General features: G+C 40.9%; 1 protein-coding gene across 1 annotated transcript; it reads right to left on the bottom strand.

Moving 5' to 3' along the window:
* Window positions 1-23,421: 23,421 nt before the first annotated feature.
* LOC126282390 (odorant receptor 7a-like) lies at window positions 23,422-59,270 on the bottom strand. Its single transcript, XM_049982047.1, has 4 exons — window positions 58,426-59,270; window positions 53,928-54,027; window positions 30,951-31,106; window positions 23,422-23,448 (listed from the first exon to the last, which is right to left on the bottom strand). The coding sequence occupies exons 1-4, from the start codon at window positions 59,268-59,270 to the stop codon at window positions 23,422-23,424; spliced, it is 1,128 nt and encodes a 375-aa protein (XP_049838004.1).
* Between the last annotated feature and the right edge of the window lie 12,819 nt (window positions 59,271-72,089).

The following is a 72,089-nucleotide window of genomic DNA, read 5'->3' as shown; positions in this document are numbered from 1 at the left end:
AGTGCAGTTATAGCAGTTTGTCTGTAGCAAACAATGAACAGGGAACTTTTGAAACCACAACGGAAGGGAAAAATAATGTAACTACAACTTCTACGCTATGTTGACATGAGAATGACCAGCAAAATGCCACGCGAAAGGACGAACTCTACTCAATACAAGGGCCATTCGATGGTACTTGATATGTGACGTTTGTAACAAGAATTGGTTTCATACAACAGTGAATAAACTACTTGCTCAAGGTTCTGTACCACATTTCTGTAATTTGTACTTACGGAGCTGAAAGCGTTTACAGAATTGCCAGGATTTGTGAAACCTAAAAACAAAAACTAAAGACTGTCGTTGTGAGTCGGGGTGCCTTCTAAGCCAGTCGCCAGTTTTGCTATCTTCGATTCTGGTGCTAAAATTATTTTAATTTTTTGTGCCCAACTGTAACATCATCATCAGCAAATGTTACGTTGTTTCTCTGTAATACACGTATCCAAACAAAACGTTTTATGTTACCTCCAGTTTCAGCCACGGCATTTCTTTCTTTAGCTGTTTCAAAGAATTCCGCGTAGCTGAGAACACAAAATATATTTCTGAACTGTGATACTGCTCCATCTCACCACTAGCACCCTTCCGATACCGTCATTTTCGTCTTTAATGTTATTTAGTATCCTCCCGTTAAACGTAACAACAGTATATTTCTCATGCTTCAGCCAATCAGACACTACACTGTATTAGAGGAATGAAAAATCTGAACTCTCATCTGAATGATAATATACCGCTGTTGAGCAGAGAATTACAATTTTTTTGTCCAGTTAGCTTCCATTACTTCCCCTTGATGTCTCCACCCTTAACGCTCGGAAAAGTGGACATGAAACACAGGCTTTAAAGATATCACAAACTGGATGTCACCTATTTATGGTATATAAATGCGTATTCTGATCTTCACGGTACCTTTACAATCTTAAAGGTCTTTCGGCACCTTACTGTTGTGCACACCATCAGGTTCTGCGGAGGATTCAATTGACCGTTCTTGCAGATCAGATATATCAAAATGGTTCAAATGGTTCTGAGCACTATGAGACTTAACATCTATGGTCATTAGTCCCCTAGAACTTACAACTACTTAAACCTAACTAACCTAGGGACAACACACAACCCCCAGTAATCACGAGGCAGAGAAAATCCCTGACCCCGCCGGGAATCGAACCCGGGAACCCGGTCGCAGGAAGCGAGAATGCTACCGCACGACCACGAGACGCGGGCTCAGACATATCACCAAGGATTTGGTAAATCCTGTTCCCACTGCACTTATCGCCCACTTGTTTCATACATCACCAAGTTTCCGGTTGCAGAACAGCATTAGTGATAATTTTTAGGTCTATAGGAAATGCAGGTTTGTCTAACAGCAACTCTGCACTTCCATAATAGTTACAGAGCCAAACATGCTCACCTTCGTCTGTTTACCTGTCAGCGAACGATGCGCTTGTACCGCTTCTACGATAAAATTCATGGAATGATTTTCGTATTTCACTGCTGGTTGTGTTTTCATGTTTTACAGAAACTACAAGACTTATTTTTGTAGGACAGAGGCCACTTACAGTAGTTACCTGCTCTCTTGATGGTTTTTGCATACTAATGTATATTGTTCTCATTGCCTTGCCCAGAGCTTGTGGAATACTAGCACACTTGTAACTTTGTGATACATTTCATGACCGATAACTTCGTTGTTTGGTCCCCTCCCCCAAATTATCTAACCAACGTATTTCATTTATTAGTACAGGCATATTACGTCTTTCAGTTTACTTTTCCTTTCTACAGATCTTTTTCTCTACATTTTCCTGCGTTGTGTACCCATAGCTGCTTTAGAGACCCTTTCTTACATTTTTTGAAAGCTTTCTGTTCTCAACAATTGTGTTTAAATTGCTTCTACATTTTTTCCACCTTACTTTCCCTGATTTTGAACGTGTTATGTAGCACTTTCTTATGTCTGATAAACTGTTTTAAAGAATTAGTCACTTCTTACATGCAATACAAAATTAACCACATCCCTACCGCAAGTAGAATGTCCGTACCAAACTCCTCGTTTCTTATTGCGAAGCTTCACATCAAGTCAAGAACAAACGTTTATTACGTCCATTGCCACCATAAAATAAAGTCATAAGAAGTCTATCTACACAAACATAGCAATGAACAGTAACTATTCCTAAGGAAACTGATGTTTGAGAAAGCATGGACGTTGTTGTGAACATGTGTCCGATAGCGTATAGTTCTTTATTTTCACTATCCCGTCCCTAGCCCATTGTCATCAAGAATAAGTATTACATCAGTAAAATTACCATAACAATGACCGCTTACCCATAAAAAAAGCTTTACGGCGAAAGGCTTGAACGTTCTTTTATTGTTACACAAAATTGACACCATAGAGTGAATGTTTATTTTTTTTCTTTTTTTTGTGCTGATAGAGGCCTACCAACAGAAACAAAAACAGAAATTCAAACAAAAAAATTATAACGTTAGTAAGCAACATAAACATTATTTGCCACATATTCAGTAGCAGCGATAATTTGTAATTACGTACATTAAACATGCGTGATAATTTAGAAGTTTAATGAGCTGCAGCACGTAAAAGCCAGTACATTACACAGCAAATCAATAAAAAGCAAAGAACACTGAAAAATAAACTTTCAGTTCCAGATAAGTTAGTCGCTTAATATGACAGCACTACCATTATTTCCAGCAAATTCATTTAGTATATAGTACGCCAAAGGTCTGTACATGTCCCGTAGGTGTTCTAATGATTTCTTTCCACAGACAACGTACAACTATCTCTGCTACGTAGGGGAGTATGACAAATTAGACTAAAGATGTACCGGTTTAATGCTATACGTACACATCTCCGAGTGATGAGTTTTCTAAATTACCTTAGCAGCCCAAGTAATAGCGTTAATACAACCCAGAGTTAAAATTGTGACACAGTGTGTTTCTATGCGCTTACCACTCACCCGTACGCTATATTTTCCTCTAGTATTTGGCAGTTTGTTGCTTAGTGTCTAATAATCAGTTTCTGATTTGGTGCTATTTTATACAGAATAGAATGATAACTCGAAATAGGCTGAGAAATACTAGAGACGTTACCATCCGTTTCTTTTCTGCTTTTACATTAGTAGTAAGAACAGTGTCAGAAAATTAAAAACAGGGTGCTCAAATTTACTATTCTCTAGCGTTATTCTTAAGCTCCACAAATTCCATTATGGTCACAAATTCGTGTCCCAGTCATATAGTCTTTTATAGCATTTTGTGAAACATTTCAGACATTTAACGTTTTCTGTGGTGCTTACGAGAACATAAAAGGAGATAACTTCATTTTTGTTAATCACTGGAATCTGTTAAATAAATTGAAACCATACAGAAGACATTTAAAAGTTTTTAAAAAGTGGTCTGTAATCTTTACAGTAAAATGATAACAACTGCTTACTCAAAGATAAATAGAAAATATTAGGTGCAAATCAGTACTTAAATATTTGTAACTTAGGGATAATTATTGAACTAGCAGAAACAACAATTGTAAGTTATTCGGTTTTATTCCACGAAGAGAGTTTAATATATGTTTTGTTTGGCATAAAAACCAAAGCAGTGGTGTATAGTCAATGTGCACTGATTTTTACTGCTGACTTCTGCGCAGATCAGGAGAATTGCAAGTGTCTAAAAATGAATCAACTATATTAGAGTATCCAGAGGTGCACACAGTTACAAACAGAATACTTACATGGCATTCTGGTGAAACTACAATACAATCAGCATTAATGTTAGAAGTGTTGTAAGTGTTAACTATTTTAGCAAACTCTTCACGTACAGAAAATGTGGAACGTTACAAAATGTAGTATAATCTAAGCTGAATATATTGTCAGTTAATGTTGTTTTATACTTTTAAATATTGTCTGGGGTAACTCTGACGCTGTAAAATTGGTAAAACTGCAAATTGACTCCAGATGTGTGTTTCCAGCAGATAGTGCTGCTGCACTTTCTTCTTCACAGACGATGTCGTTGTTGATCAGCGATTTTTCATGTGGCGTAGAACGGTGTAGAAAGAAAACGACGCGTTTATCAACTGTTAACAGAGGAAATAACAACCTGTTTCAATTTATCGTACTGCACACTACGAGTCCTGACAAAAAATAAATCACTTTATTATGTGCTGATAGTGGATCAAATAATAATTGCAAAGAATTGTCACATAAATTAAAGAGGAGATAAAGGCACAACGATATTCTTATTTTTCGCAACATGATTCCTAAAAGCATGTCAAATGTCTTCTTCTGTTTCAGAGGATTACTTTAAACACTCCTTATAAGTGAATTCACCTTTTGGTGAAATTTGAGTCTTGTAAGTATTGATGTGCTCGTAGGCGCAGTTTTACATCTAACGTTCTGTGTGCTGCGGGAGACAGTGTCATATACTATATGACTATAGCAAAACGTTTATCACTTATTTCTTTTAGACATCGTCAGTAATCGATAACATAGTTTGGTACTCCGTGTCCTGTCTTTAAGACACAATTAGTGTCCACGGCTAAAATCCGTAAGACTAGTGAGACAACTTATTCGAACATAGGCAAAAAGGTTGTCATGTGACATTTGATAATTCGGGTGGAAGCTCAGTTTACGAGTAGTCAAAGACTGTGTAACCAGGTTGTTGCTTTGTTGATGAAATCATTCTAGCATTCACTTGTTCAGAGAGAAAATTGTAGAACAGAACTTTGTATATAAAGTCCCTCCCTCCCCCTACCATAAGCTTGCTGAAGATTTGGGAGGGAAGAGTGGGAGGAAAAATTTCTGTTCATCAACGATACACATAGCCATACCATAGAAGTAAGCACAATGGTGGGATATCTTGGAGAGGCCAGAAAAACCTGTGGCTGAAGAGGCGCCGTAGCCTTTCAGAAGTTGAAGGGACTATTCCGCATGATTGACCTGCAAACAACTGACAGCAAAGGAAAAAGTATAGCCGCTATTTTTCCTGGTGGCACAGCCAAATACCGAATGTCTTAAACATGACAACTTCATCTTGGGTAAAATATTCCAGAGATAGAATAGTCCTCAGTTCGGATCTCTGGCTGAGGGCTATTCTGGAGAGTGTTTTCATAGAGAAAAACAGAAGTGGCCTTCTACAAGTATATGTGTCGAATGTTACATCCCTTAATCGGGTTGGTAGGCCAGGGAGTTTTAAAACCCAAATGGATGGGTTGAAGTTAGACTCGTTAGGAATTAGTGAGGTCTGTGTCTGGAAAGACAGGACTTGTTATAAGGAGAGTACAATGTACAGATAACGCAGGATGAATGAAAATAGGAATGCAGGGTGACTTAGGACAAAATATGTGTCCAGCAGTTCCTTGGATTAACTCAAGCAGAGACTAGGACAAACGCTGGATGCTTTTTCAGCACAGCTCACGCAGTTTTATCAGCATTTGCAGAACTCACACAAAGCTTGATCACCTTTCGCAGAACAAACACAACTTCGGCAGCATTCACAGAATCCACACGGCTTTTCCGGCGCGCACTCACAGACAAACTGACAAACACACACGCACACACACACACACACACACACACACACACACACACACACACACACACACATTCACACATTTGCCCTCCCAATCACAGTCCAGTATTTTAGCACGATAAGACGTTAAAACAGCCAACAATAAGAATCCCAAACCTGCCTTAATGTTTTCTGTACCCTCAATTCGCATCAGAGTCCTACATTAGGATATCTTCATTCCAGCCTGGTAGCAGGCTCAATAGACCCACCTATTACATGCTACAATGTTATTACCACGTCTTAATTTTCTGTATTATATATCATATTGGGTAAAAATTTGTTTCATAGCACTACCCAACACAAGTCATATATTTTGTAGTACCACTTAACTTACATGTTGAGGTATACTTGGCGCTACAATGCGCAGTGCCCCCTCAAGTTAAGTGCCAATGTTATTTCCACATCTAAACTGTTCATGTTATTTCTAGAAAACTCCCCTTAGTTTAGCTAAAACCACCAGACCAATTGTCATAGCCCAGTGATGTAAGCAGCACTCGAATCCACACAACATGCACAGCACTCATGTGCTCCCATTACAACTCTTCTATCATCTACAGCATTCAGGAATACCAGTTTAGACTTCTATTTCCCATTTAGAGTTATTGGTAATACAGTCGATATCCTCAAGTGCATATGATGCTAAATCTTCCCCATATTCTAGCGAAATTTGCGTGTAGAACCCTACATTTACCACCTTAGCAACGAATGGTCGTTAAATATAGTTGTACCATCAGTTTTAATGACTGGAAATGACTTTTATGTTAATAGATGAACAGTGTCAGGACAACCACATCTACATAAAATGTAACCAGGCTTCCTTATTAGATCGAAATAGCGATGAGGGTTTACGAACAGATTTTCCTGTATTCTCTACTGCAAAATGGTTCAAAAGGCTCTGAGCACTATGGGCTTAACATCTTTCGTCATCAGTCCCCTAGAACTTACAAATACTTAAACCTAACTAACCTAAGGACATCACACGCATTCATGCCCGAGGCAGGATTCGAACCTGCGACCGTAGCGGTCACGCGGTTCCAGACTGAAGCGCCTAGAACCGCACGGCCACGGCCACACCGGCCGGCTCTCTACTGCAGTAAACGATCTTGAAGTCATCATTTTGTGTGACTACTCCAACGCATTTCACTTGCCAATAATATTTACAGCAAATGCTTAGTTACTGAATTCAAGTTTTTGCTTTTAAAGTAATTTCTAAGTCTTGTTTGTACATCTGCAAAGTATTGTTCTTTTTCCAATAGCGGTTATAGTCTTATTTTGTGGCAGCTGTTGTCACCAAATACTCCTGTTTATCCAGAATAAATTTTCACTCTCCAGTAGACTGTACGCTGATGTGAAATTTCCTACCAGATTAAAACTGTATGCTGTACCGGGACGCGAATGTGAAATTTTTACCTTTTTCATGCACGAGTTCTGCTGACTGTGCCACCCAAGCGTGACTTATGACCCATCCTCACAGCTTTATTTCCGGTAGTACCTCCTCTCCCACCTTCCACACTTCACGGAAGATCTCCTGCATCACTAGGAAGACTAGCACTCCCGGGAAGAAGGGAATGGCACACATCGCTTAGCTATAGCCTGTGGCATATTACCAGAATGAATTCTGGATAGCTAGTATTGTAATTTTCGCAGGAGAGCTTCTGTGAAGTTTGAAAGGTAAGAGATGAAGTACTGGCGGAAGTCCTGCTCTGAGGATAAGTTGGGTAGCTCAGTCGGTAGAGCACGCCGTTGCAGAAGGCAAAGTTCCACATTTTAATTCTGGTCCATTACACTGTTTTAATCTGCTAGGAAATTTCACCATTATTTTTTGTTTCTTTTTTTTTTCATTTCGCTCTATTCTATTTCCATTCTTCTTTTGCACACTCGCATTACATAAACTGCACTTAAAAGAAAAATTTCGGTAACTTGAAATGGTTTATGTCATTTCAATACATTGCTTCGTTTATTAAGACCTGTAGAGTAATATTACTTGTGGGAGATGATTCTAATTTGGCAGTAAATATTTTTCACAGTATTGTTGCGAACAATGACCTTGATCGCGAAAACCGTGTCTCTCTGGCTTTAATTTAACAGTTTTATGGTCCTTGTTGGTGTCTAAATTAAGAACTTACACATAACTTGCAGGTAATCAATTAAAGCTCCAGGCATTCATAATATAGTTAATGATATTTTCTCCGTCTTGATTGTCTACAAAGTTTACTTGTACACCAGTTAACTTTCGCGTTTTGTTATGGCCCCCAATAGACAAATTACAGAACTCTGTTACACACAATACAGAAACTTTTCTATAAGCTGAGGGTTTACACCACATAGAAGAGTATGAGAAAGTGTACATACTGCTTGAAAGTGGTTAAGTGCAGTATAACCGAAAATTCCGTTAACATTGGAAAAGTCAATACTTCACCTAATAATGTATGTAAAGAGACAAAAAAGTGACGCACAAATTTTAAATGAAATGGAGATTCTTTGGAGCAAAAAAGTATGCAAAACGACCAACAGACAGGGTTCATATGATGAAAAAAGCAATAATTAGCATAATAATTGATGATTATGGAAAAGGGTGTTCCTTATAACAAATGTTCAAAACGTCTCCTATCATTCATCAACAACACCCGTAGTCGAGAGACAACTTATATATAACACTTACTATGTGAAAAATTGCCCCCAGATGTCGTCTTTTAACGTCCTTAATGTCGTCGGACGATGGCGGTAGACTTCCAGCTTCAGGAAGCCACACAGTCAATAACAGTACGGATTGAGATCTGGGGCACTGGGAGGCCAAGCAAGGCGGACGTGGCGGCTCATCAGGCGGTCCTCACAAAACGATGTGCTCAAGTTGTGGATGTTGACTAACCTTCGGAGTCCACAATTCATCAGACAGCCAATATTCATTTTACCCCATTTTTTGAAGTGCCCCCTCCACAAATGCTCTCCATGTCACAAAATCGGTGGCCAACATTTCATGCTGATTCTTGATTTTGTCCAGATAGCACTGACCGGTACATCATAGTGCTCTCTTAAACCGTAGCGTGTGGAACGCCAATGCAGTGTGCGACTTCATGAGCTCTGACTTCACAATGCGAAGATGAACTCACTAAAGTCTCCATTTCCTCTTGGACTGTCCGAGCAGCACTAACAATTACACTACGTGATCAAAAGTATGCGAACACCAAAATGACTTACAAGTTCGTGGCGGCCTCCATCGCCAATGTTGGAATTCAGTATGATGTTGGCCCACCCTTAGCCTTAATGACAGCTTTCATTCTCGCAAGCATGCGTTCAATCATGCGCTGGAAGGTTTATAGGGAAATGGCAGCCCACTCTTCACGGAGTGCTGCACTGAGGAGAGGTATTGACGTTGGTCGGTGAGGCCTGGCACGAAATCGGTGTTCCAAAATATTCCAAAGGTGTTCTGTAGGATTCAGATCAGGACTCTGTGCAGTCCAGTCCATTACTTCGATATTATTGTCTTGTAACCATTCCGCCACGGGCCGTGCATTATGAACAGGTGCTCGATCGTGTTGAAGGATGCAGCCGCCATCCCCGAATTGCTCTTCAACAGTGGGAAGCAGAAAGGTGCTTAAAACATCAATGTAGGTCTGTGCTGTGATAGTGCAACGCAAAACAACAAGTGGTGCCACCCTCTCCATGTAAAACGCGACCACACCATAACACCAACGCTTCCGAATTTTACTGTTGGCACTACACACGCTCCCAGATGACGTTCACTGGGCATTCGCCATAGCCACACCCTGCCATCGGATCGCCACTTTGTGTACTGTGATTCGCCACTCCACACAACGTTTTTCCAGTGTTCAGTCGTCCAATGTTTACGCTCCTTACACCAAGAAACGTGTCGTTTTGCATTTGCCGGCGTGATGTGTGGCGTATGAGCAGCCGCTTGACCATAAACTCCAAGTTTTCTCACCTCCCGCGTAACTGTCATAGTACTTGCAGTGGATCCTGATGCAGTTTGGAATTCTTGTGTGATGGTTTGGATAGATATCTGGCTATTACACACTTCGACCATCTTCAACTCTGTACTCCGTCAATCCTATGTGGTAAGGATCCCACATCACGCAACAGTATTCTAAAACAGGACGGAAAAGCGTTGTACGCAGCCTCTTCAGATCTGTTAAACTTTCAAAGTGTCCTACAAGTGAATCGGAGAATTCGGTTAGCCTTCCCCATAATATTTTCTGCGTGTTCCAATTTAAGATGTTCGTAATCGTAACTCCTAGGAATTTAGTTGAATTTACGACCTTTATATTTGACTGATATATCGTGAAACCGAAGTTTAACGAGAGCCTGTAACACTACCTTGGGGAGTGCCACAAACCACTTCTGTCTTACTCGAAGACCTTATCCCAATTACTACGAACCGTCACCTCTCTGAAAGGAAATCACGAATTAGGTCACATAACTGAGGCGATATTCCATAAGCACGCAATTTCACTACAAGCCATTTGTGTGGTACAATGTCAAAAGCCTTCCGGAAATCCAGAAATACGGAATCGATTTGAAATCCCTGATAAATAGCACTCAACACTTCATGCGAGTAAAGAGCTAGTTGTGTTTCATAAGCACGATATTTTCTAAGTCTGTATTGACTGTGTGTCAATAGACCGATTTATTCGAGGTAATTCATAATGTTAGAACACAATATATGTTCCAAAATCCTGCTGCACATCGACGTTAATGATACGTTCCTGTAATTTAGTGGATTACTCCTACTACCTTTCTTGAATATTCACGTGACCTGTGCAGCTTTCTAGTATTTGGGAACGGATCTTTCGGAGAGCGAACGGTTGTATATGATTGCATCAGCATTCTCTGAAACGAACCTAATTGGTATTCAGTCTGGACCAAAAGACTTGCTTTTATTAAGTGTCTGAAGTTGCTTCACTACTCCGAGGATATCTACTTCTACGTTAGTCATGTTGGCAGCTATTCTTGATTCGATTGCTGGTATATTAACTTCGTCTTCTTTTGTGAAAGCATTTTGGAAGGCTGTGTTTGGTAAACCTCCTTTGGCAGCACTGTCTTCGACAGTATCTCCACTTCTATCGCGGAGAGATGGCACTGATTGTGTCTTGCCGCCAGCATACTTCACATACGACTAGAATATCTATGGATTTTCTGCCAGGTTTCGAGACAAAATTTCGTTGTGGAAACTGTTATGAGCATCCCGAATTGAAGTCCGCGCTAAACTCGAGCTTCTGTAAAAGATTACCAACCTTGGAGACCTTGCGTCTGCTTAAATTTGGCATGTTTTATTCGTTATTTCTACAACAGCTTTCTGATCCGTTTTGTGTACCAAGGAGGATCATCTCCGTCGTTTGTTAATTTATTTGGTAAAAGCTCTCAACTGCTTTCAGTACTGAAACTTTCTCTGGCAGATTAAAACTGTGTGACGGTCCGAGAATCGAACTCGGGGCCTTTGCCTCTCGCGGGCAAGTGCTCTACCATCTGAGCTACCGCAGCACGACTCACGGCCCGTCCTCACGGTTTTACTTCTGCCAGTACCCCGTCTCCTACCTTCCAAACTTTACAGAAGCTCACCTGCGAACGTTGCAGAACTAGCACTCGCGAAATAAAGGATATTGCGGAGACATGGCTTAGCCACAGCCTGGGGGATGTTTCCAGAATGACATTTTAATCTGCCGGGAAGTTTCATATCAGCGCACACTCCGCTGCAGCGTGAAAATGTCATTCTGCTGTCGATACTATATCTTTGAATTCATGCCACATCTGGTCTATCCTTATATTAATTTGGAAGGAGTGGACATTGTCCCTCAGGAAGGCGTCAAGTGAATTTTTACCTGCTTTTTTGAATACGTATATTTTCCGTTTATTTTTGGAGCATTTTGGTGTCACAACAGTCAGTCTCACTGCGAAAACTCTGTGTTCACTAATCCCTGTATCCGGTTCGATGCTCATTAACTCAGAATTATTTGTCGCTAAGAGATCAAGTGTGATTTCACAACCGTTTACAATTTGCGTGGGCTCATGAACTAACTGCTCGAAATAATTTTCAGATAATGCGTTTAGCGCAATTTCGGAAGGTGTTTTTGCATACTCCCGAAATTAAATATGTATTTTCGCGAATTGGATACGTGTTTCAAATCAAACTCAAGTTTTCTTTGAACCTTTCAGCGATTGTATCAGCTGAATTGGAGAGGTCGCCAAAAGGATCCAATTATTATTTTGTTCCGTTTGCCAACAATGACCTCTGCCCACACTAACTTACAGGAAGTATCTTCTTAAATTTACAACTGTTATACTATGGTTCCTGTATCTATGTTCTTCCTGTATTCAGCTTGCACCCTTTGTGACTGAAGCCCTTCTTGTGTTTCCCAAGACCCTCTAACCCAATAAACCGTCTAGTCCACCAGTCCACACCCCACAACCCCTGCTACCCGTGTAGCCGTCTCGTGCGTTTAGTGGACACCTGTTCTATGCAGCAGAATCCGAAACACAAACAACCTCTGGCGCAAGTCGAGGTATCTGCAGCCTACACTGTCGCAGAATCGTTTGAGCCTCTGATTAAGACCCTCCGCTCGGCTCTGTACCAGAGGTCTGCAATCGGTCCTGTGAACTATACTGCAAATGGTCAGCTCTGCTTTCAACTCGCAAGCAAGACTGGCAATCCTTAGCACTTCTGTTAGCTGCTCGAAAACAGATAGAATCTCTTCTGATCGAAAGTGACAACCATCTTGGTACCAAAGTGAGCCACCACCTGCAGTTGGCTGCACCCTGTGCTCTTCATGGCATCTGGGAGGACCCATTCCACATCTGGTATGATTCCACCCAGTATGCACATGGAGTGCACATTGGCTTTGTTACTCTTCTTGGCAGCCTTTTACTTAATGGGACCTATAACCCACCTAACATTGGAGCTCCCAACTATCAAAATCCCACTCTATATGATTGCCCAGATATTGCAGGCTGAGAGGTTTCCTCTGAAACAGGACAGGAAGCGGCATCTGTCTGAGCGACAGTTCCAGCCACAGACAGCACCCAGAACCTGTTTGTCAGGCTAACTGGAGAGCCCTTATGTGCGGTCCCCCTGGGAAGTCTTTCACCTCCTGCTACGCCCCAGGGTGACTGCCCACTCGACCACAGGTCAGGGGTCAGCCTTGGTGCGAGAAATAACTAGGCTGGCCACTGGTGAGGACCAATCGGAGGACTCACATGTGCTGGACGTCTGTTGGATCCCCACGACTGGCCCATAACAGTGGTACCAATCTACTGCAGCCTCAAGCTGAGTAACCGAAGCCATCATATCCTGGAGCTGAGAGCGAAGTGTCACCAACCCTGCTCAGATCCGCACACGACTATCACAGTCACTATCCATACTAAAGACCATGGAAAACTTAACTACCCAGATAACAGGACTATTGGCATGTGTTGCGGAACTATACTGCGGGAAATGGTCAGGAACTGTGTGTAACGAATTAGTGTGATATGCAGAGATTCAAAAACCTATCTACCAAAGTTCAAGTGAAAGCATATAATTCGCCTGTAATTAAGAAACTTTTAATATGTCACAAAATCGGTTTGCTTTCCGACGCAATGAGAACTCGAGATCTGTGGCTGTTAGATATTAAATTAACATGCAGAAACTCAAGAAACTAAACCATTAAAGCACACAGACGATACTATAAATTTTGCTCCCGGTTAGCAAGTCGTAAAAGTCACAAAATAGATTTACTTCCCTGTTGCTGCATCTTTCTCGGCCGGCTGTTGCTGTCTGCAGTCCTGCAGGATTCATGGTGTCAGTTCCCTCCAGCACTATTATGACATTAGTCAAGTCCATGACACGTCAAGTTGCAATCTTTCTGCAAGCTCACAGGAGCCATACACGATATTATGCAGGTGTATATTTAGGCAGTAACCCCGGTGTCATTTGCGTGTGTCAAAGAGGGAGAAGGAGGAGGTGCAAAAGGAGCAACTACAGTTCTGGAGACACTACAGAAATTTTAAGATATGTTATATATTGATAAGACACAGGTTATGAAACCAGATTGTAGTTGCAGGTGAGGAAGCTGACTCTGATCTTAATTAATTACTACGAAATACACATTAAAACTCAAGAATTTTCAGAGCATTAGGGAAGTAAGGAGATAGGACCTGGATAACTGAAAGAACCAAAAATTGTAGATATTTTCAAAACATGTGGCAATGCTTGACTGAAAGAGAAAAACGAATACAATAGTAGTCATATGATTAAGTTGAGAGATGAAATACTGAATGCAACAAGAAGATCAAATAGCCAAAACACAAGGTCCAGCAGAGTTCTATAGCAAAAAAGGAACTTAATTTAAATCGTGATAGGAGAGAACTCTGCGGCAATTGAAGCAGGCAAAAAGGTATAAGGATGGCTAATAAATATTATAACACAGTGTTTAAGATGGCTAGAGGACAAATGCAAGGTTCTAGGAGAATAATGTAAGATTAAGGAAAAAGATAGATCACCTGTAGGGAAAAAATAAGAAACTTTTGGAGAAAAGGGAGGCAGCTATATAAATATCAACAGATGAGATTGCAACCCAGCACTAAACAAAGAAAAGAAAGTTCGAAAGAATACATGGAGTGGGTACATACGGAGAACGCATTCCAAGATAATATGGACAAAGTGAAGAAAGAGTAAATGAAAAAGGGTAGTGATGAGGTGTATGGTAATGCGAGATGAATCTGTCAGCACTCAAAACCGTAAATCGAAACACGGCTATTGTATCTGGTGTGCAAGATATATAAGACAGGCTAAATACAGTCGGACTTCAAAAAGAACGTAGTAGTTCCAAATAAAAAAAAAAAAGATGCTGGCAGGTCTGTATGTTACCGAACTATCTTTTTGCTACGTCATAGCTGCAAAAAATTGACGTTAATTATTTGCAGAAGAATGCAAATACTAGTAGACTAGTAGACTAGTTATAGCTGCAAAAAATTCATGTTAATCATTTGCTGAAGAATGGAAATACCAGTAGACGTCGAACTCGGGGATCATCATCTTGCGTTCTGGTAAAATGTAGGAACACACGAGGCTGCATTGACGTTTGAAGTATCTTAAAAGATATGTTTTCAAAATTCCGACATACATTTATAGTATTCGCAGATTTAGAGAAATTTTTTGACAAATTGAACTGAATTTCCGAAGGTAGCAGGGATGACTTTCAGAGGACGAAAGATTATTCATAACTTTTACAAAAACCAGACTGCAATTATGAGTGTCGTAGAACATTAAACGGAAGTAGCAGTCAAGAAGGGAGGGATCAGGTTAGTGGGCTATCCCCGATGTTATTCAAACTTTTCATTGAGAAAGCTGAGAAGAAGACTTAGGAGAAATTAGAAGAGAGAATTAAAGATCAGGGAGAATAAACAAGAATATTAATTAAAGTCACAGTAGTTTTGTCACAGGCAGCAAAGGACTTGGAAAAGAATTTGAACAAAATGGATAACGTCTTGAAAATAAAAGCTGAACATCAACAAAAGTACTGCTATTTGGAAAGCAAAATAACTGATAAAGGACAAAGTACAGAGGGTTAAATGCAGACTGGAAATAGCGAAAAGACATATCTAGAAAAAAGAAATTAATTAACATCGAATTTAAATTTAAATGTTAGAAAGACTTCTGGAGCTACTTGTCTGGGACATTTTCTTGTACAGAAGCAAAACGTGGGTAAAAGGTAGTTAAGAGAAGAGGGGCGTAGAAGCTTTTGAAATGTGGAGCTACAGGAGAACGTTGAAAATTAGATGGAAAGGTCGAATAACTGGTAAAGGAGTTACTGAATGTAGGTTTGAATAAAGGAAATATATGGCGCGACTTGGTTAGAAGAAGGGGTGGTTGGTATGAGCCAGTAAGGAATGGTCAGTTAGAGTAAACAGGTTCACATGGATGGTTGCCCTAATTATGCAGAGTTGGAAAGGCATGAAGAAGATAGGCTGTCGTGGAGAGTTGCATCAATCCATTCTGCAGAGTGAAGGTCACAACAGCAGCAAGAATGGCGATTCGATATTAGGCCTTAGATTATCGGCGGGGTAGTAAACTGCCAATTACACCGTTCGGGAACGCTTCACGGATAGGACCAAAACTTTCAATTCGGCAGAATGTTATATAACTTCACGGTAGCATTACTGATGCTCTGGGTTTAACCCAACTTCACTCTTTCTGTATTTCCATTTTTACGTAAACAATTCTTGTTAGTATTTTGCAGCCCTGACATATTAAGGAGACAGTTCTTGAAAAGGAACTAAAAAATGTTGTACCTTAATCTCAAAGATACAAGAAGAAAATTTGTTCGACTGTCATACCAGAGGAATACTCTAAAAAATTTTTTTATCATTGAGAGACACAGGACTAATTTCGAGATTCTTTTATTACTTCTAGTATTAACTACCCTTTTGTTCTGATGTGCTGGCGTAAAGACGTACTGTATAGTTTCATGTCTATGTGTGTGTTAAATGAAGGTATTAAATGATGAAAAATATGTTTTATAATTTCTGTCAAGATCAACCCTAAATCCCATACCAATGGAATACAATTTATTCCGTTAAATCGAGAAGGCGAATTTTAGATGGAGGTGATGATCTTTACGACGGCGCTGCTCAACAATAGAGGTACTTCATTGTGCTCACTACTTTCCTTTGGTGGCCGCTAAGATTAATTTCTATGTATTTTTGCCGAGACATTCATAACCTGCAATCTTCCTTTTCGTATAAAAATAGGAGTCCGATTGAAAAAGAAATATTCTTAAATTTAAATAATTGCAATTCTTTTACCCAGGCCACCGGGAAGGAAAGAAAGTACGTGCCTCTACCCAGATTGTACGTTCGCAATCTCCGAGGGTGTTACGACGTAATTATTTTACACCAAAAAATTTAAGATAGATCTTTCTCATCAGATAGCAACCAGTCGTACGCGAATGTACATACCCTCCGAATGTGTCTAGTCTGTCATGCGCATTGCTCTAAAGCTTTTCTGTTAATATTCTGTGGATTGCATCTCCGCAATTAATTTTTGTTTATGCCGCAAATCGCACTTCACGCGAAGTATTTATTACGCAAGTTTCAGGCTCCATTTAATGTCAAAAAATTCCAAAGTACGGCCGACTAAGCAATCCGCTACAATAATTTCATATCTCTACAACTACAATAACAAAAAGCAATAACAATAACAAAAATCAAAAACAATAACAGAGAGGGTACGTTACAGTTCTGTAACATGCAAACCTCTCAGGGCCTTCTTTTTTATTTTAGGACATTCACCATTCTTCTTTAAGTCTGATAGTATTTAGTGTGTACACCACATGGATCAGTTTCGTCGTGGATGGCTCTTCAAAGGATCTCAGTAGTTTTGAGAAAAAGGCTTCTTCTCCAAGGGCCATGTTTTGATTTAATGGTTTTAGTGCTTAACCAAATTCGTCTCACATTATCATATGCCCCATCACAACTTATCGGCATTTACTTCCTCTTTCCATTCTACGTACTGTCTTGGAATGCGTTCACCTCATGTAGCCCCTATGTGTATTCTTCCGAAATTCCAGATTTCCCTTCCCTTATTAACTCTGGTTTGGAATCTCAGCTGTTGATATTCATACACCTGCTTCTCTTTTTTGCAGAGGTCACTTCAATTTTTCTGTAAGTGGCCCTCAATCTTCTTTCCTAATCATGCATTCTCCTACACCCTTGCATTTGTCCTTGGCCATTTTTCATTGTCCGCCAGTCTGATTCCTTAATCATCCGTATGGCTTTTTGCCTGCTTCATTCGGTGCATGTTTTTCTTCATTTGCGAATTGAATTAAATTTCTTGTCATATGTCTCTCAGAGGCCATTGGCAAGTTGCTGTTATGAGTGGTTACGTGATGCGTGTTCGGACTGTGTTGTCGACGTGAGTATGACTACGGGACTGTTATGTCACCGCTTGCACCACGTGCACTTAGACACTCTGATAATGACCTTTGGCTGGTTGAATCCTATAAATGATTTCGTGATTCTTGTCGAAAGACAAAGAAAGACGATAATAATAACTTTGCAATAGAGCAGTTTTGATGACCAAAATAATTAGTTTGGCAGTCCTCCCTAAAATAATTCAGTTGTCACATATTATTAAAATTTTGGTACTTCTAAATAAAGATAAATGGAGTTACCAGCTGTAATTGATTATTTTCGATGTCTACAGATATCTTTGTGTTACATCACGTCTACATAGTCCTGTCGTGATTATTCATTTGTTCTGACTGTACTATGCTACAAAATGGAACTTAAATAAAAGATTTAATATGTGTGGTAGGTGAATCTCGAAAGTACACATAAGAGGAAATTAACTAAACGATTCAGTATGGATAATGAATTTTTTATCTTTCTCTCTTTATTTTTTGCTTTTATATTTAGAAATTTCATCATCAGATTTAGGTTTCCAGTGATTTCCTTAAATTCCTTCAAGTACATGTCAGATTGATTCCTTTCTAAGAAACAAACCACATATCTTCATTCGTTCCCGTTTGATGTTGTGTTTTGTTTAAAGGAACGCGTTTCCTTTTGGATGTTAAATCCTAATTTTTTTCATTTATTTTGATTCATACCTACAAAATGTCGAGTGAATGATTAAGCAATCAGTAGGACTTAGTGGAGGTTTGTTAATTACGCGGGTTCGAGCTTTAATAGTGGAAACTAATTATTTACAGCTCGTACAAAATAATACGTATTTCAAAGTTTTACTGACCTTCAAAGTAGCCACCAGAATTGTTTATAACCCGTTGCCAGCGATGTGAATGTCGTAATATACTCTTATCAGCGCCAGTTGTGTTGACAGTTCGAGCGGCGCGATCTATTGCCAGACGAATTTGTAGCAGTTCTGTAGCGAATGCTGTGAAGTGTTTCCTGCAGTTTAGAAATCGAGTTGAACTCACGAGAGCTTAAGTCAGGGGAGCGTAATACGTGGTATAACACATAGCAGCCCCACCAGTCAAACAAATCAGTAACACCTTGCACTGTACGTGCTTGAGCACTGTCCTGCAAAATAATGGTCAGGTCCTGCAGAAAGTGTCATCACATTCGTCTCTAAGCTGGTCGTAGGTTGTGTTCCAAAAATGAACAGCATAGAAATGGAAGTGGTGACACTTTCTACGGGACCTGACCATCGTTTTGCAGGACAGTGCTCAAGCACGTACAGTACTAGCTGTTACTGATATGTTTGGTCTTCCGGGGTGTCCGAGCGCTTCTAGGCGCTACATTATGGAACCGGGCGACAACTACGGTTGCAGGTTCAAATCCTGCCTTGGGCATGGATGTGTGTGATGTCCTTAGGTTACTTAGGTTTAATTAGTTCTAAGTTCTAGGGGACTGATGAGCTCAGAAGTACCATAGTGCTCAGAGCCATCTAAACCATTTGATTTGTTTGACTGATGGAGCTGCTAAGTGCTGTACCACCTACTGAACTCCCTGACTTAAGTTCTCGTGAGTTCAACTTTATTTCTAAACTGAAGGAAACATTTCACGGCATTCGCTTCAGAACAACTACAAATTCGTCGGGCAATAGACCACGCCACTCGAACTGTCAACACAACTGGCACTCATTAGAGTCTCCTACGACTTCCACATGGCTAGCAAAGGGTTATACACAATGCTGGAGACTACTTTGAAATACGTATCTACGGTATTTTGTACGAGCTGTAAATAAATAGATGTTGTTGTTGTGGTCTTCAGTCCTAAAACTTTTTTGATGCAGCTCTCGATGCTACCCTATCATGTGCAAGTTTCTTCATCTCCCAGTACCTACAGCACCCTACATCCTTCTGAATCTGCTTAGTGTATTCATCTCTTGGTCTCTCTCTACGATTTCTAACTTCCACGCTGCCCTCCAATACTAAATTTGTGATCCCTTGATGCCTCAGAACATCTCCTACCAACCAGTTCCTTCTTCTCGTCAAATTCTGCCACAAACTCCTCTTCTCCCCAATTCTATTCAATACCTCCTAATTAGTTATGTGATCTACCCATATAATCGTCAGTATTCTTCTGTAGCACCACATTTCGAAAGCTTCTATTCTCTTCCTGTCCAAACTATTTATCGTCCATTTTTCACTTCCATACATGGCTACACTCCATACGAACACTTTCAGAAACGACTTCCTGACACTTAAATCTATACTCGATGTTAACAAATTTCACTTCTTCAGAAACGCTTTCCTTGCCATTGCCAGTCTACATCTTATATCTTCTCTACTTCGACCATCATCAGTTATTTTGCTCCCCAAATAGCAAAACTCCTTTACTACTGTCAGTGTCTCATTTCCTAATCTAATTCCCTCAACATCACCAGACTTAATTCGACAACATTGCATTATCCTCGTTTTGCTTTTGTTGATGTTCATCTTATATCCTCCTTTCAAGACACTGTCCATTCCGTTCAACTGCTCTTCCAAGTCCTTTGCTGTCACTGACAGAATTACAATGTCATCGGCGAACCTCAAAGTTTTTATTTCTTCTCCATGGTTTTTAATATGTACTCCGAACTTTTCTTTTGTTTCCTTTACTGCTTGCTCAATATACAGATTGAATAACATTGGGGAGAGGCAACAAACCTGTCTCACTCCCCTCCCAACCACTGCTTCCCTTTCATGCCCCTCGACTCTTTTAACTGCCATCTGGTTTCTGTACAAATTGTAAACAGTCTTTCGCTCCCTGTATTTTACCCCTGCCACCTTTAGAATTTGATAGAGAGTATTCCAGTCAACATTGTCAAAAGCTTTCTCTAAGTCTACAAATGCTAGAAGCGTAGGTTTGCCTTTGCTTAATCTTTCTTCTAAGATAAGTCGTAAGATCAGTATTGCCTCACGTGTTCCAATATTTCTACGGAATCCAAACTGATCTTCCCCGAGGTCGGCTTCTACCAGTTTTTCCATTCGTCTGTAAAGAATTCGTGTTAGTATTTTGCACCTGTAACTTTTTAAACTTATAGTTCGGTAATTTTCACATCTGTCAACACTTGCTTTCTTCGGGTTTGGGATTATTATATTCTTCTTGAAGTCTGAGAATATTTCGCCTGTCTCATACATCTTGCTCACCAGATGGTAGAGTTTTGTCAGGATTGGCTCTCCCAAGGCTGTCAGTAATTCTAATGGAATGTTGTCAACTCCCGGGGCCTTGTTTCGACTCAGGTCTTTCAGTGCTCTGTCAAACTCGTCACGCAGTATTGTATCTCCCATTTCATCTTCATCTACAGTGTCTTCCATTTCCATAATATTGTCCTCAACTACATCGCCCTTGTATAGACCCTCTATATACTCCTTCCACATTTCTGCTTTCCCTTCTTTGCTTAGAATTGTTTTTCCATCTGAGCTCTTGATATTCATACAAGTGGTTCTCTTTCCTCCAAAGCTCTCTTTAATTTTCCTGTAGCCAGTATCTATCTTACCCCTAGTGAGATAAACTTCTACATCCTTACATTTGTCCTCTAGCCATCCCTGCTTAGCCATTTTGCACTTCCTGTCGATCTCATTTTTGAGACGTTTGTATTCCTTTTTGCCTGCTTCATTTACTCACTTTTATATTTTCTCCTTTCATCAATTAAATTCAATATTTCTTCTGTTACCCAAGGAGTTCTACGACCCCTCGTCTTTTTAGCCATTTGATCCTCTGCTGCCTTCACTACTGCATCACTCAGAGTTACCCATTCTTCTTCTACTGTACTTCTTCCCCCATTGCTGTCAATTGTTTCCTTTTGCTCTCCCTGAAACGATGTACAACCTCTGGTTTAGTCAGTATATCCAGGTCCCATCTCCTTAAATTGCCACCTTCTTGCAGTTTCTTCAGTTTTAATCTACAGTTCATAACCAACAGATTGTGGCCAGAGTCCACATCTGCCCCTGGAAATGTCTTACAATTTAAAACCTGGTTCCTAAATCTCTGCCTTACCATTATATAATCTATCTGATACCTTTTAGTATCTCCAGGATTCTTCCATGTACACAACCATCTTTTATGATTCTTGAACCAAGTGTTAGATATGATTAAGTTATGCTCTGTGCAAAATTCTACCAGACGGATTCCTCTTTCGTTTCTTTCCCCCTATCAATATTCACCTTCTATGGTTCCTTCTCTCCCTTTTCCTACTCTCGAATTCCAGTCACCCATGAATATTAAATTTTCGTCCCCCTTCACTACCTGAATAATTTAGTTTATCTTATCAAAACATTTCATCAATTTCTTCGTAATCTGCAGAGCTAGTTGGCATATAAACTTGTACTACTGTAGTAGGCGTGGGCATTGTGTCTATCTTGGCCACAATAATGCGTTCACTATGCTGTTTGTAGTAGCTTACCCGCACTCCTATTTGTTTATTCATTATTAAACCTACTCCTGCATTACCCCTATTTGATTTTATATTTATAATCCTATATTCACCTGACCAAAAGTCTTGTCCCTCCTGCCACCGAACTTCACTAATTCCCACTATATCTAACTTTAACCTAACCATTTCCCTTTTAAATTTTCTAACCTACCTGCTCGATTTAGGGATCTGACATTCCACACTCCGATCTGTAGAACGCCAGTTTTCTTTCTCCTGATAACGATGTCCTTTTGCGTAATCCCCTCCCGGAGATCCGAATGAGGGACTATTTTACCTCTGGAATATTTTACCCCAGAGAACGCCATCATCAGTTAATCATGCAGTAAAGCTGCTTGCCCTTGGGAAAAATTACGGCTGTAGTTTCCCCTTGCTTTCAGCCGTTCGCAGTACCAGTACAACAAGGCCGTTTTGGTTATTGTTACAGGGCCAGATCAGTCAATCATCCAGACTGCTGCCCCTGAAACTACTGAAAAGGCTGCTGTTCCTCTTCAGGAACCACACGTTTGTCTGGCCTTTCAACAGATACCCATCCGTTGTTGTTGCACCTATGGTACGGCCATATGTATCGCTGAGGCACGCAAGCTGCCCCACCAACAGCAAGGTCCATGGTTCATAGGGGGGGGGGGGGGGGAAATAAATAGATGCCACTACTAAAGTTCCAACCCTCGGACAATATTAAGTTTGTGTTATCATGAGTGAGTAAGGAACTTTATTTGTAGCTCAACAAGATCTTTACTCTTTTTTTTTCGTACAATTGGTGCAAAAACATTAAATTAGAAGTTCGTAGTAGTGCTAATATGGTTCTATCTGTAGGTTATTGGAAATGCAAGTCCTGAATTCCTATAATGAAGAACGTATTGTGCCTTCATAAGCTTGGAGATTCGGGGATAAGGATTCAATTTTCGCCATCAGTTGTTACTTTAACCACCTCTCCCTTTTATTTCTGAAAGTGATAAATCGCAAGTTTCGCGAAAGTACGTATTTCACTTTAATTGGTGAGTTCTAAGGTAAGTGACTGGTTCAGTCAGTTCACATGTCAGTGAAGTGCATAACGTATCCAGTAAGAACATGTGCATGACTTTGGTGCTGAAACCAACTTTCTAGTTGAAGACATCAGCTCTTTGCATGCAGTTGCATTATAAAAAAACTGGGGTTAACACTAGCAATTGTACAACATGATTGTATGCCTGATTAACTTCCTCATAGCTGAGAAGTCTGGCTGACTTGACTGCTCATGATTTATAGCTATTAGATCCTGTAATGCATACGTGTAACAGTGGTCTAAGTGGTTTAAGTTTTCTTATGGGTTGTTATGGGCTATTATTTACAATGGGTTACAATCAAGATCACCGTTTGGTGACAGATATTCGGTTTCTGAGGAGAAAGAGATGACTATCACAACTGACATACTCTTGAAATACTGATGCCTCACTAATTCATACTTCGGTGTCACACTTTTTTAATTAATTCTTCATACGCTGTTGTTCAGCCTGAAATGAAACAATTCTATTGTAGTTAACACTAGAATAGTATGGGTGCACAATTCCGACTGAACAACAATATTTGGAGAATTACTTTAAAAATAGGTGATACTCAGGTAGAAAGGAGATAGGCATCAGTATTTCAAGACCTATTTATTTGTGTCTTGAATAAGTCATTTCTGGTAGTCAGGTATCTCTTTTCAGAAGTAAGAACTGTCACCAACTGGTGATCTTCATACATAGAATATAATGTTTCTTAATATTTACTGTATGTCTTAAGTAACTTATAGCTTTTACAACTTCAAATGAAAATAATTATTTGATATATTTAGAAAATATAGTATGAAGGTAACAGTTTAATACTTATCTTCAATTGATTAGCAGTGTAGTGGAGAAAGTATTGAAACCTTTAATATGGAAATGTCAAAGTAATTATGGAAGATCCTTATTAAGAGCTGTTTTCTGGTCGAGTCAAGCTTAATCAGAACTTTAAACAAATAACTGGACATTTCAGGAAATATATCATACACATTTGAGACAAAAAAGATAAATGATATTTAGACAAATAAAATATAACAATTACTCTGAGAGGAGATTGTGGAAAAAGAGTAATAGGATATTTTTGTAACAAATGCGAAAATTTTAAAAAATAGTTCAATCACACAGATTAAAGCTATAGATAAGTGTCACTTATAAAGTCTTACAACACTTGTCTAAGTATTTGACTTTATATTAAAATACGATTTAAATATTTAATGCAGAACTTTACATCACATTTGAATGTAATACTTTTTTTTAAATGCTTGTGTTAACACAGGTGATCTGATCAGTGGTTATACAGTAGTTTCATAAAATATACTACTTGAGAATTAATTAAAGGTACTAGACGAAACCTAAAGAAACAGATTGCTAACGCAAATGAATTGTTGTGAAATTAGTGATAATGTAAAACATTTTGGCCTTTGTTTGATAAAACACTGTTAGATAATTAATGAAAGAAGATGAGCGTATTTGTTCGCTTCGAAAAGAAAGGAATCCAGTTTTCCAAATTTCGGGTAAGCTGAAAAGAAACCAGAAATATGAATTATATGAAAATTTTCGTTATTGTGGTATTCCATAATGGTTCTTAAATATTAAACATGTATTTTTAATCTGAAAGACTGTCTTCTTGACGTCTTAGAAAAATTCTTTCTTGTTATGAAACAAAAGTCTTTCCTGCTTTTAGGGGATAGACTTCATTAAAAAATTCAGTGTACACGATAATATTTTATTCAGTGTAATCTTCGTTGGAATGTCACATTTTCAGCCGTTATAATCCGAATTTCATTTTTCAATCTACACATTCTGCCTCAGTACCGGTAACGTCTGGCTCATCCGGTGCACTGTTTGCGTGTATGAGATGTGGCTATAAATGAAAGGACTGATACTATCACAGAGTAGGTACACATGCTCCAAAGATGAACGACTGACAGCTGTAAAGCGTGAAGCCTTATCAGTGTAATTCGGCACCACTGTTGTCTGTAGACAAATCAGAGCGCCTGTAGCCTTAGTTTCGGTAAGAGCTGCTTTTTGTTTCGCCATAAAAAATATAAGTGTAATAACAGATCAAAGAATTGCGTGAAGTTTCGCATAAAACTTGGAAAACCTGCTGCTGAATCTACTTTTCAGTAAAATAAGTGTGTGGCGAAAACTAATTATCAAGTAAACGAGTTTTTGAGTGGTTTAGGCGTTTTCAAAATGGACAAGATTACGTTGAAGATGACTCACGCCTGGGACGCTCTTCAACATCAAAACCGAATGTAAATATTGAAAAAGTAGGTAATCTGATTTGATCTGACAGTCGGTTGAGTATTCAACAGATTAATGAAACTGTAGGAACAGACGACGAGTGCTTAAGGCAAATTTTACGTGACCAGTTTAACATAAGAAAAGAGGGTGAAAATTATCGTGGAAATTTCTCACGGTCGAGCAATAAGGAGCACATGAAAATATTTGCACTGACATTTTGAATACCAGTGAAATTGATCCTAATTTCTTGGAAAGAGTGTAACATGTGACGGATCTTAGTTTTACACTTACGTTCCAGGAAGTAAGCGCCAACCCATGCTCTGGAAAAATACATCACCGAGAGCGACTAAAACTTGAATGAGTGAAACCAGATTCAAAGTGATGATTGATGTTCTTCCGATATTCATGGAATTGTGACTCTTCACCTGAAAGTCACACTGTTAATAGATGTTACTACCTCGAAGTTCTTGCTCAAGTTCGTGGGAGAATAAGGACAAAACGTCACGAATTGTGGAAGAACATGTCTTGGGTTCTGCTTCAAGGCAAAGCACCGGCTCATACCGGATTGTCTGTTTAGAGATTTTTATCTAATTACAACTTCCCGCCTGGCCTCGACCCCTGCAACTTTTATCTATTCCCCCAAGGTCAGATCTGTAGTAAAAGGAACAAAATTTCAGTTCATTGAAGTAGTGAAAGAAAAGGTGGAATGCGCCATCAAGGTGCTCACAGATCACTGTTTCCATCAATCGAAAATTCACATGGAGCATTATAGGGATGAAGGAGGGGATTCTATTGGGGATGACAATAACTAAGTAGGCATGTTCCTGAAATAAAACGTTTTACACCAGTAGTCCCATTATTTTACAGCCACACCTCGTTTACTACTCTAACAACAGTTCAGATCATTTGACAGGGCTACATCTACACATTTTGACATCTTATTTGGTATGGAGTAAGGGGATGCTGGCTGAAGATCATTTAATGGTAAGTGCAAAGATTTCATTGAGGAAGACATGGTAGTTACAGTGGGTAAACCGGGTAGTAGTACTGACAGACATTCTCCATACAATAGAGTATGATCTGGTACAGAGAAGTGTCAAATTTTTGTAAAATCTGTATTTCTTGTGAGTCACCATGCTTGGTGTCGTCTGAACTCTTCTATCAGAAGATTTAATTTGTAGTTCTAGCATCAGCTTGCGCCACGTGTAATGTTACACATTGGTATGTGTCCTGTTGAGTCAACAGTAAATGGAATTATACAAAACATCTTCTTCCTTTCCCAGAGGAAAAGGTGGGTCAACTGGAGAAATAGCAGAAATCTTTAGGTGCAAGGCTCTGTTGTGAGTGGTAAAATACCTGCTGTGCTAGAGAAGCACCTTTTTGGGATGTGAGGGCAGAAGGAAACATATTGTACTTTTGCTCCATCTTCATTAAAAGTGATTTGTTCCCTATCTGTAGATTACCATTAATCACCAGATCTATCGCAAAAAATGTTTTCCTCTTCCTTATCACTTATTATTCTTTCGACGTTGTACACTATTATGTATATTTGAATTTAAAAAAAAAATACTACACTGTTGATATCACTGTTGAGTAATGTTCCTCTAAACAAGCCATACCATTCCTTTCATGTAACAGAGATTTGTCTTCTCGGGCTACCTCTGCCCTGCAGCACGCTAACCACGACAGGCAACTCTATGTCTTGAGTAACGAAAGATTTAAGGATAGAGCAAGACATCAATTTTATCACAAGATAGCACCACATGTAACTTATAACTCTCCACAGTTGGAGCTATCTCCCTTTTTGCAGCAAACCTTCATTTCAGAAATGTACTTCAGTTAAAGAAAAAGTTGAATGGAGTACAATTATAACATTTTTACTAATGAATTCACCTAAACAGATACTCACACTAAACTAAAAGTCAACTGAGTTATGAAATATGAAAAAAAGTTTAATTATGTACAAAGAGTGATAGAGTACAGGCTTAACATTATTAATTTAGAATTAAGGATTATGGATATTGGAAAAGACTTCAGTGTCTTTGGTTTACTTGTATATGTTTTTAATATAGTAACATCATCTTTAGTAAGTCAGATCAAAACATTCTTAATCATATTAACATACGTGTACCGAAAAGAAACTACGAAGATGAATGAAAAATATCCATTCATACAATTAAAGGGTATGAAAAACCCCAAACTTCTTACATTTTATCAAGTGAGGCAAATTTTTTATGGTGTTTTTAAAATGTGATATTGTTGAGATTCAGCTCTGAATAACTTATTTTTAATTGAAAGATTGTTTTCCAACTCCAGCCTTCAAGGTCCACATATATCTTGGCCCCGAAAGTTTATAATGTGAATTTGAAAAGACTTTGAACACTTTGAATATGTATTTTGCAGAATTCTACGCGGTCACAACAATCACATAATGAGTTACAAGCTAGGGTCTGCTGTAAAAGGAACCTGTAGGATTCCTTGTTTTGCTGTCTGAATGATATCCTTATACATCACTGTCCTGTGATAAATTCAGTTACATGGGACGTCAGTGTGATATGCCCATTCATTATGGTCTGGCATTGATATTTCTTAGCAGCAAGAACCCCACCAATGTTCTTGAAGCTGTCTGCCATATCTATGTGGTGCAGAATATTTCAGGCGTAGTCAGATCTCGATGCTTCACCTTCGAGAGCAAGGAGAATTCATGGTATCGTGCTGGTTCTCATGACATGTAGCGCTTAAAGCAGATAATTCTAGCCTACATGACTACTGTTTAAGTATTATTTTCGGTTTTAAGAGGTTGACAGAGCATGTAAAAAATTATTAATTTCACATACAAGGGTACTTAGAGGACGTCTGAATTCTATAATCAAAAGTGAAACTTTTTTGTCGAAAATTTGCTTCACTTTAAGAATAATGTCTATTGAGACCTACACCTCGTTTTGTCAAGAATAAGATTTGTCTCACCCCCTTTTGTTTCCTGCAACTATTCATTTACGTCACATGTTGGTACTTGTATCTTACTTGTTTAGTATTTTTCTCTTCTTTTCCTTACATTCTGTTGTCTGAATAATCTGAAACTTTATATGCAATTCTTAAATTAATTGTAGCTCAGTATTACACTCCGCAATCATCGATGAACTCTAATATTGTCTCCAAGTTAAGATAATTGAGTACTAAGAGGTATGTTCCATGAATTTCTGTCGCTGGCAATATGAAATTTTATTTTTTATTAAAAACAAAAGTATCTGTCTAAAATCTATGCCTTAATTTTTCATTATTCGTTTGAACTGAAATCATGTATTTGGTTGTTGAATAAGTTCGTAGCGTTTTTTCGTAAGTTAATAAACGCAATAGATGCACATGACAAAGACTTTAATCATCAATAATATATTCTCCTTCGCTATTTACAACAGTTTGCTAACTCGGAGTTAACTTTTCGATTTCGTGACAGCAGAAATCACGTGGATTTCGTCTAGCAAAGTTCGCAGCTCTTTTTCGCCCGGAAACACAGTTCGTTGAAGGCTGTTTCACAAAGAGCGGGAAAAGTGAAAATCCGAGGGCGCAAGTTGAGATGAGTAAGTTTGGCGCACAATGTCTTACCGACCCAACTCCTGTACTGTGTTTTCGTCAGTCTAGCAGAATGTCGGAGGGCGTTATCGTGGAGTAGCATCACTTATCGCAGTATTCCTGGTCGTTATTCTTGGACTGCGTCTGCAAGACATCTCAGTCGTCAACAATAAATGTCAACAGTGATGGTCACACCTCGGGGAAGCGATTTATAGTACACGACACCATCGCTGTTCCGCCAGATGCACAACATTATTTTTGTGGTTGCACGCAGGTCGTTTCACGGAGAGTTGTAGTTTCCTTTGGGCTCAACCATGCCTTTCTTTCCTTACGTTAACATAAAGACACCATTTCTCGTCACCAGTAACAATACAGTATAGGAATGGTCGGTGTTGTTCGCGGGATAACCGATTACGAATAAGCAGAGACGCACGAATGACCACCGGCTCATTTTTGTGATCTTGTCTAAGACATTTGTATAGGGATATCGTACAATAGCGGAATGATCATGTTCATCACATCTGTGAGTTCTCGAGTTCACTGACGTGTGTCATTGGGGATTAATGCGTTCGAGCGATCTTCATCAAATCTCAAAAGTATTCCTGAATGTGAATAGTCACTAGGGTCAAAACAATCCACCTTAAAACGGAAAACCTCTTCCTTCCCGTGCCCTATCGAATGGTAGTATCCTCATACACGCCGAAAATGTTTGAGGTTACCTCTACTACTGTCATCCCTCTACTGAACTCAAACGGAAGAATGTCAGCAATGATCCGATTTCTTCACTTGACATTCCATTTTCTAGCATCCACAGATATACTAACTATCTACAAATGACGACATGATAGTATGTAAACTCGAATGGCCGCAGTGACCTACAAATAAAAAATAACAACCGATAAATAAACAAATTTGAACCGCAATACCAAATTACAAGACAAAAATGCGCCAATCTAATATATGCAATTTGGCTATTCAGAGAACACAGAAAATGTGATTATATATGTTATATATAACTAGAATATACAGTAAGAATGCAAATTTTTATGTTTGACCAAATGTATGAATCTCTTTAACAGAATAAAGGTTACAAATTTTCGTGTGATACCTGAAAGTGGATGTTGTTAGTTTCGAGTACTATACTCTTCTAACGCACAAACTTCTAATAAATAGTCCATATATCACACGTGTGGCAGGTTGAAATTCGCTATAAACGTTTCATAACAAAAATAATGAATGGCGAGTTGGTGATATAAATACTACAATATTTTTCTCTATGACGGTACCTGAACGTCTTAAAGCGGACTTTGTGGATCTCAAATTCTTATTAAAGAGGGTGTTTCCTAACGAATCATTTCATTTCGGAGAACTACATATTTTACATGACTCGAGGTAAGGACTTAGAGTAAAATTTAATTCACGATTCGACCGCAAATGGTCGGTTCGTGTGGTTGCTGGTACAGTTCCTCCTTGTGCAGCCACTTCCCTCGGTTACAGGTGTCACGAACCAAGTTTTGTTGGAGACCTGGCTTTTTTCTAAACTGCGAAATCGTGCCGGAAATTATTTCATTTTTCAGCAGGACTCTGCACCAACGCACTGGCACTAGCTCGGGCGGAAGGAGCATAACGCGCGACGCCGCGTAGCTACAGAAGTAATTGCTTTAACTACAGAAATTCTCCCAAATGTGTGGTACGCGAAAGTATCCTCCATGCAGAATAAAGGTAACAAATTTTCGTGCTATACCTGAAGGTGGGTGGTGTTAGTTTCGACTACTATTCTCTTGTATCGCACCAACTTTGAAGAAATATTCCATCTATCACAACTTTGGCAGGGTCACATGGAACATTTGTGAAACGTAAACGAAATTTTTGAACCTAAACGTAATTGTAAAGAATTCCCTAAGGTTGCACGTGAGTGCATGTAAGCAATATGCCCTTCTAAAATTGGCTGATGTTTTTAGAAATTGGAACAGTTTCGTGTACAGGCAGTTGGGGTGCCTGGAGTGGTTCATCACCTACTCATCTCTCCTCCCAATCGTGGCGTACAAATAATATTTTTCAGACGACACTAAGGAATCGCCTCGTCAAAAGTTCATGATTGCATGTATTGGATAAACTGGTGCCAGTGTTGGTTAGGCAGTACGGAAACTCACGGAGACGAAGGTATCCCTGTTGACAGGGTAGAGCTTCCCGGCATGCAGCCGCAGCGGCCGCTGCGCCTGGCACATGAGCGTGCGCAGCGCGCTGGTCACGCGTCTGCCGGCTCCCATCCACTGGCTGCTGTACGCCGACAGCGACACCGAGAGCCCCTGCAACACCGCCGGACAGGTACACAACTTCACATCCGTGAGCCTCGTTCACATGTTCATGTGACCACTGCTAACTTACAGTATCAATACTGTAATAAGTAAATTTACGGTGGGGGTTTCTCTGCCAGTTTCAGAGGGAAAAAATGTGAAATTTGTTGTGGAACATCGTGGAGTATTCCCGCTTCGGCCTTTGCAGTTTGGTGATGTTCCGATAGGTAGTTACGCTAAATGTAAGTTTCAGAATGGTGTCTGTAAAGGAGGCGTGTTCCAAGCAGAGAGCTATCTTTGAGCTTCTTTTGGCGGAAAACGAGAGCTTGGCACATATTCATAGGCCCTTGCTGAATGGTTCAAATGGCTCTGAGCACTATGGGACTTAACTTCTGAGGTCATCAGTCCCCTAGAACTACATAAACCTAACTAACCTAAGGACATCACAAACATCCATGCCCAAGGCAGGATTCGAACCTGTGACAGTAGAGGTCGCGCTGTTCCAGACTTTAGTGCGTAGAACCGCTCGGCCACTCCGGCCCTCCCTGCTGAAGGACTATGGCGATTTGTCAGTGAACTAAGGCCCGGTGAGTCGTCGGGCGAGCCGCCTGTCATCATCGCAACAAGCTCGCGCAAAGCTGTTTGATCTCCCTTGTGCCGGCTGGCCGCACACAGCTGTGACTCTTGCAGAGTTGGAATGTGCGTAATATTCCATTAGAGGTGATAGACGGACCACAATGAAACACCTCGCTGCAAAACTGGACGTCTCTGTTGGTAGTGCTGACAGACTCGTCCATCTGTTGGTGTACTCAAAGGTGTGCGCCCGCTGGGTTACTTGCCACCTAGCAGAAGACCATAAAGAGCAACGAAGGATCATCTGTGCGGAATTACTTGTGCATTACGATACTGTTCGTGTCAGTTTTTTTAGAAGTTCGTACGGGCGATGAAACATGGGTTCATCACTTAGAACCGGCAATCCGTGTAGTGGCGCCACCCGACCTCTTCTCCGAAGAATAAGTTCATAGGCGCACCCTCAGTCGGTAAAGACCTGGCGACGGTCTTCTGGGATCCTAAAGAGGCTACTCTGTTTGATGTCCTCCCTCGTGTTGAAACGATCATCTCTGCAATGCAATGTGCTACCCTCAGGCCGGCCTGAGTGACCGAGCGGTTCTAGGCGCTCCAGTCAGGAACCGTGCCACCAATACGGTCGCAGGTTCGAATCCTGCCTCGGGCATGGATGTGTGTGATGTCCTTAGGTTAGTTAGCTTTAAGTGGTTCTGAGTTCTAGGAAACTGATGACCTCTGGTGTTAAGTCCCATAGTGCTCAGAACCATTTGCTACCCTCAGGAAACTGAAGAAACGATTTCATCGTGCTCGTCGCCACAGAAATACTCACGAGCTTTTCCTTCTCCACGACAAGGCCTCGCACAAGTCCGAACACCCGACAGGAGCTCACAAAACTTCATTGGACTGTCCTTGATTCAAATGGCTCTGAGCACTATGGGACTTAACATCTGAGGTCAGCAATCCCCTAGACTTAGAACTATTCAAACCTAACTAATCTATGGACATCACATCACACACATCCATGCCCGAGGCACGATTCGAACCAGCGACCGTAGCGGTCGCACGGTTCCGGATTGAAGCGCCTAGGATCGCTCGCCGACAGCGGCTGGCTGGACTGTCCTCTCTTATCCACCCTACAGTCCAGATCTCACACCTTACGACTTCCAACTGTTTCGGCAAATGAAGGATGCACTCCACGGGAAGCAGTACGTGGATGACTAGGACATTATTAATTCAGAAAGACGTTGCCTCCGGCCTCGATCAGCAGAGGCGTACCGTGCTGGCATACAGGCCCTCGCAGTAAGAACTTCGCACTGAATGAAGATTATGCTGAGAAATGCAATTTTGTAGCCAAAAGAGCGGAGAACAATGACGGGTATTGGAATCCTGAGTAAAACCAACAATCTTTCATAAAAAATGAGTTTACTTACATATTGAATGTCCCTCGCATAAGATTATTTTTTGATGACAGATGGGTTGTACTCATTTTAAAGTTATGGTAATACTGAGGAAATTTGTAAAAAATTGGTTTTAATGCAATGTCTTCAATGTCTGGTAGATGATAAACAAAGCTTGTCATTAACATTCGGTCGTGTGCTTTGTCTGATTATTTTCAATGTCAGTTGGGTGTTTATGTATCAAACGAATCAAAAGTGATGAGGGTCAGTAAAGACAGAGATGTAAAGTAATAAAACGTCACTGAATCAACGCAAAACATTACAAACACATTTTAATAATATTAATACAGAAGGTTCTTAAATGAATGAACTCTTAATGTTTGGTCACATAGGAGAACGACTTGTGCTACCTTGTATAAACGTGTGTAGGTTGTTTGGGTACGATACGTCATGTTTCTCCCTGACCCTTCTTTCGTTATTATTTTGTCCTGGAGCGTCGCGTATAAGATCGTAAAGGGATAAGGAATCTAAAACGATATTTGAACAACACTAACTTCTTATCATTCTTGTGCGAAGTGTCACAGCCAGAGAGATATCGGTAATTTGCAAAATACAGTATCTGAATCAAAATGTCCGGACACCAATTAGTGTACATCAACATGGGATGCGTCCGCCAATCGCCTTTATTGCGACTGGAACTCTGCTGAGACAATTTCAGTAAGGTGTCTGAGCCTCCGTGGATCAATGATAGACCATTCTTCCTCAGATGACGAAACCAGAAAAGGTAGTGTCGTAGGACTCTGGGATCTGGAGCAAGGTCGACGTTCCAGCTCATCCAAAAGGATTTATGTATATAGATTGAAGCCGCGAGCGAAAATTTTTACCAAGGCCAGGAGTCGAACCCGAGTCACCTTACTAGGCAGGTGCATTAATTACTAAGGCACTTTGGCACAGAGGTCAGCACAACTGCACAGATTACCCAGGCATCCTTTTCTGCTCCATCCAAATTCTTACTGCCGCCCCAGTCTACTTTAAATTCCTCCTCCCATTGGGTCGGAACTCCGGGCAGGCTAGTCCATTTCAGGAACGTTCTTAAAGACAAATCATTGCCTTACAGTTACTGCTTAGTTACAGGGTACATTGTCATGCTCATACAATCATTGTCTCCCAAATGTTCCTCTACTATACGCAGTGCGCATTGCTGTAAAATGTGTTCCACATTTAGCGCTTACTGAAGTGCAACAAGGGGACCACACCCTAAATCGAGCCCCCCTCCCCATACCGTCACACCACCTACTCTGTACTTCAATTGTGGCACTCCTCTTGTTAGTAAGTAATGTTCTCCAGGCAATCGTCATACCCAAGGCCATCCATCGGAATGCTACAGCGTGTATCGTGACCTTTCACTCCAATTCCCAGTCATCCACTGTCCAATGGCTTCGCTCATTACACCACCTCAAGCGTCACTTAACACTGATTAGGGAAGCGTGTGTCTTATGAGGAGCTTCTGGACCACTGTACCCCATTCCTTTTAATTTCCTATGCACAGAGAAATTGTGCTAGTCTGATTACTGGTAGCACTTTGAAACTTACCATTGTTTACTTCCACTGATTTCATTTCACTCTTTTACAACCAATATCCCTATCAGTGAGTACGAGAGGTCTTGTCTGGTCTTGGTTTAGCTGCGGGCCTACCTTCGCGTTTCTACTTTACTATCACATCACCAGCAGTAGTTTACTCGGTCAGCTTGAGAAAGGTTGAAAGGTCCCTGATGAATTTATTGCTCAAGTGACATATAGTGGCTAGTTCACATTCGAAGCCCTGAGCTCTCCTGATGGACCAATTCTGCTATTGCTATTCCTCTTCTGACAACACAACACTCCCCTCCTTCTTCTAAAGTGGAGGGTTCGTTTCTAGCAACATTTAATGGGATCAACTCTGCATTACATACTTCCAATCAGACATACCTACAGGTACAGCTGGGAATATATGGCAACTTTAGGATGAGGATCAGATATAATTTGCCCCATCGAAAAGCACATCCAAGACACCTATTTGAAAGAGAAAGGCGATTAAGCAAAAGAAAGATTAATCATAATCCGCGGTTAATACAGTTGCACTCTAGCTGCTGCAAGAACTTGGCAAGCAAGTAAGTGAATCAACTGTCCGGACGATTACGAGAGAGGAAGACTGACAAGGGAACGCCATCGTGAGCAAACCGAATCGAGACGAAAGACTGTAGTTCCCAGGGTATCACATTAATGAATGGCCTGAATGTGAGTTGATGTTACTTTTACTGATGAGAGTAAATGTAACGCCTTTTCAACAGACCGAACACCAGGATATAGCGAAAACTAGATGCCTAATTACAGATTAAACATTTGCAATCTACAGTAAAACATGGTTGTGAAGAGGGAGAAGGGAGGTGTGTTGGAATGGGAGTTTTCTTTCTTCTTTTGGTGTGAGACAGAGTATCTTCGTTGACAGTACGCTAAAAAAAGAGCGATATTTTAACATCTACATACATATTTCACATGTCATCACATGGTGCATGGCGGAGAGTAACCTGTACCACCGCTTCCCTGTTCAATTGCAAATGAAGCTATGCAGAAAGGGTAACACGACCGTTAATATACTTGCGTACAAGTCATAATTTCTCTTATCGTCCCATTGCAGTCCTTATACGAGATGTTTGCTGATGGCAGTAGGATCCTTCTGCAATCAGTCGCAGGTGACGGTTCCCTAAACTTTCTCAATAGTGTTTTGCGAAAAGTACGTCTGCTTGCCTCCGAGGATTCCAGTTTCAGTTCACAGAGCATTTGCGTAATACTCTAGTTCTGATAGAACCTGCGGGCAACATATCTTGCAGTGTGAATCTGAATGCATCGATATCTTCCTTTAATCCAACCTGGTGGGGGTGTCAGACACTAGTGCTCAAAAATGGTTTCCTCAGTAGGTAAGCAATGCTTTTATAGATTTTTCCCATTAAATGTAAATCGACAGTTCTCATACCCTAAAAGAGACGATACGTTCTACTTCCTTTTCATGTTGTTTTGCAACGTTACGCCCAGGTATTTAGCAGGTGTCACTGTATCAAGCAGCAAGCTACTAATTCTATATTTAACTCTACAGTAATATTTTCCCTACTCATCTTCATTAACTTCGCAAAGCATATCCGTAATACTCTAGTGTTGATCGAACATGCAGGCAACATACCTTCATCACGCTAAATAGAAACTCTATCTAAGTCATCTTCTATCCTTCTACAGTCACAGAAGACGCTTTCCCGGAGATTACAGCGTCATCGGCCAACAATCCGTCAACCCTGTTCGTCAGATCGATTATTTACGAACAGAAGAAGAACGGTCACATTTCGCCTCCATGGGGCTCTCTGGATCATTCCTTTGTCGCTGACGAAAATTTGTCGTCCAAAACACTGTTTTGGATTCTAATACTTCAAAAGTCGAGTTATTTCCGTATTTGAGAAACTATTCCATATCCTCGCACCTTCGTTAAATCTACACTGTGTCTCTCGGTCAAACGCCCTCATCCATGGTGCAAAGATGAGGTGCGAGAAAAAGGCGAGCTAAGTTTTGCACAAGCTCTGCTTTCTAATTCCGTGCATATTTATGGACATTAGCTTTTCTCTCTCGATCTTAGAATGTGCTCAATAATTTTATAGCAAATCGAAGTTACAGATATTGGTCTGTAATTTTGCAGGTCCGTTGTTTTCCTGTTTTTATGTAAAGGAGTCATCTGCACATTTTACAGGTGTTTGGGACTTAGCCCCTAGCGGGAGATTCGTTATATACGCAATGTAAGTAGGGGGTCAATGCCGAGGAGTTCCCGCCTAAGCGAACTGGTATTCCATTCAGAAATGACTAGATTTTTCTCCCCAACTCTTTCAAATGCTTTCCAGCGCGACGGATGCTTATTTCTACTTCTGCTACGTTCAAGCCATGATATGGCTCTGAGAACTATGGGACTTAACATCTGAGGTCATCAGTCCCCTAGACTTAGAACTACTTAAACCTAACTAGCCTAAGGACATCACATACATCCATGCCCGAGGCAGAATTCGAACTTGCGACCGTAGCAGCAGCCCAGTTCCAGACTGAAGCGCCTAGAACCGCACGGCCACACCGGCCGCCAAGCTATGATATGTCTGTACGATTCTGCTGCATGAATGATTTTTTTAAACGCGGCATTCAAAACTTTTGCTGTCTTCTATTGCCCATCAGACTTTCCGACAAGTTACTTAATAAACAATTTCCGCTCACTTGCTTATTTTACGCAGGACCTGCATTTTATTAGGATTTTCGGCAATTTTGCGGTGGAAGTTGTCGTACAGTTCGCACATCGATCTTTTTATAGACGCACGAATTTCTACTAAATTTTGGCTGTTAACATTTAGACGTTTTCTTTATCATAGAGTGCCACAATCTCTGTTTCTCCAGCATTTTCCGCATTTTGTTATTACGCCCAGTGTTTTTTTTCGTTCTTAACACACTTAGTGGGTTCATACGATTCCAGAACGCGAATTACAATCAGCTTAAATTGTCTGTAATTCGTCTATCATGTTAGAACCAAATCGTCTGCAGTCGTCGTCTAAGTAGATAGAATGCTAAATGTTATTTGGTATTCACAGCATAAATACTCACGTAGCGCTCATTGCGGATTTACTTTCAGTAACTATCGTAGCTAAAATTATGATATCGTGATTGTTAATCCCTGACTAAACTGACCCCGTCGGTAAATATCACGCCTGTTTATAGCTACCTGGTATAAAATATTTCCATTGGACGTTTATTATCGATGTAGTTGTTGAAGACAGTCCTCGGAAAAAGAAGTAAGTGTCTGTGGCATTTGGCGCAAACCGAACCGAATCAGAAGTGGGACTGGAAGAGCAGCTGCGGCTCCTTAAAGCTGTGTATGGCAAGACTTTCCAAGCTGTGCTGCTGCAGACGGTGCCACACAACGTCCGGAACTGTCACTTATGTGCTTTCGCTGAGCCCCTAGAACCTAAATGAATTACATTAATATGTTTAGAAATGCAGTGTTCAAATGGTTCAAATGGCTCTGAGCACTTTGGAACTTAACTTCTGAGGTCATCAGTCCCCTATAACTTAGAACTACTTAAACCTAACTAACCTAAGAACATCACACACATCCATGCCCGAGGCAGGATTCGAACCTGCGACAGTAGCAGCAGCGCGGTTCCAGGGTGTAGTGGCTAGAAGCGCTCGGCCAGTACGGCCGGCAAATGCAGTGTGTTCCTACATCGTATTGCGGATACGAAGACGACAACAAAGTAATCAATTCAAAATAAATATTTAAATGTGGTCTTGACTTTGAGACATTTCTTCCAACAGTGTGTCAATAAACTGTCAAATTCGTTTGGTATAAGTAGCACATTTGCTGTAGCAGGGAAAAGAAGGGAACCAGCGGAAAAGTGCTGCTGTCGGAGAACAAAAATAGCGAACGAGTCCCTGTTTAAAAGATTTTGACATGAGAGCATATTTGCGCCTTTTTGTGCTGAAAAAGATTAATAGTGAGACAGTGACAGTGGAAGAGCGAGGAAACAGTACCAATGGGAGAGAAAGAGAGATGAGACAGTGTTGACTGGAGAGAGTAAGTGGCAACGAAACAGAGAGACAGATTAAGACATTAGCAGTGGGAGCCAAAACGAGAAGAGATAGTGTGAACGAAAAATATTGATGTGTGGAGACCTTACGTACCCTAGGGGGGTCCCAGGCCAGCAGCTAACAGGTTGTACGGGAAGGCGCAGTTTGCACCGGAATTTTAAACACATGGGTGTAGAGGAAAAATAGGTTGGACACCCCAGAATTTTTGAGCTGCCGAGACATGGTGGATCATTGGCGTTGGGAAAGAAAGACAAAAGGAGACAGAATATGTGAGAGAGGAGACAGCGGCAGTGGGATATACAGTAAATCTGTGGGAGAAAAAGAAAACAGTGGATGAGAGACACATGTAGACAGGGGCAGTGAGAGGAATATGCTGAGTGTGAATGTTTAAGTAAAGAAAAGAGACTGGGTAAAAGAATTAGACTATTATGTGGTAAAAGAGAGCGATTATGTTTAAAATTTTTGGTGAGGAAGGCGGAATGAGCAGCTGGTTGCCCACTTTTCTGTCACAGTCGTTTAAAGAGGTATATGTTCGCCCGTTTTGTGCCCCACAGCAGCATTATTTCGCTGCTTTAAAGCAGAGTTTGGTGGAAGTGATGTTAGTACTTCAGTTCATCGAGGGTGTGCCAAATACCCTGAAGAAATCTATATCGTATGTATCGCTGGCTTTTACTACTGCTCTGAAAGCAATTGTTGCAAAAGTGAACATCAAAAACTGGGTAAAATAATTTTCCGCGAGCTGCTGCCAAATGCAGCCCTAGATAAAGAGTCATACAGTGCCACTGCACAGACTATTTATATGCTGTACAATCGTTCAGAACATGTAACGGGCTGTTGCAGCAATCTTCTGGACATATTGGGAAAGCGAAACTTAAGACTGACACGTGTGGATTTGCAAAGTCACATGTTTCGTACTGTATCACAGTATTCCATATGAAGGAAGTCAATTCTTGCCACTATGCTGCTACAATTATGGGGTCGAATCCATTTCACATTGCCGCGCGGGGTAGGCTCGCGGTCTAGGGCGCCTTGCCACCCTTCGCGCGGCTCCCCCCGTAGGATGTTCGGGTCCGCCTTCGGGCATGGGTTTGTTCAGATGTTTGTTAATTCCTAAGGGACCGAACTGCTAAGGTCATCGGTCCCTAGACTTACACACTACCTAAATTAACTTAAACTAACACACACACCCATGCCCGAGGGAGGACTCGAACCTCCGGTGGGAGTAGCTGCGCAATCCGTGACATGGCCCCCTAACCGCGTGACCACTCCGCGCAGCTCGGGCATATGTCTGTGTGTGTTGTCCCTAGCTTAAGTTAGTTTAAGTTAGATTAAGTAGTGTGTAAGTGTAGGGGCCGATGACCTCAGCAGTTTGGTCCCATCGGAACTCATCACAAATTTTTTAATTTCTATTCAACATTATGTAAATGTTTGTGGGGTCACACAAAGTGCAATACCATTTGAAGCATAATAACATTCTATACGTTCCCTGATTTCTTCCAACATCTTTAGATTCAGTTCAGAAGACTAAATAAATTTCAAAGCGAAGAGTTTGCTGTTACCTGTAGGGTGACACTAATTATTATGGGTTATAGCTCTTGACTGGTGAGTTCTGTATTTAGAAACGATCTTATTTTGCCACCTATGTGCTTCTTCCTCATTCCTGATAGTCTCTCCCACATTCAGAGAAATACATAGTAACATTAATTCGTTGATTGACTGCTGTGATAATCTGGAAAGATGTAAAGTGACGATTTCTTCCAGGGATTCCATCCTCGTGGCTGCGTTGAAATTCTGCGACGTTTCGATGATTGTCACTGTCATTATCTCCTCAAGAAGATGACAGTGACAATCATCGAAACGTTGCGGAATTTCAGCGCAACCACCTGGATGGAAGACCCAACTGTTTTTGCTGGTAAAATCTACATCCACATATAAACAAGCAATTACTTTCTTCTTCTTCTGAACAATTTGGATAATGAATGGTAAACGTACTGGTTGTGTCTTTGATTATCTATGATAATCAAATTAAAGAGTTTGAGCATATTAAAGCTCTAAATAATAAAATTTCAGAAAACCAATCATACATTTTCCATGAGTTCGTGTCCGCCCCAGCAGTAGACGAATATTTGAAGCGCCGGAATGGGTAGGTACATGAGGCACTTGAGACTCGAGTTTCCTTCAGGATTCTGAAAGCAAAATAATAAGGTATCAGTTCTCTCCAATTTTTAGCTTCAAAATTAAATTCAGAGTGTACAACATGAACACAAACTTCCATCATTGTTACATGTAGGTGAGGTAACCTGTGTAATGCGTACGGTCGTTTTCGTGACACGATTGATCGACAGTGTACCTTCCAGTGATACATGCGGAATAAGCGTAGCGTTGCGAAATAACGAAAATTTAATTAAGCTCTAATTCTGTTGCTGTTCCATACAGTTCCAGGAGTAATAAGGATGCTGTTTCAGTATTTTACTATGAACTTGTGCACTCCGTTACAGACACTGTATTGACTTCATTTCTGAGTGACATACCAAAATCTGTAAGGCCATAGAAAAGGCGCAACACCATTTTCCTCAAAGAACTCATGATCGGAAATGAGGAATGTATCAATATTGTGAAATATTCCTCTTTTGTTCTTGTAATGAGACAGACTAGATTTTCCACTTTCAGAACTTTAGTTAAGCTAATTTTGACAACTGCGTTTTGCATGCAAAACAGTTCAAGCTTACCACTATTATACTAACGCTCCAAGAACCCTTGAGACTGACCATCCCTGATTATCCTTCAGATACACATAATACATCCAGTATCCAAAAACAGTACATGACATTGGGGGTCCTTGATCCTACAGTCACATCGGCTGTGGACAAGGACATAGTTCAAAGTGACTTACAAAAGCTTTCTAAAATCAAATACTGCTCCAAAGATCTGGGAAGAGAATCTCTATGTTTAATTTTTCCTTGCGTATCATGACACTCCTGGTGTGACTTGCCTGCCTACTTCCTCGCTTCGATTCATCCTTATAAGCACTGAAATCTGCCGCATCCGCATTGGTTTCACATTTGTGGAACAGCCAGAAGAGAAAATCGATGTTTTTAATGAAATAGCCGGCTGGAGTGGCCGAGCGGTTCTAGGCGCTACAGTATGGAACCGCGCGACCGCTACGGTCGCAGGTTCGAATCCTGCCTCCGGCATGCATGTGTGTGATGTCCTTTGCTTAGTTAGGTTAAAGTAGTTATAAGTTCTAGGGGACTGATGACCTCAGAAGTTAAGTCCCTTAGTGCTCAGAGCCATTTGAACCTTTTTTTTTTCATGAAATTTTGAGGGCTATGGAGACCGTCCGTTAGTAGATGGTCGTAGGACCAATTACCGAGCTTATCAAGGTTGTAGTTAGCGAGTAGTTCAGTTCAGTTGAGGTTGTGAGGTACCACGAGAAGTTGAACCAGTCACACTCCCGCAGAACTGAAAGCCGGATTGCCGGAACGTTAAGCAACTTCTGGATACGCTTTAGGGAAGACTACGACGAATTCGAAGATAGCATCCGAAAAATCACTGGAATAAACTGCTTCTTGTCAGAAAGTGCAGAAGCATATGGGATATTTATTAAAGTGATCCATGTCAGCGAGGATTCGATTTTACAGATTTCGCCCGCAGAGCGATGACATTCGCGATTCTATACCGAATGGAATCCGGAACGCGGTCAAGGTAGCGGAAAAAGGGATTCAGTTCGGGGTATAGTTTTACCTCTGTCACCGCACAGGACACTGTAGAAGAGATTACTGTATTACTGTCTTGAAACTATGGTTCGTCATGTTACCGGTGACAAGAATATAGGCAAACATGAATCTCTGCACGGAGTACATTGGTCACGCGATGACCTGAATGCGTCGAAACGGACGAGGAACTGCACGGAGCACGGGGCAGAGCTTGTGGTAAATAAAACAATCGTCAGCAGTGCGTGGTGTCAGTAGCAAATATTTGTAAAGAGAGAAAAGAAACTTTAGAGTCTACAGAGGTGATGAAAAGAGAATTTTTTTTTTTACATATGTGACTAAAATTCCACAAATGTAGCGTTCTCCTGCTAGAGGTCAAGGAAGGTTTTACTGTTAACGATATTCACTGACGGTGCTCAAGCAACTGTGTGAGGAATATTGTTTTAGAGATAGTGCTGAAAAGACGCCGGTTTACATTAATACGCAACGGGCATCTCCGTGCTAATGTCTGTCTAACATGCTCAAAACAACCAGTTGTTTCACGAATTATGGATGCAGCTTCAGCTAAACCGGCAACTGGGTCTTCTAGGGCGTTTATCGATGTATCGTAAACCAAATACTTCGCCCCCCCTCCACCCCCCCCCTCCCCACACACACACACAAAATGTAATTGTGTTGTACATTTGATTCCAGAGTCAACGTTTTACATACGAAGCAGTCAAACCAACTGTGAACGTTGGCCTTAGACAAGGTCTGCCGCAAACATTTCAAGGTCCCGTTGTAGGGAGCGATATACCTGTGGTATTTGTGTCACGTAACAAAGGTATATCGTATTATTTCGTCTAACAACTCTACAAATCTACATACTTGCTTTTTCTTCATCCTGTATAAGAATCATGGTAAAAGAGCGAGACCAGAACACAACTGTCAGTTATTTATCTGTCGTGAATGGGGTTATTCGTTGCTGACTCAGCGAGATGATGGAAATGGCAGCAAACTAGCATGGGTACAAAGGGTTAACTTCCATTTACTGATGGAAATACTTCCCCAAATATGCAGTGTTTAAGATGGTATCATTGAACTGCATATACGCTGACTGTAAAATCTACATACTAAGAATTCCGCAGGTAAATGAGTCTTCATAAATACAGGGTGTTTCCCCAGAGAGTGTTCATGCATATTTTCTCTGGTGCTTCGGCAGATGTTTATCACATCTTTCATGCTACTCCCAGTTTCGACGGAAGGCGTAGGCTTCTTTCCTGATTCAAACAAAATGATTTTTAAAGCTGAATTTTACGTGCCCATTCGATATAGCGATAGCAGTCAGTCTAGTGCGATATTTGTTTTATCGATATGTGTTAACAGGGACAGTAAAACTCCATGAACTATCAGTGCTCCACCAGCAGCAGCAGATTCCCGGCCCGCGCTGACTGCTACCGTTTAACGTGCAGCCCTACTGAGCCGCTGCTGGATTATTATTATTCTTCGTGATTTACTGTCTCTGTTAAGACACGTCGATAAAACAATTATCAGGCTAGAATAATCTGAAAGCGCTCTGCAGAATGGTCACGTATCTCCGGTTTAAAAAGATTTTATCTCTAACGAGAAACAGACTGACGCCTTCTGTCGACACTAGTCTTTGGAATAATTGTTTGGGTTGACTCGAGCTATGCAAATATTTAAGTAAAAACTAGAGAAAATGTGACTGATGACTCTTAGGAGAGACAACCGATATGAGCTTTCTCAGGTACACTTCCTTTCTGATTTACCATGCTATCTAAACATCTAGGTCCACAGCTTATCTTGGTATTATGGTGATACTTCAACATTAAATTACCAAAAAATATAATCAGTTCTGTTTTAATGCTTCTTCACTTTCTTCTTGAGTTCAAAATAGAAAACATAGTGTATCGCAGAATGTGCTTAAAAATTTTAAGTGGTACACGTCACTGGGGCCTGAAGGTGGTACTCACTTATTAACATTAGCCATTTTGTTACAGCATAAACAACTTTAGTACGTGAAAAACTTGCTTATAGAGGCAAAGAGATTTTAGTTGAAAGGAACGCATAAGATATGGTCTAGTAGCGGCAATAAAACTTTATTAAATACCAGCTAGCTGAAAAGTATGTCACAATGCCCTACTCCTAAACGTGTGATACATCCAGTGTTGCTGTGATAATCTCCATATTCATAGAATAAAATTTGTCTCAACAGATAATGAAATGAAAGAAAACTTACTGTCGAACTGTTCACATAAATCACAATGAATACAGAGTAATAAATTGTAAAATGAAAGGTGATTGATGATCTATCATAAAAGTCAACTGTATGTAAGCACGAGCTAAAAGTACTTGAACAACACTGTGTCAAAACATCGTGTCTCACGAACAACAGAATTTTTTTGGAGATTGTATGACAGATGTAACGAAAATACATGGTATTGTAAACAAGTCATAAATTTGAAAACATGTCTGTGTAATAAATCATAACAAACAAATATAAAGATATTTACATTTCTTTACATGCTAGTCTAATGCATAAAAGCATGAATATAATCAGAGTGGTGAATCAGAACGTGCGCTACGTAAAACGTACAATTACATAAAAATATATTAAGCCACAAATTAGTGCATTTGTTACAAAATTGAAATATACGCATATGTAAACAGACAAACATAAACATAAGTTGAAAAAAAACCAAAACGCGTCTTTTTCTATCTTTCTGTCGTAGCGAAAACCTATCAAGCAATCTACACATTCCTGGTATAAGCTTTGGATGATTCCTCTTGTTAGTGATTAAATGAGATTTTGTAATGAACTGAAACATTCGAATTCACCATGAGATATTGATTAGAGAATTTGAAAGTGGCTGCTTGCAACTAACAGTACGGGAGGAAAGAAGAAATATTTAAGTTCTATTTTCTCGTGAGTGGTGTTTCTCGCCATATTTTTTAGGTAATCATTGATGTCTTTGATTGTTAAAATAACTTTGTTTAGAACCTCCACGACGTGACCATCAGCATGTGCCCATTTTAACTGGAACAATTTCATACTTCAGCACATCCAGTAATTCAAAACTATTAGATAAAGTATTATATGATATTATCACGTGACGATGACATATAAAACAGTGTCTACCTATGCTACAGAATAAAATTTTTCCCCTTGAGAATGGTCAGATTATGAAAATAAAATTGTGAAATACTGTAAAAATAGTTATTTTAAGAGAAGAGGTGACAATGGTGTCTTTAAAAAATTACTGAGTTCTGTTACCCAAGACAAGAATATTAGTATGCTACTACTTGTAAAATTGTGCGAATTTGACAGTTATTGTGGTGCAGAGTAGTAACGATAAATTTACAGTGAAGTCGAGTGTATTGAAAGGAGTAGATTGCAGTGAATAATAGTAATTAGCCATTAGTAACGATAAATTTGCAGTGAAGTCAAGTGTATTGAAATGAGTAGATTGTAGTGAATAACAGTAATTAGCCATGATGGTCGACCTGCCCTAGCTAACGAGAACAATTTTGTAGATATTACGAAATAAATACACCAAGCAATTTCCTAAGTACGGAATGGTTTCAATGGCTGCGAATGGATGCAAAATATAAAGACCTTGAACCGTCCTTCATGAAAAAATTTCTCATACTGCTACTGTTGTTCAGTAGCTATTGCAAGCAAACGTGGCTGTGAGTAATCTGACCAGCTCAACAATAACGTTAATTTTTGTGCTGATGAAATATAAGTAAACATGCATTACAATCTAAAGAATGGTTTGACGAGGTAGAATTTTACATGTAAACAGAATCATATTTAACAAGTAGGTTGTATATTAACAATTTTTCTTATCGTTGTTCATAAATTTCTCAATAATAGTGATACTTTTATTAAAGGGAAACTTAATCCTGCTATGCCATCTTTGAGAAGTTATTTAAATGAATAGTAAGGCAGACCGCTAATTTAGAAAAATGTGGTGAACATTTGTAAAAGTTTGATGCTGTATTAACTCTGTCTTAAGCACTTGAGGTGAAGATTTTACTGTGTTGTCGACTAGTTTGTTCATCTTTCCTTTAATCTATGGCTTAATGTTGCATATACCTTTTTTCATCTCATTTGCATATTCTGTTAACTAGTGGAAAAATCTAATCATTAATTTATTTCAAGAGCTTTTAATGTGTGTTTGTGTGTGCGCGCGCGCGCGCGCGCGTGTGTGTGTGTGTGTGTGTGTGTGTGTGTGTGTGTGTGTGTGTGTGTGTCTGTGTCTGTGTGTGTGTCGAGGTGGGAAAAGGTTGGAGGAAGAAGGTCAGAATGTAGTAGTTGTTTAACAAATTTTGTCAAAATTTTAGACTATTTTATATACTGTTGCCACACTGATCTCCTAAAAATGTAAATTTGCATCATTGTTAAAAAATGTCAACTAAACAGCAAGTTTTCCTTGCGTTGGCTTTTCTTCCGAATAAACTGGAATGAAGGGCATATCTTGCAAACGAGATTAGTAGGTGTAGCTAGCGTATTCAAATTTAGTGATTGGCGTGGGATAGTAGTCAATGCGTTCTTTATCGAACCAGCTCACGATTACCATGAAATTTAATATTTTTACTGGACACGTTACAACAGGTGGTGGAGGGCGCATGGCGCACCGGATTCCATTTCTCCTCTCCCAGTTTCATTCACGAATGGTGCATCATAAGATAGAATGTCGATAGTCTTCGAACATCTCAACGTCCGCAACTCGTGGTCTAATGGTTAGCGTTGCTACCTCTGGGTTCGATTCCCGCCGGGTTAAAGATTTTATCTGCCCAGGAATTGGGTATTTGTGTTGTTCTCATCATTTCATCATCATCATAACCATCATTTGTAACTGTGGCTAGTTAGGACTATGTAAAAAATTTGGGCTGTGTAAAAATTGGGACTGTGTACGGTCGCTGAAGACCGCGCAGTTGAGCGCGTCCCAAAATAAATATCATCATCGAACATCTCAACGATTCCAGCCGTGGTCCTTAATCCAGATGAATTTTGGATCACATAATAAGATACTTCTCTGGAACAAGGTCACTGAGAATTTGGGGCAGAAGAGTAATCTTAGTTTCCTGAGCCTTTATACTATCAGATTAAACTCGAGACGAATCGCGCATCTCTTCTTTCAGTCTTCTCTGTTTAACGATGTTGAGCGTTCGATGCCAAAGTTTACATCAAAACGCATTCCTTCTAATACCATTTATCAAGAAAGTCAATAAATATTTTCTTTTACGATAGTCTGATTTCACTAGTCGTTTCCTCTTTTTCTACCATATAAGTCATCGCTCTTAGGTGTTCATATTCCATCCGTAACTATAACGACTTTCCAGGTTGCCTCCACACGTTGTGGCAGACTGTATAACTGTTTTGAGCGAGAGGAGTACCATCAGGAGGAAATAAGAGTTTCAGTTCAATCTCGACTCAATGGTGCAGCCAAGAAATCAATTCAATTTTCGGATATGACGTACCCCTAAATCTCTCCACTTATCAAATGTTGGAAACATTCCTTCAACTGCCCACTATTTCTATTCCACTCCCTTGTCATAATTTCCATTCTGAAATTTATTATCCGTTGACGTCTGCATAAAGGCGTACGATAATCATTTAAAAGATATATTCTACAAGTGTTAATTTCTTAAAATTTTCTCAGTTCGTTCCAGATTGTGGAAAATGTTGAATAATTCCAAGGAGCACACTAACTCTGCTTCATGATTTTTGTATACTAGAAATTCTTTATTGTCTTTCATATTGTATTACAAGTAACAACCACTCTTATGAGGCAATATAAATAACCCTAACTAAATTCTAACTTGTCTTTCAACTGCACGTCATTAGAAATGCCGAATGTGGGTTTACATTCTCCTCGAGCTTCACGTCGTAAGACACTAAACGCTCACAATATTTGACAATTTTTTCCTTTGAATTCATCACACACCGCGGACGTGGAAACTAAAAACGTAATACTGCCACTTTTTTCAAAAACGTGTTTCCATAAATTTTATGTTCTCGATATTCCGGTGCATGTCCCTAGACTTGTTCTAAGTGTTAAATCATGGAGAAAATGTTTGAAAGATTCTTTATTAGAGGCTTCGTGGTTTTTTTGCAAGGCGATAATTCACTCAGGAGTTCCGTTTGCCATCCCAACGCGTGCAAACGTCTTCTTTCATTCTTAGCACGCACCTGCAACATCGTACTTAATCCAAGCGTATAAGGTATCTAAGTCAATGTGATCAACGGCTCTTATACTCATTCGGCTCAAATAGCAATTAAAAATATTACTTTGAAACGGGGGAATGGAAAAATGTCATGTATCGCAAAAAGAAAAGACCGTGACACACGTATACAATGCGTACTTGATCCCCACGTTGACCAGTAGCAAAAGAAAACTTCTTCAACAGCTCTGCGAATTTAACAGCAAATTTTGCAATGTCTGATCCTAATAACTGAGTTGTGTAAGAAACAGAAGACAGTACTGAGAGATTTTTTTTTCATTAATTTAATTTTGTTAGTCTCTCGTACAAATGTAAAAGAAATGAGAAATAGTTTTTGTTGTCTACAATTCTACTAGTTGAAATATTTCGGCGCTTGTATTATCACAAATAAAAAGTACTGCTGTTGTATTAACGAGACTTGAAGCGTAAGCTTTCTTACTGGCTTATAGAACCAGATAGTTTCCTTGTATGGCACATAGAACGTTCTTCATAAATTATTAATTTTCTAATTTTTCTGAGTATATTTTGTAGTGATGAAATGGCCAGCATAATTCAATGGTATAATAATATCTTCTTAATGTTTTTGGATACAGATAAGCTATGTACAAAAAATAGATTTTTCATTCCCTTGACAAATGTGATTTTTCACACCTAAGACTTGTTCCACGTCCACTCTTCAATAGTAGTTTCAATTTCCAGTTAATTGATGCAAGGTGGGAGATGTTCTTTGATTACTCAAAGTCAGAGAGGGTAGCCTAAGACGTAGGCGGATCATCTGTGGTTGAATGAGGGGTCTTCCAAAAAAGTACGCTGCGATACACATAAAAGCGACACATACACGCGACACTATTTTTCAACGTGTTCACCAGGTGTCTCTAAACAATGCTTGGAACGTTCTACCAACCCTTCGATTCCTCAGCGATGTACATCTCTTTTTTGCTCACGAAGTCATTGATGAACCACTGTGTGAACGTCTTCTTTCCCCCACAAACGTTCTTTCCTTTCGCCGAAAGTATTGCCTCAATATTGTCGTTTGTGGTGGATGTCAAACGCCTTCCATCCCGATCAGCATCACCCACCTCTTTGTGAGCTTGGTCAAACTGTTGGGGATATTTCACTAGGGCTGAGTGCCATATTGCATTTGGTCCATATGCTTCCAGAATTTCACGGTAAATCTTTGTGCAATTTAGGCGTTTGCCCACAAGAATTGTACTGCCCTGCGTCAACTAGCTCGCATCCTCTGATGTACCTTTTATCCGTACCGCGGCAGAACTGTGTCTGCAGTAAACATTGAATGTGTACTCTTTCCTGACAAGACGCCACTTACGTAGCCCGATGGTCTTAGCGTAAGAGACGTGTGTAACATTCTGTCTGAAATCTTAATGTATTTTGATCTGCCTACGACTAAATGTACATCTACATTTATACTCCGCAAGCTACCTAACGGTGTGTGGCGGAGGGCACTTTACTTGCCACTGTCATTTCCTTCCTTTCCTGTTCCAGTCGGGTATGGTTCGCGGGAAGAACGACACCCGGAAAGCCCCCGTGCGTGCTCGAATCTCTCTAATTTTACATTCGTGATATCCTCGGGAGGTATAAGTGGGGGAAGCAATATATTCGATACCTCATCCAGAAACGCACCCTCTCGCAACCTGGACAGCAAGCTACGCCGCGATGCAGAGCGCCTCTCTTGCAGAGTCTGCCACTCGTGTTTGCTAAACATCTCTGTAACGCTATCACGGTTACCAAATAACCATGTGACGAAACGCGCCGCTCTTCTTTGGATCTTCTCTATCTCCTCTGAAAAAACATTTCGTGGCAATCGACCTAAGCACTAGTGGGTAAAATCTTTTCTGAAAGGAAATAAAACTAACTGTTCGAGTAAATGCAAATGTGAAGAGGACAAAGGCAGCAGTTACCCGAGAAACAGTGATTGGTTAGTTTAGAAACCTTGAAGTGACCTTTAGGGTTGCCCTCCCATCCAGCACTATAAACTAAGACGAGACAAACTTTTGTGACGATCCTGGACAAGTGAAAGTAATAATGAAGCGAGGCACAAAACATCCTGAAAGGACAGTGGATAATTCTAAGTCAAGAATCAGTGTGATGATAGCAGCAGCTGCCGAAGGCTCTGTCCTCCCACCATACACAGTTTAGAGAGGGCAAAACACCTCTACGATACTTGGACAGAAGGTGCAGGTTATAATAGGAATCAAAGTGGTTGGTTTGACCAAACAATGTTTGAATCATGCTCTGTTGAAATTGTCTTGCCTTGTGCCCGGCAATTAGAGGGACCTAAGTGATTATAGGTGACAATTTCTCGACTCATCTAACGTGATTAAATTGTGCCAGGAACACGACATTAAATTTGTGCTTCTACCACCTAATTCTACTTATTTGTGTCAGGCACTTGATGTGGTCTTTCTTCGTCTTTTATAACTTGCTTGGAGAAATGTGCTAGACGATTGGAAAAGGAAGACTAGAGGACTGGTGCAAAAATCCCAATTTCCTAGATTGCTGAAATTTTTTTTGAAAATATAGCTATCACGTCCAAATCAAATGTAATATCTGGGTTCATAGAAGCAGGTGTTTTTCCTTTCTGTCCCGATAAAGTTATTTCAAAGATTTCAGAAGCTACCGATAACAATGCACATGGCACCAGCTCATCAGAAGTTTCTTGAGCAGCAGCCTTTGAAAAGCAATTGAAACAAGTTCGCTTTAATGAAACAAAAGGAAAGCCGCGCCATGCAAAGCGTTTAGCATTAGTTCCAGAAAAAGGAACTGTTATTACCGACTTCAATTAAAATGATGTTGACAGGGTTGCAAGCATGGAGTCCCTATCTGGAACTTCTAACTGTGATCTAGAACAGCACGAGTCAAATGCAAATGGTAAATGAAGAAATTGACAAGGAGGATGATAAGGATTGGCATGAATTTAAAGAAACTGACTTCACGATGGTAAAATTTCCTACGTAAAAAAAGGTTCAGGTTTTTTATTGGTAAAATTGAAAGGACCTCTAGCGACACCTAAGAAATGACATTTCTGAGAAAGAAAGTTTTTGACGGTAATGTTTAATTTTTCTTTCCCGAAATTGACGATGCAACTGGGGTAGAAAGAGCTCAGATTATTAAATAAGTTGTTCCAGAACAAAGAAGGCGAAGGGATAGACGATTATGACATTAGTAAATACCTTCCGCACTTATTATGACATACGATAACTAAAAATTAATATTTGTTTGTCAAATTTCGTGAATGCAAGTGTTTCTATAGCAAAAATTGCAAGCTTATCGTGCTTGTAAAAATTTGTTTAGTCTAGAAATTGTAAAATTTTGATGCAAATACAGTAATATATTTTATAAAAATCAGAATAGTGATCAAATTCACTCCACTGGACAACTGATTCCGTTCCTGCATATAAAATACAGCGGTGATCTTATTCGCCCCAACTGAGGAAGTTAAACCAATAATAACTGAGTTATAAACTAAAAATAATGTAATACGTGATTATATCATTACACAGGTTGTGAAATTAGCATACTGAATTTTTATTCCTATATCAGAACAGTAAATGGACGAATTTTTTTAAAAAAAACTGCCGTTTCGGATCGGATTCACCTCGTTTTACGGCCATTCACGATTCAGATGGTCGCCTCATCACACTTTCAGCCCACACACCTAGATCATACTATCCAAACCAAACAGCTAGTGAAGAAAAATGCATACTTACTAACATCAGATAGCAAATCTGTCAGAAACATGAACAACTATACTGATGCTCAAAATTAAAGCAACAAACCGCTATTTCCCCGTTCTTTGTCTGTTCACGATGTATTAATAGGAACTGTCAACAGATGTCCGTTCGATGGTGCTCTGCACGAAAGGTGGCATTCCGGTCAATTGACAACCACGTTAACGATGATGTCAGGGCATCTATCAAACGGGGCAGTGTTTTTCGGAAGAGTGGCCTTTATTGTCGAAGACCTGCTGTATGTGTACCTCTGACACGTTTTAACAGAAGGTAATGTTTAGAGTGGAGACGTCAGAATGCCACCTGGACGGGCGAACAGTGGACCAATGTTCTTTTCACGGTTGCGTCACGATTTGATCTGGAGAGTGATTCTCGATGAATTTGCATTTGGAGGGAAAGTGGAACTCGATTTCGGGACCCAAACACTGTGGAAAGAGACCGATATCGAGGAGGATCACTACTTACTATTGGGACAAGGATTATGTTGACCGCATGAACACCTCCTCATGAAATTGTATGGGTGAATCGGCAAAATTGAGCTGCTGACAGGTATCTTGACGATATCTTGGGACCACATGTGCGATTGTTGCGAGATGATGTGTGCTCAGACTTGGTACTGATGGATAATAACGTTCTACCAACTCTGCTGGAGAAATTGGCGTTATTGCCTCAACATGAGATTGATGACATCATTCACAGCTTGCCCCGTCGTCGTCATTCGTGTATTGCTGTCAGAGGTCGTCACACCCCTTACTGAGCACATTAACCAGTAATCAGAATATGTGTGCAAATCTGTTGAGTTGGAAAACATCTTTGTCTACCGTTACGCATGTTGCAGCTCTTTACGTCCTGTACTCTCTACATTGTTTCTGCTTTAGTATCACCTGTGTATACTGTTTTTCGGAAAAATAAACGCAGCCTTCAAAATTTCCATTTGTTGCCTTAATTTTGGACGCCAGTGTATATTTCGACCATTTACAGAAAACAAACATTTAGACGAAACAAAATAGGTAGCGTTTGATTCAGTACCAACAGTCCCTTTTAATTAAATACTGTGCAATATAGCTTAATATTGTCAAATTCCAACAACAATATTTTTATATAAAATTATCCTATGGTTGAGAACTTATCTGACAACAAAGCCTTGTTACTAGCTATACCATGTTGAAAAATCTCACTGAGGCTGAAAATGCGTTAGGGATCAAGATACCGTTTAGCTGCACCAAAAGTTCCAGTTTCAAAAAGAGTTATTAGTATCAGACTGTACATTGAAATTAACAACTCACAGAAATCTTTCCCCACTGATGTTTAGAACAGAAATAACGAAAAAAACAAAATGACGAAATACTATATGTTGTTCTCTCTGCGACATAGCAGAAGAAAGACTGAAGCCTACATTCAGAACCTTCAACGATCTGAAACACTGACTAAAAAATCTGTCTGAATGACTAGCGTGAGAATTATAAATAGATCCCTGCAATCTGCCTCAAACTGCTAATATCTAAGTTCGCACTAAATGTACCAGCTTACAAAGGTTGCCTGGTACAGTGTGACACACGCTGCTCCGACGCTGCACATGAACTGCGCCATGGCCACTGGACTCATCACCTGCTGCAGGAACTGCACGAACCTGCGCAGAAAGACAGGAGGCAGCACTAAACGATAAACACTCGGTAACTGTTCTTATATAAACAGGGCTTTCATGGTTTGAAGCTCAAGTGTACCCCATGCGAAATTTCAAAAATTTTAAATATTTCCAAGTGTTAATACTGACTTTTGTCCAGAATACTGGAAACACCGATGTGTCTCCGTAATTAGATAACGACGAAATATTTACCAATCTTAACAATTGTGACAATACAACAAGTATTAACATAGAGATAGATTCTCCCCTAAAATAATTGCAACCAGACAATGTTAATAGCACTATTGAGTAATATTTAGTAAAAAGAATAGTCGCTTTACTCGTTTCGGACCGATAGAACTACCTCAGAAATTACGATACAACACAGCGGTGTCTGTGTTATTCCAAGTTACGATGCAAAGTTCCTTCAGACATGCATTCAAATCAAATGGCTCTGAGCACTATGGAACTTCAGGTCTGAGGTCATCAGTCTCCCTAGAACTTAGAACTACTCAAACCTAACTAACCTCACACACATCCAAGCCCGAGGCAGGATTCGAACCTGCGACTGTATCAGTCGAGCGGTTCCGGTTTGAAGCTCTTAGAACCGCTCGGCCACCGCGGCCGGCAATGCATGCATGTTCGAAGGCACTTTGCATCGTAATTCGGAATAACACATGTATTGCAAACATCGTATTTATCCCCCGACATCGGGCAAGCGGCTTTCAAGTAAAATATCACCCCTGTATGGAAATATACATAATGGATGTAAGAGTATAGGTTGTAGACACATGACTGACGACATGTGGAATTTTGGGTCTGTACGCGAATCATACTCGAATAGCGAAATGGAAGGCAATCGCTCGCTATAAGCGGGAAATCCGGGTTCAAGTCCACGACTGCCACAAATGTTTATTCTCATCATTCTCTTATACAGCTGATGTTTGTCTGTGTTCGCAACTGTGAATAAATTTCACGTATTTCATGTACCTCAGACAGTTGTTCAAGTTTAAAATTATAGTTTCGTTCTGGTCTACGTGCGATATTCACTGCTCTTTGTTGTAGCGTAAGCTCTACATGTAGCTGGAACGGTGCTTTCATTCTCTGTATTTGAAGAAAAATAAGCTATTTAAAAATTTAATTTTCAAGAACCTTGCGTGTTTGTTCGTCATGCACGTAGCAGCGAAAATTAAGTGAGGCTATCGACATAACTAAACCCCCGTGACTGCATTAACACGGAGGACGGCGACAAGTTACCTATGGCATGGCTTCTAGCGACTCCAGCACAGCGGACCACGTGTGTTCGTCAACCGGCAGCACCACTTTACCTGTGCTTAACAGCACAAGTAGCGGCCATGAGACGACTGCCGTGCAGCTTCAAGGCTTCGCTGCAGGAAGACCTTACCCCTGGGTACAATCTGCCGATTTGCTCTCGGCCATCAGTCGACTACTAAAGTTACCTACCAGTCACTTACTACACTATCATAGGCAGTAGCCTCGATCCTATATTGGCTACCAGTCACCTACTACAGTCAGTTTCCAACCACCTACCGCAAAAGCGCAGTCAGTAGCCCACCGGAAAGCCGTCCTACTTCATAGCAGTCTAACTTCAAATTATACGTCAGTAACCATGGTATAATCGAAACAGATCGACAGATTATGGGGAAATGCATTGACCAGTATCCAGCAGCTAACCGTTCAAAGAGGAGCGTTGCATAGTTGGTCGAAACGTAGGCATTTAAGAGTTTTGGTGATTTATAACGACGTGTTCTAATATCCAAAATTATTTTACTGAAAATGACCAAACAAACCAAGTTCTGGCCCGCCGTGTTTACATAAAGAATTAACAACTTGAAAAACTACAAGCCTTTGCACAAAACCCTAGGCAGAAATCCAGCCATAATCGAACGCCAAACATTGTCCAAATTGAAACTTCCTGGTGGATTAAAACTGTGTACCGGGCCGTGATAGGAACTCGGGACCTTTGCCTTTCGCGGGTAAGTGTTCTACTAACTTAGTTACCCAAACACGATTCATGCCCCGCCCTAACAACTTTACTTCCGCTAGTATCTCGTGTCCTGCCTTCCAAACTTCATATAAACTCACCTGCGAACCAAGCGGAGGTAACACTCCGGGAAGAAGGGATATTGCTGAGACATATGGCATGGTAGAGCTCTTTCCCGTGAATGGCAAAGATCACGAGTTCGAGTCTCGGGCCGGCAGACAGTTTCAATCTGCCAGGAAGTTTCATATCAGCGCAATCTCCGCTGCAGAGTGAAAATATCATTCTGGAAATAGTCCAAATTCACAATATTGGTCACAAACAAGTGGACAGTTTTCTGTTAAGGTGTAAATACGTAGACTGAATACGAGACTGGCGTGATTCCACTGTGGGGCAGCCTTATCCCGCTCCAGAGACCGCGGGGTTAACGTAGCGTCACGTAACGCGGCGGAGGAGGACGTTTCCCCCTCCCGTTGCGGTGTGCTCACAGCCTGCTGGTCCTGTGTGGCGCCGCTAGTTAGGTAGTGCCGATATTTCAAGTCATTGTAGACAGAATGGCGGAGGATGTTGCCCTACAGCACAAGGCTATATAACTATACTATTGTGTTTATTCTAAATGCACGTAACAATGCACCTTTCCCTTTGGAACTGAGAACAATGTTTTTGTTTTCAACAAATAGCATTATTAGCAGCGTCTTGGTGCTGTTTTATTTCTTGGTAATAATTAACTTATAATACTACGTAGCCATGGTATCATCGAGTCTGTTCTGCTACAATATGTTGTGTGACATCCTTTTACAGTAAATAGTAATGACTCTAACCGCTCCTGGAATTCGACTAAAATAGGAGAAGTATCCAAAAACTAACGGGAATTTCAGCTTTTATTTTGTTTATTGGAAGGAATTTCACTTGTTCGACTACATCAGCGTTACCCCTTCAGAAAATCCCATTAGGTATTATACCCTCAGGCCAGTCCTTTACCAACAGCTGAAACACTTCTAGAACTTGATTTTTGCGAGAGCCCTTAGCCGTCTGAGCTATACTTCTTCAGTATCACCTGCACTTGTAAAATGACGGCGCTTTAAGCTTTCTTTACTCTTGGGAACAGAAAAAAGTCACATGGAGCTATGTCTGATACATGCGGAGTTGGGTCATCATTACAGTACTCCTTTTAGCCAAAAATTCGCAAACGAGAAACGAAGTGTGGGCAGATGAATTATCGTAACGTAAAAGCCATCAGTTGTTTCCCTACAAATATGGACACTTTATTCAGATTTTTTCACTAAAACGGCTCTGAACATGTAGGTAGTACTCTCTGTCGATCTTTAGACTTTGTGGCAAGAAGACATGGTAAAGTATTCCGTTAAAACGACTGAACACAATGGGCGTAACACATTTGACCGTACGTGACTGGCCTTTTTTGGTCTCGGAGATCCAGAATGCACCCGCTGGTACGACTGAGCCTTAGTTTCGATCTCATATCCGTAATCCGGCTTTTCACCCCGGTTATGACACATTTCAGTAGCTTGCTTGTACTTCGTCTAGCGTTCCCTGAGCGGCTTGCGCTCGCCGCTGTTTTTCCGAAATTCAACGATTTTCGAACGTTTATGCTCAGAACTTCCCAAACAATATCATGGAATGACTCAGTTCATACGCGAAAATCATCAGTGACTTCGCTGATTGAGATTCGGTGATCGTTCATAGCCTTATCTTTTACTTTTTTTTCCTTTTTTTATTATTATTTCAGCGCTAGTCCTCTTCTACTTCTTTGAGGTGTTTATACCACACGTAAACCGTTGTTTTACTCACAGCACACTTGCCCAATCATTATTTTACGTTTCTAAACTTCTGATGAAGTTTTTCCCGTCCTTATTAAAAAAAGTTATTAATACAAATTTTCTGACACATTTGTATACAACATAAATAATCTTCGATATCATTAAAGTAAATGTAACTTCTTTGACAGCAGATAACAGAAAGAATATCCGATATGGTTAACACTTTACAGATACTCCTCACACACATTCAACAACATAACAAGTAAAAAAAAGTCATGCGAATTGGAGTAGTACAACACGCCAAAGCCGTGCGGTTCTAGGCGCTTCAGTCTGGAACCGCTTGACCGCTACGGTCGCAGGTTGGAATCCTGCCTCGGGCATGGATGTGTGTGATGTCCTTAGGTTAGTTAGGTTTAAGTAGTTCTAAGTTCTAGGGGACTGGTGATCACAGATGTTAAGTCCCATAGTGCTCAGAGCCATTTGAGCCAACACCCCAAAGAACAAAAATTCTCGTTACCTTTTGGTACTCTATCGTCTATACAGATTATAATCGTCGAATTCGTGACTAGATTTGAGGCGAAAATTTATTAATGCAAATAGACTCATATGTACTGTAAAACTTACTTGAGAATTTCCTGATGCGTCGTGATGCAGTTTCGAAGCTCCGTGTACATCTCGTTAGACATTGGTTTCCTCTCACACGTGCCACAGTCCTCTGCTCTACAACAGTAGAGCCGCCCAAATTCTTTATCTGTTTCCTGTCCTCCGCCCAGTTTCGACAGACGAACGTTGAGAATCTGCAGCTGGGTGGCCACGTGAACCATGCTCGTCACGAAGAACATGTCCTGCCCGATACTGATGAAGCACCAGTAGAAAATCGAGTGGCACTGCACGAAATAGATGACAACGTATAGAACGAAATCGTAGCAATCAACTCCGTGGAGGGTGAAGAAAGGCAGTAGTCTCTTTTCCGAGCCGGTGGCCCAGGAGATGATGGGTATCATGTACCAGCCGAGCGCCAGGAGGTTGAGGTACGCAATGGGCCAGAAGGTGAGCCGCAGCGTCTTGCGGTGGACGGCGGTGAAGACGGCCATGAGGCTGGGAGTGGTCTCGCAATGCGGCCGCTGAATCCTGATGACGTCACGCAGCGCCGCGACGAGCCGGCTGTAGGCAGGCACGTGCGTCGAGAGGTGCGCCAGCTTGAGCACGCCGCCAACCAGAGTCATGGCGTTCATGAGCGCCTGCGTGATCTCGTGCATGTCGCCGCGCGCCGAGTAGATGAGCTGCAGCGCCATGGCGATGCTGGCCAGCTGGCTGAGGTAGACGGAGGCGACGTGCAGCGGGAACAACCGGCCGAGCCCGCGCGGCGCCGACGGCGGCCACACGCCCGCCATCTGCAGCAGCCGCACGTTGCTGCGCAGCACGTCGTCCGGAGACACGGCCGGCCGCTTACGCCCTCGTACTGACATCCGCTCCGTTGTGACCCAGTCCTGTCAACTGATATTAGTTTACATATCACCGCAGTTCATTCCTAGAGAAGCTTAAACATGGTGTTGTTGTTAGCCTGTTACTTTTCTCACTGTACAGTGTTACGAAATGATACTGAGAAACTTCGAGGGGTTGCCATGAGGGATAAATTCAGGATAGGAACCTCGGTCTGGAAACGTCGTCCAACGACACAATAGAGTGGCAAAGTTATAGGTGCCGGCGCCTATTGCTAGGACACCACTTCTACATCTACATCTACATCTACATCCATATCCATACTACGCAAGCTATCTGACGATGTGTGGTGGAGTACCTCTATCGGTTCTCCCTTCTATTCCAGTCTCGTATTGTTCGTGGAAAGAAGGATTCTCGGTATGCCTCTGTGTGGGCTCTAATCTCTCTGATTTTATCCTCATGGTCTCTTCGCGAGATATACGTAGGAGGGCGCAATATACTGCTTGACTCTTCGGTGATGGTATGTTCTCGAAACTTCAACAAAACCCCGTACCGAGCTAGTGAGCGTCTCTCCTGCAAAGTCTTTCACTGGAGTTTATCTATCATCTCCGAATGATCCTGTAACGAAGCGCGCTGCTCTCCGTTGGATCGTCTCCATCTCTTCTATCAACCCTATCTGGTACGGATCCCACACTGCTGAGCAGTATTCAAGCAGTGGGCGAACAAGCGTAGTGTAACCTACTTCCTTTGTTTTCGGATTGCATTTCCTTAGGATTCTTCCAATGAATCTCAGTCTGGCATCTTCTTTACCGACGATCAACTTTATATGGTCATAGAATTTTAAATGACTTCTAATGCGTACTCCCAGATAATTTATGGCATTAACTGCTTCCAGTTGCTGATCTGCTATATTGTAGCTAAATGATAAGGGATCTTTCTTTCTGTGTATTCGCAGCACATTACACTTGTCTACATTCAGATTCAATTGCCATTCCCTGAACCATGCGTCAATTCGCTGCAGATCTTCCTGCATTTCAATACAATTTTCCATTGTTACAACCTGTCGATATATCACAGCATCATCCGCAAAAAGCCTCAGTGAACTTCCGATGTCATCCACAAGGTCATTTATGACAGCAACGGTTCTACGACACTTCAATGCGGCACACCTGAAATCACTCTTACTTCGGAAGACTTCTCTCCATTGAGAATGGCATGCAATTTGTCTGATAGTCCATATGTTCTTACTTTGTTCATTAAACGGCTGTGGGGAACTGTATCGAACACCTTGAGGAAGTCAAGAAACACGGCATCTACTTGTGAACCCGTGTCTATGGCCCTCTGAGTCTCGTGGACGAATAGCGCGAACTGGGTTTCACACGATCGTCTTTTTCGAAACCCATGCCATTTCCTACAGAGTAGATTTCTAGTCTCCAGAAAAGTCATTATACTCGAACATAATACGTGTTCCAAAATTCAACAACTGATCGACGTTAGAGATATCGGTCTATAGTTGTGCTCATCTGTTCTACGTCCCTTCTTGAAAACGGGATGACCTGAGCCCTTTTCCAATCCTTTGGAACGCTACGCTCTTCTAGAGACCTACGGTACACTACTGCAAGAAGGGGGGCAAGTTCCTTCGCGTGCTCTGTGTAAAATCGAACTGGTATCCCATCAGGTCCAGCGGCCTTTTCTCTTTTGATCGATTTGACATAAGACCAAAATTTCTTAGGTTTTTCTGCCAAGTCAATACACAGAACTTTACTTTCCAATTAATTGAACGCCTCTCGCATAGCCGTCATCACACTAAATTTCGCTTCGCGTAGTTTTTGTTTGTCTGGAAGGCTTTGGCTATGTTTATGTTTGCTGTAGAGTTCACTTCGACAACGATGTGACTTCGTACACTGTAGGCGGAACGTCTAGCAGTGTAGTTTGTTATTCAGTGACCGCGACCGATTGCCTCGATGGACAGAGGAGAAGATGGGGTAGCTACTGCATAGCCAAGCCTTATCTCCTATGAATGCAATGCTTTGGTGCGTCGGTGGATGACGCTTCTAACAATACCACCACTTGCAAAGTAGATTAGAAATCAGATTAATAAGGCTGCTCACGCGGTATATGATCTCTTTATCGGGCAACAACAAAGTTATTGACTGTGGATGGTATCGTCAGAATGGAAATAAGGAAGTCACTGTAAAAAAAGTCATTAATTGAATGGATTCCCACGTACATTTCGTCGAAGTTGTTATGGCTCATCTTGTTGATTCTAGGGTGATTCCACTTTGACTGCTAGAATGTCCAAATCTGTATTTTAGCAATATTTGAAGACCTAACGAATACGTTTTTTTCAGGAAATTATTAATGATCAAACAATCCTAGATCAGAACAATGGTATGGTAAAAATAATTTTTGACTTGGTGTTCACGATCCACATTTTTATTAAACTTCTTTTAAATTCACATATACTTCTTCTTAATTGTCACATCATCAAGAAAACAGTTTTGTATCAATCTCCATATATTTAATTTCCACTTTAACCAGACACAAGTTTTGACTGTTCTTTTACAAAGCGAAATAACAACTTAACTTCTCCAAAGTGAAACAGAGACTGCTCTGTGCGCATTCATGCCAAAACGGTTACAAGTAAGTCAAAGATTATGACAGTCTCACAGAAATGAAAACACACAAGAACCATATCACTGTAATATATCGATACATCGAAGTAACCTATACATTAATAAAACCAAATGTGAGTATTGTCTCAAAAATATGTCTGCTACATCGCAGAAAAGCAGTATGATATTGCTGGTATCGAGAACTGGGGTTGGAGTGCCGTAATGGTCACGTAAATAAAGAACCATTATACGCTTTCGGTTGCGGGTTTCCATCTGTAGTTTATTTTTCTCCTGGAAGCCTCTAAAATATGCTTTTCGTTACAATGGACAAAAGTAAATTGTGGATGGAGAACCGTGACCAAAACCGACATCTACCATGGCAACAAAGTGTTACATTCATAGGAGACAAAGCCTGTCTATATGGTACCTAGCGACATCTTCTCCATGGCGATCGTGGCAATCAGTGGTGATCACTGAATAACAAACAACATTGCGAGACGTTCCGCCTACAGTCCGTCAGCGCAATAAGTCACGTTTGTTGCCGATAGGGTGGCCTAGTCGCAGACGTCAGTACCCGGAATTCTGACGCTCTGTAGTGTTGTTGCATGACGTTTCCAGAAAAAGGTTACTATATTCAGTTTTTTTCCTCTTGCAGTTTGTAGATACAGTTTTGTAACACCCAGTAAGTTAATGATGTGTCAACTGTTCCCTCCCATAGCCAATATCATCTACACACTGACGCTCTTCAGCTAGATCTAAGTGCAAGTCCAATAAACCTGCGACCAGCCATACAGCATGTGAATGCTAATTTGTTGCCCAATCGTAATTGATGTAAAGCACAGATTGGAAACTTAACCCACCTAAAAACTAAACGATCTTATTCCCTCACAAAAGAGTAATTACAACTGAATTGAAAGAATCTCATTCACACGTAATCCTAAAGGGCACAAAATTACCTTCTCTTCCTCACCCAAGATCTTGGGGATAATTGTGGACTGTCCCTCACACTAGATTGAACACAGAATTGCAGTCTTAAGAAGGTATCAGTATCACTACAGAAATGTAAACAAGTTTCGAATTTAAAAAGAAGCTTGACTGTAGTGGTGCTATTCTCCAAGAAATTTTGCATTAGAGCTCATATGGGTGAGAATTGGCACTGAATGCTTGTGTACGATACACATGTGATGTACGTTACTTTGGCCACATCATTTCTCCTTATGAACAGTTACCTTGGCCGATAAGTGTAGAGACTATTACAATCTATGCCTGCTCTATCGTCTTCGAATTGATTTCACTCCTTTTTATCTCCAACTGTTACACTATAATCTGAACAGCACAGCAGAAATATTTGTTCTCAACAAAGTAAAATTCTCTCTGTATCATCACATAACTCTGTCATATTCTGTACCAGGACTCTGATTTTAGAACAATCTTCCTCAAAATATGAGAGAAATTAAATTCCTTTCAAATTACAAAAGGCAGTTGGTGGCGCATTTCCTACCATGTTACTTGCCTGCAGCTTACTGTCACTGATATCTTTTCTGCCACACCGGCTCCATCCAGCATGTCTCCAGATTTCTTTCTTTAGATTGTGTTCTTTGCTAACAGCCACTGTTACTTTCATTTCGATCTTCTCTTTCTTTATCCTTTCCTCTTCCGATAATATTAAACATACTTTCGAATGTGCTAAACTGATTTATATCATTATTATTATTAGTGTTAGTGTTGTTGTTTCTATGAATGTTTTTGTGATATCACTGATACGTGTTTCCCTGACCAGCAGTAGGAGAGGATCTTAAGGCTCTAATCTGGTCAGGCTAAATAAGCAATAAATAAATAAAGTCACTATTAGGTGAAGCGTTTGTTAGATTACATGATGATGTAATATTAATAGGTGGGGAGAAGATAATTTTTAAGCTTTAAATGAAGAAGTAACGAAACCATACAGATGTAACATGTACACTCCTGGAAATGGAAAAAAGAACACATTGACACCGGTGTGTCAGACCCACCATACTTGCTCCGGACACTGCGAGAGGTTTGTACAAGCAATGATCACACGCACGGCACAGCGGACACACCAGGAACCGCGGTGTTGGCCGTAGAATGGCGCTAGCTGCGCAGCATTTGTGCACCGCCGCCGTCAGTGTCAGCCAGTTTGCCGTGGCATACGGAGCTCCATCGCAGTCTTTAACACTGGTAGCACGCCGCGAGAGCGTGGACGTGAACCGTATGTGCAGTTGACGGACTTTGAGCGAGGGCGTATAGTGGGCATGTGGGAGGCCGGGTGGACGTACCGCCGAATTGCTCAACACGTGGGGCGTGAGGTCTCCACAGTACATCGATGTTGTCGCCAGTGGTCGGCGGAAGGTGCACGTGCCCGTCGACCTGGGACCGGACCGCAGCGACTCACGGATGCACGCCAAGACCGTAGGATCCTACGCAGTGCCGTAGGGGACCGCACCGCCACTTTCCAGCAAATTAGGGACACTGTTGCTCCTGAAGTATCGGCGAGGACCATTCGCAACCGTCTCCATGAAGCTGGGCTACGGTCCCGCACACCGTTAGGCCGTCTTCCGCTCACGCCCCAACATCGTGCAGCCCGCCTCCAGTGGTGTCGCGATAGGCGTGAATGGAGGGACGAATGGAGACGTGTCGTCTTCAGCGATGAGAGTCGCTTCTGCCTTGGTACCAATGATGGTCGTATGCGTGTTTGGCGCCGTGCAGGTGAGCGCCACAGTCAGGACTGCATACGACTGAGGCACACATGGCCAACACCCGGCATCATGGTGTGGGGAGCGATCTCCTACACTGGCCGTACACCTCTGGTGATCGTCGAGGGGACACTGAATAGTGCACGGTACATCCAAACCGTCATCGAACTCATCGTTCTACCATTCCTAGACCGGCAAGGGAACTTGCTATTCCAACAGGACAATGCACGTCCGCATGTATCCCGTGCCATCCAACGTGCTCTAGAAGGTGTAAGTCAACTACCCTGGCCAGCAAGATCTCCGGATCTGTCCCCCATTGAGCATGTTTGGGACTGGATGAAGCGTCGTCTCATGCGGTCTGCACGTCCAGCACGAACGCTGGTCCAACTGAGGCGCCAGGTGGAAATGGCATGGCAAGCCGTTCCACAGGACTACATCCAGCATCTCTACGATCGTCTCCATGGGAGAATAGCAGCCTGCATTGCTGCGAAAGGTGTATATACACTGTACTAGTGCCGACATTGTGCATGCTCTGTTGCCCGTGTCTATGTACCTGTGGTTCTGTCAGTGTGATCATGTGATGTATCTGACCCCAGGAATGTGTCAATAAAGTTTCCCCTTCCTGGGACAATGAATTCACGGTGTTCTTATTTCAATTTCCAGGAGTGTATAATAGTGTCTGATCTGAATGTCTATCGAGTGATTTTGGCATACTGTGCGTGCCATCAGAATTGAACTAGCATTGTTGCGTGACGTGTCTGCCACTTTTTGTTTAAGCTTTGTGCTAAGAGATAAACTATAAAATTACATATATTTATTTAATGGTAACAGTAAGGATGGAAAATAAAACATGTCAAAGGGCAAAAAGTGGAGCAAGAAAAAATTTCTTATTTATCTCTTTTTTTTTACACAATCACAAGATTAACTTATTTTAGCTGAGACATGCTACCTTCATATCACGGCCAGAAGCGTTCATTTACATACTACAGTGTTGTATATTTGTAATCACGTTTGTAAGCGGTGGTAAAACCTTATACACTGATCATCATAAAAAGAACAGCCCCCAGAAGGACAAGGCAAATTGTAATCATTGATTTCAGGCAGGTAGATGGTACCATACATCCGAAACGATTACACTTTCAGCTACGATAGACCAACACTTATTGCAACACATAGCCACCAATCGAACATGTTAATGTGGCGTCAGGGCCCCACAGTTCCGAATGCAAGAGTCCGAAAGTCGTGGCATGGAATTTTACAGGTCTCAGATGGAGTCCTGTGATACACCATCCCATGCTGACTGTACCTAAGCATGCAGTTCTGACAGATTGGTGGATAGAAGTGGAGTCGTGATGATACGATCCATGGCACCCCACACATTTTTGACTGAAGAGAGATCCGACAATGCTGCTGACTGTAGTGGAGTACCCACAGTCACAACTGACACTCGGTAGGTGGCAGCCGTGTGAGGAAAAGTGTTGTCCAGTTGAAATCGGATAAGGGAGAAATCGTTCATGAACAGGTGTTAGATGCAGTATCCCCTCCATTTGCAATGCAGCTGTCGTGGAACCCATTAGGAACACTAAGAGAGAGCTGACACCATATGATGTCATTCCACACACCATCATACAAAGTTGGAAGGGCGTTTGATGGGAGACATGCTTCCCATGGTGCTCTCCATTGTGCCTTCAAGGAAGAAGCGCGACTCATTGCTAAAGGTAACCCCCTGCCAATTAGCTGGAACCCATGTCAGTCACCGCTGGCTCCAGGCGAGTCAGGAACGATGTTGAAGAGGTGAGACTGGCAGCCATCAAAATGGTCAGCATGTGCCATCAGGCAACCACTGTCCAGTGGAGTTGGTACTTATGGGATGTTACACAAAATGCAGGACAACAAGCTGATTTGTCTCTATCGTTGCTGTTGAATCTGTACAAACATGGTGGACAATCCATCAGTCCTGCCTCCTTGTAGTGCATGTCGGATATACAGATCCTACATGTCGTGTTTGTGTGCCTTCTTGTATCCATTTCCACTAGCAAGAGGCAATGGTGGTGTCTGTATACCATTGGAACATGCAATACGACAATAGGCCTTCCAGCCTCCAACAGCCTCACGATTCAGCCCCTCTCGAACTCGACCAGCTGAGCAATCCATTTTCAGATATATCACCTTGGATTATTGCATGTTCAGATGATTCTTTAGTGACCGTCACCAGTGATAGGTACAGTCATTTAGGGCCCTCTTACATCAATTTATGGGCATCACATTATGGCTTCACTCATTCTTCCCAAGAGTGCGGCTAGCAGTGCAAATTCAATCATTGACATAGCTGATGGTGCGCAGTGGGTCAGTTGGGTAATTTCGGGTGCAGCTATTTTTATAACGAATTGTTTCCAGTGAACATGCATCTGTAACTGTTTGTGAGGTAACTTTGAATGTATGAGCCGCCACTGACTTGAGACAACACATATAGGTACACACCAGCAGTGGCGGCTTTTTTCAAATGGAAGTTCTGGCAGACAAGCACAGTCCAAGCTATAAGTCTGTAAGTCGCGACATTGCAAGATACAATTGACTCCCACCACAGTGCTGCACATGAACAGGCAAGCAACATGCTGCCAGTAAAGTTCAAAAGTATCTGAATTTTGTGTAAATTAGCGTTACACTCTAAAGCAGCTGAATTATCACAATGTGATTTATACTGACACTATGTTCAAAACTATCCAAACGATTTATTTGAAGTTTTAATAATGCTACAATATTTTTCATGATCAACAATCATACTATAGACGTAGGTTAATGTATGATGTTTGGCAAAATAATTCTTTGGAAAGTAACGGACAGCTCACGATTCTTGCCCATACATTTAACTTGGCTTGATGTAAAATGCCATGCATGCTCATTTCTTTGCGTAGACAGGTAGGTATAGGCAAGACTGAACTCGCTAATTAGATCGACAAGTTTTATCTTGCTAACATGGACAATTATGGGCAAAGATACATTTTTGTCGGGTTGGCGAAATACGACATGCTCGGTGAACCGCTGACTAAGTGAAAAAACAGATAATAAATCAAGGCAATGAGTCGTATCAGGTCCCTGAATTTGTTGTTGCACTCTTCTATCCACGTGTGATCAAGACACTTTGTGCACACAAATACAGTTTCAAAATGTAAGTTTGAACTATGTTACAACAAATGGTCCTCATTTTTGCTTATCTTTTTTCGTATTTTTTTTATTGTTGCAAACAAAAAGATGTTCAGTGGGAAGTCATATACTAGAGCGAGAGGAACATATTGATGCTTTTGCGTCGTGTGACAAAAATGAGTAAGATTTTAATAATTTACGCTGTTTCTGACAAGTGCTATTGATGAATTGATAAGAAATTTGGAGAAGAATGTTATAACTTGAATGCAGTTGACTACGATTAGTACCATGTTTATGTAATATTTATGATGGCTTTCCTAACATTCGTTTAGTCTTTTACACTGACGACGTTATCTCTCCGAATCAACATTCTTATGAGCATTAGAGTGTGACTATGAGGTGTCAGATTGCTGGCCCTCCTATTAAACTGAATTGTACAAGATATAAAAGAGGTACTGTGATGAAAATAAAAGATCAACATTAATTATTATGATTTAATTTATTTTTACACAGTACAATCAGCTACAGTCAATATGTATCTTTACGTTATATTGACTGCACCATAGAGTATTAATTTTATCTTCCATAACAATACATCTGACATCTACTGCTGATAATGCTGACTTATGCTGCCTTGCTATAATGTTTGAGTGACTTATAAAGCATAGCTTATCCTCTTTGAGTATTAGTACTGTTAAGTATGTTATCTGTCGAGGTGTCATGTAGTTTTTAATGTGCTACAACTGAAGATGAGACTGCTGTGAATTGCAAGATGAAGATAATACACCAGCAGGGGGTAACTATACAGGCTTGCAAAATTTAAGGAAAAAAGTAACTATACCATACCAAGCAACGTATTTCGAAGGAACTTGGATCATACACAGACGGAAACTGAAAGACATACATATCGAGACGAACAGAAATGACTCTTTAGAATGTTGTGTAGAAGGCTTACGGGTAGGCGACAAACACCACCAGAGGCTGCCACCAGACAGACACAGCCACTGGTCAGCTGCCTCTCATTTCCGAGTAGTAGAATGGCGCTCACAAATTCGGACCTCTTTTTGCTACCACGCCACGTCCATCACTTCTCTGCTATCGTGGATATTTGGGCTGCATCAGTTTCAGTATTTCAAACATATTACACTGAAGTCATTTTTGTTTATGGCAGTCCCCTGGACCTTACAAAAAGCAGGACATAGTTCTCAATAACTGTGTAATCACCAAGGGCAGCAAAGCATACCCTACAACGTGTTCCCATGCTCCTCCCCAAGTTTGGTAAGGAGTTGTTATGGTAGGGTGTTCTATTACTTTGCCAACGTGGTCGACAGCTGATGGATGGTCGTTGGTGCATGAGGACGTGCTGCCGTACGTCTTGCCAACGTGTCCCACACGTGCTCGATAGGAACAGGTTCTTCAGTTCATTCGTCGAATGTCCTCTGGTTGCAAGAGCTCCACCACCAGCACCGTTTGATGCGGTCGTGTACTGTCATCCACAAAAACGAAGTCAGGAGTACTCCCCAGGAAACACGCACATGACGAATGAGTACAGTGTCACAATAACGTTCACTGGTTAATATTCTTTGTTTATAGATGTGGAGGTCAGTACAGCCATGCAATGTTATTCCACACCACACCATGCCACCTAGACAACCAAAACGATTATGTTCGACAATGTTCTTAGTTTATGTGTTCATACCTCCCTCCATATGAGGAAACTCAGTATTGTAGAACATGATGTGCAGTTATTTTCTTTGAATAAAAGTATCATTTCAGTTTGTCTCGTTGCGTATTTCTTTCAGTTATATTTTGTACTGGGCTGTACTCTAAGTCCCAAGTTTCATCAAGGTACGTTATGTGCCAATGACACAGTATGCAAATGTTACTTTCATACACAATAGTGTATAATATTTAGCTGACATTAATGTCAGTTTCGGAAGTGAAGGGCTGATTCTTTTATGATGAATTTAGACATGGTAATAACATTTGTATGTTAGTAATTGTGTCAACAAGTGCACTTTGATCTCTAAGTTGGATGTGTAGTATTGTGCTTGTGTGTTTTGTAATTCTATAGAATCTATTTTTAAGTATTTTTACGAGTTTAATGCGTGGTACAACTACGTTCATATGACGTAAAGAAAGTCAGATACTTTTGAACAGGGTGGGCTGTGCAGACTCATTAACAAAAAATATTGCGCTGTCATTGGCTGTTTCATTTTAAAGAATGCTGGAAAAAATTTCCGCCAGCTCCATTTTGAATTTTTAAGCACGTTGACTCGCTATTTCATTTTTAACTAATGTGAAACAAAATTTTCCGCAATCGCCATTTCGCATTTTTCTGCTGTGATTAGATGTTTCGTTTTTAATGAAAGCTTAAATGTTTTTAAAAAAAAACTTTCATATGAAATACAGAGCTGGAACGTTACATAGTGTGTGTGTGTGTGTATGTGTGTGTGTGTGTGTGTGTGTGTGTGTGTGTGTGTGTGTGTGTGTGTGTGTGCCCGAGATGTTTATGTTTTGAAAAATAATCGAATATGAAATTGAAAACTACCCCTGCGTAAAGATTGCGCCATAAAATTTCTGGTGAACTGCTAGATGTCTATGAACTGCTGCCACGATACTTCCGTGCAGAGTCTTCTGGATTTTTTCCTGTGAAACTGGTGAACATTCGCTGAACCGCCCTGTTAAACACCCCGTGGTGTGCTCGGTTGTCACAGGACACGCACAGCTTTCAGCGCATATGCTTCCGCTGCCTGACAGGGCACTGCAGCGCGTGCCATCCATTGTGATAGCTTGTCACATCGATATCAGATCGATCGTTTCCAAATCATAAGATCACAGAAAGACGCCGGTTACCCAGAGCACTAAGTTTCTGTGAGAGGATTTCATGATGAACCTAACTGGAAGGCGCCGTCCCGGCTGATAAGGAACTGAGACAACAGTATTTCCATTGATGTTAGTAACGGAACTACAAAAAATTTGACGTACAGACCACAGTTTTTCTTCCATTGGATCTCAGCATTCGGCCAGTAGAAATACAGTGTTCCGCGATAGCCCATTTCCTGTTTTCGAGGAGGCGAGTATGCCACCGGTATTCCAAAATATTCTCTTGGACAGTGCACGTTTTTTGTTCTGTATATGATTTGTCACACTCGCACTAAATCTTATAATCATTCATCTTGCGCAGCTGTGAGTCATCCTTGATTGATTCCAAAAGGGCTGAGACTTGATGGAACACGAATGGTCACATTGTGGCTTCTTAATACTCTGCTAGTTTTTACGGACGCACATTTCGTGAAAGATTTTGAGGAAACAACACTTGTCTCAGCACTTTTAAAACCAACAGTGTTTTGGCGGTACGTTGATGATACGTTTATAGTTTCGCCTCGTGGTTTGGACAGCCTCCGTGAGTCCGTTAAACATCTGTACTATCAGCGTGTAAACATAAAATTCAACATGGAGATGGAGACGGAAGGTTTTTTGTAATTTTTGTCGTCTTGATGCGATGTACGAGCGATGGAACCCTTGGTCACTCCATCTATCGAAAGCCCGCTCATACAAGCTACGTAAGTCACCATCCGTGACAAGCAATGGATGTTCTGAAGGTCACGATACACCGAGCCCACACCATCACAGATGCTGATAATGTGTAAGCGTAGCTAGAACATCTATGAACTGAGTTCCTGAACAGCGGATAGTCGTCTTAGCAAGTACAGCAAGAGCTGCAATGTGCAAACGGCAGAACAAGGAAGAAGATGAGGCCTTCAAACCGACACCTTATCTACCATATACACGAAATATGTGTGTAAAATTAGTCAGAGTATTAATAAGATATAATGCGATGTTTCGTCCTCAACTGGAAAATCTCGGCACTCTTGGGATCAGTTAGGGACCACTTACAGCTGCCTGAGATGTGTGTTTATAAGAGTCAGTATGAGTGTCCCAATCTTACACCGTCCAGTCAGATCAATGTGACCACGACCTGTGTTCGCCGTCAACGTGCAATAACCACTTAAAGATGGTGCAAGTGGCTCTGAACACTATGGGACTTAACTTCTAAGGTCATCATTCCCCTAGAACTTCTAACTACTTAAACCTAACCAACCTAAGGACATCACATACATCCATGCCCGGAGGCACGATTCGAACCTGCGACCGTAGCGGTCGCGCGGTTCCATACTGTAGCGCCTTTAACCGGTTTGCCACCCTGGCCGGCCACTTAAAGATGGCAGGTGGCAGCACTAGCAGTGGAGGCAATATAAAGTGTGTCTGGAGGACGTGGAAAACAGTGCAGTCGTTATCGCAATGCAGAAACTGAACGATTTATTTGACGTCCCGATGGGCACGGTCATTGGCTTTCGTTACAAGGCTG

This window comes from Schistocerca gregaria, chromosome 7 (genome assembly GCF_023897955.1).
Source record: "Schistocerca gregaria isolate iqSchGreg1 chromosome 7, iqSchGreg1.2, whole genome shotgun sequence".
Classification (NCBI taxonomy): domain Eukaryota; kingdom Metazoa; phylum Arthropoda; class Insecta; order Orthoptera; family Acrididae; genus Schistocerca; species Schistocerca gregaria.
The sequence above is the reverse complement of the archived record's forward strand: the minus strand, read 5'-3'. Positions and strand labels throughout refer to the sequence as shown.

Coding starts and splice junctions, on each gene's coding strand:
- LOC126282390 (XM_049982047.1), bottom strand. CDS start 59,270: ATGTCAGTACGAGGGCGTAAGCGGCCGGCCGTGTCTCCGGACGACGTG. Junction 54,028..58,425: donor ACGCATCAGGAAATTCTCAA/GTAAGTTTTACA, acceptor CTTTCTGCGCAG/GTTCGTGCAGTTCCTGCAGC. Junction 31,107..53,927: donor CACTGTACCAGGCAACCTTT/GTAAGCTGGTAC, acceptor GCGGTGTTGCAG/GGGCTCTCGGTGTCGCTGTC.